Source organism: Balaenoptera musculus, chromosome X (genome assembly GCF_009873245.2).
Source record: "Balaenoptera musculus isolate JJ_BM4_2016_0621 chromosome X, mBalMus1.pri.v3, whole genome shotgun sequence".
Classification (NCBI taxonomy): Eukaryota; Metazoa; Chordata; class Mammalia; order Artiodactyla; family Balaenopteridae; genus Balaenoptera; species Balaenoptera musculus.
Genome location: NC_045806.1, coordinates 122,965,666 through 123,037,754, shown reverse-complemented (window position 1 = coordinate 123,037,754; position 72,089 = coordinate 122,965,666). Strand labels below are relative to the sequence as shown.

The following is a 72,089-nucleotide window of genomic DNA, read 5'->3' as shown; positions in this document are numbered from 1 at the left end:
AATGGATACAATTTTGTGCTTATATATGTACATCAAATTTTATTAGAATAAATTCTGCATGATTTTTAATAAAAGCTTCATCTTTATAATTCACATATGTCAATTTATTTGAACCTTCTCCTTGAAAGGGCACCACATGCTGTACAAAATGAAATGTGTTTATTTGTGGTTAATCTCAGGGGCCGTCATGTGCTTGATAAACACATTATATACAGAATCACAAAAAGACAGAGATGATGTGACTTGAAACCTGAACTTTTTATCATTAAAACAGATGGGAAAACATCTGGTATATTCCATAACATTAGAGCTACACAGTACCCTGATTAATGCCACAGAAGACATTGATTTCACAATACTGGATCAGTGACTAAATTTCAAGCAATGCCATTAAGGTAAATTTTGAAAGGTTTAGAGATTTGTAAAGGAAAAGTATTCTGTAAAGAGTAACAAATATTTATGGAATGACTTAAAATACTGTCTCAGTTCATCTTCGCAATTCTTTCTGGTAAATATTTTCATTTTAAAGATGAAGACATTGAGGTTCAGAGGTTATCTTGCCTAAGCCAAAGGGCAGAGTCAGGATTAAAACTCAGGTTTGTCTCACTCCAATGCCAATAGACCACACTGCCTCCTAAACATTTAACTACTGTTTTCAAAACAAGGACATTGGGAGGAATAAAATAAAACAGGAACTTACTTGTTGGAAAGAAAAAACTTAACAGAGCTTCCCAGGCAGCAGTTTCTTCCAGAGGTTGTCCATTAGCATTTTCATTGCTCCACAGAATATATTCACTTGGAGACACAGGATTCGAGAACCCTTAAGAAAAGTGAAATTATTAATCCCAACATATAACGTATTTATCACTTTCTTTGACCCTTTAAAAGTAATTACCTGTGCTTAAGTTAAATATGGAAAGTCTAAGAGCTAACAGACACTGCATTTAAAACCCGTAACAGCTTAGGTACAATTAATAATCAGAATATGTTTTTGCTGTGAAACTGAAAAATTGAGTATTAAGTTTAAATAAATTAATTAAAAAATAAATAAATTTCAAAATGCTTAAGCTGTAGGCCGACACATCCCACTGTTGCACTGTAAACTAATTTACAATAGTGAACTTGCCTCTGACAGTCTTGACATTCGGAGGCCCAATCAATTAACAACTTGGAAACAGTATGTATTCCAACTAAATCAGGCCCCATCACAGAAACTCTTGGCAAATATGTTGGCTTCTTTATTTACGAATAAAAATCAAGGCCTTAGACACTGTAAACCTTCCTTATCTTTCCTCACTACTTCAACCAACTTGCTTTTAGTTTTATTTGCATGATTCCCTCCTATATAAGAGGAGAGGATATCCATCCTCATTCCCATGACATGGATTTGTCCATATCATTAAATATTTTCCAACACTATCTTTAATAACCTTACAGTATTACATTATACGGCTCTATTATAAATGAGTTAATAATTTTCCCCATACAAAGACATTTAAGTTTTTTACAATTTACTGATATTATGAAGAACACTGCCTAGAAGAACACTCATAGATACAGAGAACAGACTGGTGGCTACCAGAGGCGTGGGGTGGGAGAAACGGGTTCAGCGGGTCAAAAGGTACAAACTTTCAGTTATCAATTAAATAAGTCCTGTGATAATGTAATGCATATTTAAAAGTTGCTAAGAAAGCAAATCTTTTAAAAAATATATATATTTATTTATTTATTTATTTATTTATTTATTTATCTGTATGTGGGATCTTCATTGCAGCATGTGGGATCTTTTAGTTGCAGCATGTGGGATCTAGTTCCCTGACCAGGGATCAAACCCGGGCCCCCTGCATTAACCACTGGGCCACCAGGGAAGTCCCAAGAGAGTAAATCTTAAAAAGTTCTCATAACCAGAAAAAAAAAATTTTGTAACTGTGTATGGTGACAGATGTTAACTAGACTTATTGTGGTGATTTCACAATATACACAAATATCAAGTCATTATGTTGTACACCTGAAACTAATATAATGTTAGATGTCAATTATACCTCAATAAAAAAAAGAAAAAGAAAAAATAAAGAACTCTGCAATGCAATGATTTATCACTGTAGCTATATATTTGCAGATACTCATGAAAAGTTCCTTAGGATAAATTAAGGAATGGCTATTGACCTTGGTCACACTACCCTCCAGTAAGGCTGCCCCAAGGTATACATCTACCAGCAGTGAAGGCAGTGCCAATATTCTTGGACCCTCACCTTTTTTGTTGTTTGTCAGTTTGATGGCCAAACTAATGTTACCCCTTGTTTTAATTTGCACCTTTAGTCATCAGTGAACTGATCTCCTTCATATATTTGTTGTGTAATAGAGAACTTAACCCTTAATCTGCCACATATATTGTAAATATTTTTCAAGGTAGTCAGCTACGTTTGTATTTTTTATGGTGTTTTAAGAAATTCAAAAGTTTAAAATGTTTTATGTAATCAAATGTATCAATCTCTTCCATTACTATTTCTGCCTTTCAGGTCATGTTTTAAATGGCATTGTTGATCTTTTAAAGAATGTCACCTGCCATTACAGTAAACAAAGGATGTAGCCGGCCACATCCACCAAGCCATAAGTCACTGAGCCGCCACAGACGGTGCACCCTGAGCGGATTCAGGATGGAGAAAAGCAGGATACTGGCCCTAGATAGTTAAGATGCATATCAAGGGAATGATTTCAATAAGCCCAGACTCTTGCATCTTCCCATACACAGAAAAGCGCTAAATTCATTAACTTGAGATGCCTGGTTTTTCTTTAATTAGCAGAAATCTTTTGATCTTTGACTATCTGGGTGTTTTTTTGTTTTTGTTTTGTTTTTGCCAAAACTCCTATATCCTGGCTCCTCCCTTACCTCTGTGGAACAGTCCCTCAGAGCTATCTGAGAGGCTGTTTCCTGGGCTTAAGTCCTCAGAAAGTCAGCCAAATAAAACATAATTCTCAAATTTTAGGTTGTGCATATTTTCAGTTGACAGCATTCTACACTCTAATACTTCCTTCTAACACTTTTACAGTTTCACTTTTTATATTTAAATCTTTAATCCACCTCGAAAATATTTTGGAGTATGTTATGAAGTAGGGACACATGTTTTCCAGTTTTCCTAATACCATTTATTAAATCCATCCTTTCCTACTTATGACATCACCATCATATTCTAAGTCCTTAGTCATAGATTTGTTTCTTGACTCTCTATTCTGTTCCACTAATCTATCTGTTCATGCACCAATACCACTGTTATAATTTACCTTGTATTATCATATGTTTTAATAACTGGATCTGGCAATCTTTTCATTAGTCCTCATTATCAAAATTTTATTCTCAACTCTGAAGAATTTTTTAGATGAAACTTAGAATCATTTTGTCAAATCAAAAAATCCTAATAATATTTTTATGGTAATTATGTTCCTTATTTAACAGTCATTCAAAAAACATTTATTGTGTGCCTCATGTACTAGGCATGAATTTACTTAAATGTAGACTCATTTGGAGAGAACTGATAACAGTACAAAATTATCTCACCCAAGAATCTCACTCATTCAAGTCTCTTTTTATCTCCCTGAGTATACATTTATAGTTGCATTCATATAGGCCCTGTACCGTTCTTATTACACTTATTTCCATATGTCAAACATATTTTGTTGTTATGTTATGAATATGCTATCATAAGAATATTCACTTATCATTTTTAAATCTCCTTTATATCAATAATAATATTCTCTTTCTTATTTTAATGAGACCAACTTCCATACATAAACACTTGAATGTGTATTCTCAGCCTGTAGGGTACTTTATTATAATATGAACTTATTATATGAATATGAACTTTATTATACATGTTAAATCAAGCTAACTTGTATTATTCAAATGGTCAATATCTTTATTTTTTCTATCAAGGACTAAAATATATGTATCATAGTCTCCCACTACGATTGTAGATTTGTCCATTTCTACTTGAAGTTCTAAAACCATTTTTTAATATATTTCAACACTATGCATAAGTGTTCATTCATTACAGTTTTATCTTCATTGTGTAGTACATATCTTGACAATATCTTGACAAAACCCATTTTTTCCTGTTTGTTTTCTCCTAACCCCTACTCGTTCAATAACTATGTATTTAATGCCTACTATATTCGAGGTTTTGGGGATACATCAGTGAACAAATCAGATAAGATCCCTACCCTCATAAAGCTTACAATATAGTGGAGAAAACAAACAAAAAAGTAAACTAACAAATTAAAAAATTACAAATTGTAATGCATGCTATGAGGAAAGTGGATACCAATACAATATAAGGTAGGGGACCTACTTTAAATAGGGGCTGGCCTCTCTGAGATGATATTTCAGCTTAAAAAAAGAAAAAAGATTAGAAGAAACTGGCCATACAAAGGGCTTGGAAGAGTGCTTCCAGCACAGGGAACAAGAAGGGAGACTAATATTGCCAGCCATACTTTGCCAGATTAGAAGGCTCACTGCCCTACATTATACAGGAAAGGAGCTACAGTTGGAAGCAGCCTTCACAGGACCTGTGTTCTGTACTGCCATTTGCTCACTCAGTGCCCCCCTTGCACAATTGACTGTTCTTGTCAACATGCCATCTGAAGGAAGTATTGGCTGGCAGTAGCACACAGTGACCTGAGTCTCCATACTAGGTTATCTTCTGCATGGGGTGTGCTCTCTGGAGTCCCTCTAGGATGGAGATTCATCTCCAGCTCAAAGTACCCTAGCCTCTAGACCCTGCCAGACAGGCTTGGCTTCAGCTGAAGTGAAACACGGGTTGCTGCGACTTCTCTCATTAGTGTCTGGCCTGGCCTTCTTTCTATCTTTCAGAAATCCCTCCAGATTTCTAGCATATCAATAAAGATAGCACCTGGGACTTCCCTGGTGGTCCAGTGGTTAAGCCTCCGTGCTCCCAATGCAGGGGGGCCCAGGTTCGATCCCTGGTCAGGGAACTAGATCCCACATGTGGCAATTAAGAGCCCGCATGCCGCAACTAAAAAGATCCTGCACGCCGCAACGAAGATCCTGCGTGTCGCAACTAAGACCCAGCTCAGCCAAAATAAATAAATAAATAAATAATTTTTAAAATTAACAAAAACAGGATCAAACTACACATTAACTAAAAAAAATGTTTTTAAAAATAAAATAAAAATAGCACCCTTCTTGGTTCTCTGGGTTTTCAACTATTACAGATCTTTTGGTCACTTCGATGGGTACAAAAGAAGGAGGCAACTAAACATTTACTCAGAAAAGCACCATCAGCAGCAGCCTGAACCCAAAGCCTTCTGCATGTTTAACCTGCTCTCTACCACTGGTTTCTTCCCTACTCTGAAAGACAATTATTTATAAATTAACTTGAGCACTATTTCCCAAAGTGTGGCATAAGTACCATCAGCATTACATGCGCTGATTTTAGGTGGAACACAGTTGAATATTTATGGATGTATTTAATTTTCGCTATTTAGGTATTTATTATGAAAAGTGTAGAAAAAATATACATGACTAGTATATCAAAACTACCATGACACCAAACATCATTTACCATATGGCAAACCTTTCTAAAATCCCCTTTGACATTCCTGTTCTTTCATTACTGGAAGCAACTGTCCTTTCCTCTCTCCAAAATCTTCCATCAGCCAGTGCCCAGGTCTTTTCAGAGCTTCCTCTTCACCTTATTAAGCTCCAGCCTCTTTCCCCTCCCCCACTGTTATTCATATGCAGAATAATTCCATCCCCTATGCTTCTAATTTGCATCTGTACACTCATTAAGCTCAGCAAATAAAAGACTAGGAGGCAGCATCCCTAAATGGCAGCAAGAAATGGTAAAGAACCAATTATGTTTCCCTGTCGCAAAGAATTTTTATTTTTTAATTTCCCTGTTACCAAAAAAAGACTGAAAACCTAACTACATTTCAAAGGAAAAAAAAAAAAGCAGACTCAAAGCTGTGGGCTTCATGGGCATGTGACCTATGCAATGTACAGAATGTGGCTCTTAAAACGGTTCCACACTTGGTTTAATGTTTTGCTACCATCTTGAGATTCATAATACATTTTGAACAAGGGATCCCCACATTTTCATTTTGCAAATCATGTTGCCAGTCCTGCTCTGCAGTGAGGTCTCTCAGATGAGGAACTGAATTAAAGGGCGAAGAGACAGAATGTGAACAGTAGCTAACGGTATCAGCTTGAAGAGGATTCTGCTAAGACTTAAGTTGAGGGTCTACCTATGCCGCAGTCTTTTCTGGGCCTTGTCCTCAAATAGACCTGAATTTGCATCTTGGCTCTGCCACATACTGGCTGGTGAACTTGGGCAAATCAGTAAACTTCTCTTTGCCTCAGTTTACTCATCTGCAAAATGGGAATGATATTTATTTTGAAGAATTGTGAGTATTAAATGAAGTCATACACAAAGTGCTTAGTACAATGTAAAATGAGTAAATATTTTATCATATATCTTTCATTTTTTAATTGTTTCTAATTTTAAATTTAATAACATTACTTTGTTTTCACGATATTTATTTTTATAAATAATTCTCTTAATCGCAAATATGACCAGTTTCCCATTTATAACGGTGCTATAGTTTCCTTTTAAAATAAATATATTTATTTAAAAAGTGAGGCAATTTAAAGAAAAATATGAATAACTGATAGCATTAAGATAACAAAGAACTGTGAAGGTGTTATACAAACGACTGAGGCAGGAGAAACACCTGTCTAGTGAAATCTCCTCAATTTTTAGACAAGATAACTGAAGCCTAAAGAGGCAAAATGCCTCATCAAAAGTCACACAGCAAGTCAGTGGCAGAATCATGACAACTCAGGTCTCTTAACTCCTAGATCAGGGCTCCTCCAACTACACCACATACACAAATGGTTAAAGCAAGACCAAACTTGGTGCCTAGTGTGGTACAAGGCAGTCAATCAGACCTATGTAGGTGCACTGCCTCACTCACTCCCCAAAATAACAGATAAATGAAGTATTAATATAATAATATAGAAACCAGTCACGTGGTTTTTTCCTATGGAGATAAAGCATTCTGAAAATATTACCTATTAGTCAATCTTTATTTCTCTCTCTCGTTTTTAATCTCCCCAAAAAGGATGTGCAATAAGGACTGACCCAACAAGTTACAGAGAATTGGTGGAGGAGATGGGATCAAATTCCTAGTCCTGATCTACTAGTCTCTTCATCCTGTATGCCACTAGTCTATATGCCTTATGCATAAAAGTAACCTTAAAAACAAGGTCTAAAAGACTATACAACCTGGAGCTCTCCCAGAGTTAATTCAGATCCCTCAACCTCAATTCTCCTTGGTGGCATTAAATCTAAGAGAACTCAGAAGGGTCTATCTAGAAAGAAGGGAAATTTTAGCTCTGGGACCAGATGCCCTGCTTTCACTGCAATACTCCAGGGGCATGGCCAAATTATTTTACCCCTCAGTGTGTATTAGTTTGCTAGGGTCACTGTAAGAAAGCACCATAAACTGGGTGGCTTAAAACAATAGAAATTTATCGCCTCAACAATTCCAGAGGCCAGAAGCCCAAAATCAAGTCCAGAATCAAGATCAACCAATAGGGTTGGTTCCTTCTGAGAACTGTGAGGGAAAGCCTCTCTCCTTGGCTTGTAGATGGCTGTTTTCTCCCTGTGTCTATTCATATAGTCTTTCTACTAACAATGTCTACCTCTGTGTCCAAATTTCCCCTTTTTACAAGGACACCATTCATACTGGACTAGGGCCCACCTCACTTTAACTTGATTACCTCTATAAAGACCTCATCTCCAAATAAGGTCACATTCTGAAGTGCTAGGGGTTAAACGTCCAACATTTTTTGTTGTGGGGGGGGACACAATTCAACCCATACCACAATGAATTTAGTTACATTAATTAAGTTAAATCATTTTAAATACAAAATGATATTTAATCCATCCAGTCACATATTACCTCCTGAGAATCTGGGACATCTGACAACATTAAGAATGAATCATGGATTATTTTAGGAGAAAACATGTTAAACTTATATTGGAAAAAGTCCTCATGGAAATAAAGAAATCACACTGAATAACAGTATTCTCTTTTTATAACAGTTCTACTCAAAATAGGAGTAGAAAATGAAGAACTCACAGACTAAGAAAATAACATGTACAATTTATAGTTTTGTTTCTTAAATTACGTTTTCAGAGAATGAAAAAGCTCTGTTTGTAAGGTTCTCAGCTTTATTTGTAACTAACATTTATAAATACAGTAAAACTAATTCAGAAATACATTGTATTTTAGATGAATAGTAGGAAAAATAAATATGGATAATTTGAAGTAATATGATTTGTGGATGATCATTTAAAAGGCATCTTAAAATGTTTTTCAAAGAGTAGGAATATTTTTCTAACTTATTTAAAATAGTTGATAAAAGAATGCATAACATATACTTTATTTAACACTGAATTTCATCCCCAAGCAGCTGTGACACAGTATATAGTGGTCTCTGTTCATTTTACTTAACAATGCCTCTGCCCAATTTTTGCTTCCTTCTTTGACTGTGGGAGGACCTTGGCTGAGGAGATGGAAGACCTCTGGGGATGGCAGGGAGAGAGAAGTCATTGAGATTAGAGGTGGGGATGATGGAAGGTCTTTGGGCTTGAAGCTGGAGCTTGAGGGAGGGAGGGAGGGAGGAATACTATGGGAAAGCCAAGTCCTTTATGTAGAGGAGGAGATAGAATACCATTGTGAGGTAACTGGGAGGGAGGGCAGGCCAAGGGAGGTAAGGTAGAGAAGGCCCTTTTTTGAGAAGGCTATCTTGGAGCTAAGGAGAGAAGGCTGCGGGGAAAGAAAAAGTATTTGAGTGGGGGGCAAGAAAGATCTGGAGGAGGGGGGGGCTTCCCAGGTGGCGCAGTGGTTGAGAATCTGCCTGCCAATGCAGGGGACACGGGTTCGAGCCCTGGTCTGGGAAGATCCCACATGCCGCGGAGCGACTAAGCCCGTGAGCCACAACTACTGAGCCTGCGCGTCTGGAGCCTGTGCTCCACAACAAGAGAGGCCACGATAGTGAGAGGCCCGCGCACCGCGATGAAGAGTGGCCCCTGCTTGCCGCAACTAGAGAAAGCCCTCACACAGAAACGAAGACCCAACACAGCCAAAAATAAATAAATTAATTAATTAAATTAAAAAAAAAAAAGATCTGGAGGAGGAGGTGGGAAAGACTTTGAGTGAGGAAAGTGAGGCAGCAAGAGCATTGAGTAGAAGGAGGAAAAGAAGACTTTTGAGGAAGGAGAGAGTAGCTTTGGCTGGTGAGGGAAGAGAAACCTGTGAGTGGGGAGAATGGGGGGCCTTTGGAGGGCTGAAACAGGCATCTGAGAGGGGGGTGAGCAAAGGTCTCAAGGAGGGTAAATAAGAAGGGAAGGGAAGGATTTTGACTGAGGAAGAGAAGGGCTCTGTGAAGGTAGGTTAGAGAGAGGACAATGTGACGTAAGAGAATGAAGGCATTTTAAGAGGGACGTGAGGGGGACTTCCCTGGTTGTGCAGTGGTTAAGACTCCACATTCCCAATGCAGGGGGCCCAGGTTCGATCCCTGGTCCTGGAACTAGATCCCACATGCATGCCGCAACTAAGAGTTCACATGCCACAACTAAGGAGCCAGCGAGCCGCAACTAAGGAGCCCGCCTGCCGCAACTAAGGAGCCTGCAAGCCACAACTAAGGAGCCCGCCTGCCTCAACTAAGACCCAACACAACCAAATAAATGAATAAATAAATAAATAAATAAAAGGGAGGTGAGGGAGTGAAGACCTTGAGTGAGGGGAGTAAAGGGCTTTGTGAAATAAGGAAGAAAGGCTTTTGAGTGACGGGAGAGAAGGCCTGTAAAGTGAGCAAAGGAAAGTCATTGTGGGGACGTGAAGAATGAAAGGACCTTGACTGAAAGTTAAGAAGAACTTTTGGAGTGGTGATGAAGAAAGGAAAGCATTTCTGAGAGTAAGAGAGGAAAGGGATTTGTGAAGTGAGGTGACAGACGGAAGGTCTTTGTGAGCATAGGTAAAGGAGGAAAGTTCTTTGAGTAAGGAGGTGAGAGAGTTTAGTACTATGTGAGGAGAGGGAATTTCCTACTTTGTGAAAGGACTGGAAGGAAGGAGGTCTTTCAGGGGAACAAGTGAAGAAGGGAAGTCATTTGTGAGGGTAGAGGAGGCAGGGAAGGCAACCATGAAAGAAGGGAAGGCCTCTGTGAGAGGAATTGAGCAAGGAAAGTCCTTGAGAAGGGAGGTGATGGGGAAATGAATTTGAGAGGTGAGGTAAGGAGGGTTAGTAAGGTGAGGTTAGGGGTGGAAGAGCTTTAAGAGAGGAGGTGATGGAGGTCAGCACTTTGAGTGGTGCGGTGAGGGAAATTAGTACTTTGTGATGGGAAACAATAAAAAGGCCTTAGGAGAAATGAGGGATGGAAGTCATTCATGAGGGAAAGAGGGCATTTGTGTAAGTTGGTGAGGGGATTTAGTAGTTTGTGAAAGGAGGCTAGGGAAGGAAGACCTTTCAGAGAAGACCTAGTATAAGTAAAGAGACTGAAACACTAATCAAAACCTCCCTAAAAAGAAAAGTCCAGGAGCAGATGGCTTCATTGGTGATTTCTACCAAACATTTAAAGAAGAATGAATACCAATCCTTCTTAAACTCTTCCAAAAAATAGAAGAGGGAACACTTCTTAACTCATTCTACGATGTCAGCATTAATCTGATACCAAAGCCAGACAAAGATACCACAAGAAAACTACAAACCAATATCACATATGAATACAGATACAAAATACTGGCAAACCAAATGCAACAGCATATTAAAAAGAATATACAAAATGATCAAGTGGGGTTTATCCCAGGAATCCAAGGATGGTTCAACATAAGAAAATCAATGGAACACACCACATTAATAGAATGAAGGAAAAAAACTCACATGATCATCTCAATTGGTGCAGAGAAAGTATTTGGCAAAATCCAACACCTTTTATGATAAAATCACTCACTCAGCTACGAATAGAAGGGATTTTCCTCAATAGATACGAAGCATTTATGAAAAATCAACAGCTAACATCATAATCAACAGTGAAAGGCTGAAAGCTTTCCTTCTAAGATCAGGAGCAAGATAAGGATGCCCACTTTTGCCACTGCTATTCAACATTGTATTGGAAGTTCTAGCCAGAGCAATTAGAACATGAAATAAAAGGCATTCAAAATGTAAAGGAAAAATACAACTATCTATTCACAGATCAAATAATTATATATGCAGAATATTTTTTACAGTTCACAACAAAACCTACTAGAGCTAATAAATTCAGCAAGTTGTAGGGTACAAGATCAACACGCAAAAAGCAGTTGTGCTTCTATATACCAGCAATAAACATTCCAAAAAGGAAATTAAGAAAACAATGCCATTTACAATAGCATCCAAAAGAATAAAATTTCTAGTAATAACTTTAACCAAGGAGGTTAAAGACTTGTACAATGAATACTACAAAACACTGCTGAAATAAATTAAAGAAGATATAAATAAATGGGAAGACATGCCATGTTCATGGATTGAAAGACTTAACACTGTTAAGATGGCAATACTGCCCAACATGATCTACAGATTCAATACAATCTCTATAGGGACTTCCCTGGTGGTCCAGTGGCTAAGACTCCGTGCTCCCGATGCAGGGGGCCCGGGTTCAATCCCTGGTCAGGTAACTAGATCCCACATGCCACAACTAAGAGTTTGCATGCTGCAACTAAAAAAATTAAAAAGACCCCACATGCTGCAACTGAAGATCCCGCACATAGCAACGAAGACCCGGCACAAACAAACAAATAAATAAATAAATAGAAAAGTGCTTTAAAAAAATATACAATCTCTATAGAAACTCCAGGGGCCTTTTTGCATAAATGGAAAAGCTAGTCCTCAAATTTATATGGAATTGCAAGAGGTCTTGAATGTTCAAAACAATATGAGTAAGGAACAAAACTGGAGGAATCACATGTCCCAATTTCTCAACTTTCTACAAAGCTATAGTAATCAAAAGAGTATGGTACTGGCATAGGGATGGACACACAGACCAACAGAACAGAACTTAGAGTCCATCAATAAACCCATAGGTCTATGGTCAACTGATTTTCAACAAGGGTGTCAAGACTATTAAATGGGGAATGAATAGTCTCTTCAACAAATGGCACTGAAATAACTGGATATTCACATGCAAAAGAATGACGTTAGACCCCTAACATATGCCATAAACAAAAATTAATACAAAATGGTTCAACAACCTAAATATAAGGACTAAAATCATAAAACCCTTAAAAGAAAACCTAGGCATAAATCTTCATGACTTTGGATTTGGCAATGGATTCTTAGATATGACATGAAAAGCACAAGTGTCAAAAGTAAAAAAAAAAAAACAGATAAAATTGGACTTCCTCAAAATTGAAAACTTTTGTGCATCAAAAAAGCTATCAAGAAAGTGAAAAGAAAACCTACAGAATGAGAGAAAATATTTACAAATCACATATCCAGAGTATATGAAGAACTCTTACAACTAAATAACAAAACCACAAACAATCCAGTTTAAAATAGTCAAATGATTTGAATAGATATTTCTGCAAAGAACATATACAAATACCCAGAAGCAAATGAAAAGATGCTCAACATCATTAGTCACTACAGAAATACTAATGAAAACCACAATAAGATACCACTTCACTCACACTAGGATGGTGATAATCAAAAAGAGGGGGTGGTAACAAACACTGGTGAAATGGAGACCCTCATACACTGTCAGTGGGAATATAAAATGGCTCAACCACTCTGGAAAAGTTTGGGACTTCCTCAAACAGTTCAACATGGAATCCCCATATGTCCCGGCAATTCCACTCCTAGGTATATGCCCAAGAGAACTGAAAACATACTGACACAAACATCTGTACATGAACATTCATAACAATATTATAGCCAACAGCTGGAAACAGCCCAAATGCCCATCAATCTGATCAACGGATAAACAAAATGCAGTATATGCATACCACAGAATAGTATTCGGCGGTAAAAACGAATGAAGTACCAATACATATACAACATGCCCAACTCTCGAAACCATTATGCCAAGTAGAATAAGCCAGACACAAGGAAGGACAAATATTCTATGTTCCCATTTATAAGAAATGTCCAGAACAAATCCAGAGAGACAGAAGTAGACTGGTGGGGGTCAGGGGCTGGGAAATGAGGAATAACTGCATTCTCAGTGGGTGTGGGTTTGAATTCGGGGTGATGAATTGAGATAGAGGTGGTGGCTGCTCAACGTTTAAATATCTAAATGCCACCGCATTGTTCACGACCAAATAGTTAACTTTAGGTTCCGAGAATTTCACCTCCGTTTTTTAAAAAAAGGCGGGAGGTGAGGGGGTAGGGTTTTGTGAGGACAAGTGGGGAGGGAAGGGAGGGAAGGTGCTTCTGAAGGGAGATAAGAAGGGAAGCTGTTTGTCGTCGGACGGGAGGGCAGACGCAGTGGGAGAGACGGATGGCCTTCGCGCTACCGCGCAGAGCCCCGCCCTTCGGCGCCCTCCCCTCACCCTCCCGTCCCCCCGAGGGGCCCTCGCCCGGTGTACCCCGGGCGGCACTCACTGGCACTCAGGTAGTAGTAGCACAGCAGCAGCAGCAGGACCCAGACGCCGAACAAGAGCAGCCCGGAGTGTTTGCGGGCCCACACCTTCACCAGAGAGTGGCGCGTCGCGGCCTGGATGCCGCGCAGAGACCCCTGCGGGCCCGGCTTAGGCTTGTCCGCCGTGATGGCCTGCCGCTCGGGGGTACTGCCGCTGGTGGACCACCCCATCGCCAGGTTCTTCTCTTGTTTCCCCGCCCGACAACTGCTCAGCTTGCAGCGCGACCCCGCAACGCCCGGGTCTTCGACCAGGTCCTCCCCAGCATCAACCGCCCCTCGAAAAGCACGCCTCAGGGTCCCCGGTAAGCTGAGCTGCTGCCGCTCCGTCCGCCGCCCAGTACCCAGAAGCCCGCGGGGCGGTGACGCTTACGTGATACCCCCGGCAGCACGTGCGGCTGTCGTGCCGGGCCCAGGCCCCGCCCCTTCGTAATGGCCGGCTCTAGTGGCTTGTGCCCATGCGCTGCTCAAGGCCTGCACCTTCTAGGGTTTGTCAAACGTTGTCGAATGAATGAACGGGGCCCCCAAGGCCTGAGCCAGTAGCGGGACTGGAATCATACTCCAGCCATGGCTGCTAATTCCTCCTCAAATTCAGTCCTCTGACACCACTGTAGCCTCTACAGTCACCACAGGCAATCACTGCAGCACCGCCAGATAAATGTGGCTTTTTAAATGTAAATTTTCGTTATTTAAAATTAAATGGAATTAAGAAATCGCTTCTTCCTCAGTCCCAGTAACCCCATATCAAGTGCTCAGTAGCCACACATGGCTCAGGCGACCATATCTGACAGGGCGAAAACGGAGCATCTCCATCACGGCAGAAAGTTGTGATGGGCAGCACTGGACGTGAAGAGTGACGATCGTGAATATGGTAGATGTTCAGTAGGTTGCTACACTGTGGTAGGAGCTCTTAAGGGGAACAAGATGGTATTTGCCTTCGGAGACCTTAAGGTTGAGTCACAAATAAATGAAACAATAGGACAGTATGAGGACAAAGAGTGTGTGAGGAACACAAAAAAGTGACTCAGAACACTTCGATTTGATTCCCATCATTTGTCACCAGTGAATTGGGTGGCCCTAAGTGCCTTCCTTCTGCTGTGCCTTAGTGCAACACGTGTAAAATAAGACAGCATTGTCTCAGAGTCCCCTTTTGACTCTAAAATCTGACCCTTGGGCAAAATCCCATTAACTTGCTTTGTGTGGGCACATCTGCAAAAGCACTTTGTAGATGATGCTGGAACACTTGTTCATCTACCTCCGTCTAGTTTTCAAGGGATGTGAAACGACCCCCTTCAACTGCATTTCCATCTTCTTTCTTACTACATTTTACTCTGGCTTTCCAAATGGTTTTCTACTAATCATATTCTATTGTTCTTTCCAATGTTAATAAGCATTCCATAAGGGGAAGGAGGAAGGAAGTTTTCCTATGTAAATAATTCTGGAAATTTAGCGCACTCCACTCTACCGCCACATCTACGAGCAATTCATAATGCTCTTTAGTTTATTAAAGGAGCTGGCAGGAAAAGAAGCTGCTTTCCTTTCCTTTTATCTTTTCTTAATCTTTTTTTGGGGGGGGAGGGCCTCAGCTTTTCCAAAATTAATTTGACCAGAGGACACCTGTATTAACAGCTTTTGAAATTACTGCCTTCAACTGTGAGGAACAGGAAAGTGTCTGAGATTTTACTGTACTTCTGAGTAACAAGGCAGCCTGCCACAGTTTCGTAAATGCTGGCAGAAGATGCAAGACTACTGGGTCAGAGACAAAGGACAAAAGCTCCCCTAGACATTCAGACACTCGAGAGACCCATGAACAATCGCCTCCCAACAGCAAACTTGTTCATGTCATAGAACCCGTGGAAAATGATCGTATGACCAGGTACCACGCAGCTGCCCTGTGGGCTCAGGGATTAAGCTACAGCACACGGGTTGGAAACTCAGCTCTCTACCACCTCATGGGTTGTGCTCTCTGAGTCTTCGTTTTCCCTTCTGCAAATTATGGGCTGTGGACATCCTGATTGTGGAGATTCTTTCCAGCTCTGGCTTGCTGTGACTCGCACTTGACTGTAGCGTTTGGGGTTGCTGTCAACAGGCAAGGCATGGCAGTTTATGGCAACAATGCAATACTCGTGAGCAATCCACATTATGCCGCTAGAAATACACATTACTAACAAAAACTCAGGGGGACAAAATCTCTAAGATTAAGTCCGAGTACTTCCTGGTTTACAAAACACTAATTCGAGATTGGGGGGCAGGGCACAAAAAGCCATCCACTTTGTAGATTATCAGATGTAGATTTAAATCCTGCCCTGGCTTTCCTCTTTCATCCTATATTTTCAAAGGAACTAAATTTGATACTAGTCAACCTAGAGCTAATTAGGGAGGAAAATCTGTTGCATGGGCATGAATACAAGGACTGCTTCACAAGATGGTACATACCACTGCTCAGAATGTAACTACCATTCTTGTGGAAAATTGAGAATTGACACTTTTTAAAATATCACTACAGGCAGACATGAAAAGATGTTCAACATCAGGTAATCAGGGGAATGCAAATTAGTCAACAATGAGATAATTTATGCTCATCAGGTTGGCAAAAATTAATAAATATTCACAAGAATGTACAGAAATGGGAACTCAATCATTGCTGGTGGAGGTGCAAATGGATACAACCACTTAAGACAGCAATTTGACCACAACTTGAAAGGTTAAATATTCACATATTCCGTGACACACAAATTCCACTTTTAGGTATCTATCCTGTCACCCATGTGTACAAAGCAACATGTACAAGGGCATTCATTGTTATAATGAAAGCAACATAAAGGATGTCTCAGTAGGGAAATGGAAACAGATTGTTGTTCATTCCTATAATGTATTAATATATAGTACTTAATGATGGTTAGGATCAATCACCTTAGCTGACATAGTAATTCTTTTTTTTGGCGGACCTGCCTAGTGGCATAAGGTGGCAGTTTCAGCTTCTAATTCAGTGGAACCATTGTTGTGTTCCCTGAAAGAGATACTTCTCTCTTGAATAATAAGCTTCTAAAATAGCAGAAATCAGAGAATGAGAAGCAAAGTGCAAACATCTGTATAAGCATGTCATTAGGCATCATTCTCACCATCACTCCCTTAGTCCTTAGCCCCATGTATTCTGGTTCTGGGACAAACAGTGCCTTATGTTGATTACTGGTCCTGGTTCAGAGTGCACAACACATCCTGCAAGACAGCACCACAAACTTATAGGGTGCTTTCTCCTAGGTGGTGTCATAACTAGGTTTTTAATAGGTGATTTCATTGTTCTAGTAAGCCAACTTCTTTTTTTCCAGCTTTTTTGTGGTATAATTGACAAATAAAATTGTAAGATATTTAAAGTGTACACGTGGTGATTTGATATATACATACATTGTGAAAAGATTCGCACCTTCTAGTTAATTAAGACATTACCTCACAACTCTCTCTTTTTTTTGGTGAGAACATTTAAGTTCTACTCTTAGCAAATTTCAATTATACAATACAGTGTTATCAACTGTAGTCACCATGTTATACATTAGAACCTCAGACCTTATTCATCTTACAACTGAAAGTTTACCAACCTCTCCCTGTTTCCCCTACCCACCAGCCCCTGGCAACCACTTTTCTACCCTCTGTTTCTGTTTCCGACTTTCACTTTTTTTTTTTTAAGATTCTACATATAAGTGATACCACACAGCATTTGTCTTATTTCACTTAACATAATGCCCTCAAGTTCCATCCATGTTGTCACAAATGGCAGATTCCCTTTTTCCTTATGGCTGAATAATATTCCAATGTGTGTGTGTGTGTGTGTGTGTGTGTGTGTGTGTGTGTATCTCACATCATCTTTGTCCGTACTTCTTCAGGAGACCTTTCCTGACCCTCAGACCAGGTTAGAGCCCCTTCTTATACTTTCCTGTGAGGTTAGTGTGATTAGTGTGCTCCGAGGACAAAGAACAAGATAAACTCAAAGGGCCAATATTGCCAGAACAAAGGGCTACAGGACTCCTATCGCTCTGTCACAATGTGACCATTGCCATGTCCCAGAGCCCTCCCAAGCAGCATGCCCTGTCCCTTTACTATCCCATATAGTAAAGACATTTGCCCCATTTCTCTCCCGCTCAGCACACTGAAAGTATACCTACTCTGCCCAGTCAGCAGATGACTTACAGGTTCCCTGCCTATAAAAACAGACAAGCAACCCATGCATCATTGTCGACTCTCCCTGGCTACCAGCAAGTCGGCCCACTGTTCTTGCAGCCACCCTTTCCTTTAATAAGCTCTATCTTCCTTACATTCTGCCTTGTGTCTGGAAATGCTTTTCCAACCCGCGCTCGGACCACGACAGTTAGGTTATAACATCATGAATCCTCTGGTGCTTGAATGGGAAAAATAGAAGTCACAGTTGATTCAGAGAAAGATCTGATCCATGTTTACCGCCTCCTCCACTCACTCTTGCAGGACATCTTTCTGGTGGCTTTTCTTTGTTTACATTGAGTTGAATTTCGTCTGTCACGCAAACATGCTTCCAAACCTCTCATCCAATTTTACCACCTCATCCACAAGGCGGGAGAGTGGAGAATTTGTTGTCCCCTATCTGGAATTGGCATGGGACACCAAAGTGTCTAGAAAAGTCCCCAATCCTTCAGGGTTTCTGAGGGTGGCTAAAGAGAATAAAATGCCAATCTTGGTGCCTTAAAACAACAAAGGTTTATTGCTTGCTTACACTACCTGCCCGCCACAGGTTGGCAGGGGCACTCTGCTCACTGTCATCACTGAGACCTGGCCTGACAGAGGTGCCACTGCCTTGTCATGCCACCATCTCCACTTGAGCTTCCAAATTGCCGTGGCAGGGAGGCGAGCGCCGAGAATCACAGGGCCCTGGTCTTCAACGCTTTGGCCCAGAAAGGACACCTAGCCATTCTCTTTCCACCTCAATGGCCAAAGGAAGTTACAGGGCCATGCAGCACTCGAGAGAAGCACGTGCCCGGAAGGAAGCGAGAACCAGGAAATTTGGTGACGCCTAGAAACGTCTAACAGCAGCATCATTACAAACAGCTGTCCTTTACTGAGGATGAGCCATGTGCTGGGCACCCTGCTAAGCACGTTACATGCGTCCTCCTTACAGGCCTGAGGTAAGTGTCAATATCTCCATTTTTAGGGGAAACTGAGGTTCAGAGAGATAGATTGTGTGACCTTTTTGAGGCTGCAGGTGGTATTTAAGCTGGGGTCTGAACCTGTATGTCCATTGGCTGGCAGTCCAGTGCTGCCTCTCCTCCCACACACACCTGGCAGGTGAGTCTGGCCCTTCTGCGAATCACTACTGCATCACCTACGCTACACTGTAGTACCCAATGCCCTTTCCAGAACCCTGTGCTTTGGCACTTCTGATGCCCCTGTCCTGGCAAAAGTGGGAATAGAGTATTTTGGCAAACTCCTGTTCACCCCTTGCGATCCAATTCTAACCACATCTCTCCATGAAACTTCTCCTGACTTCCTCCTGCAGAATTCATTGTCCCAGGCTCAGCTGCCCTCAGCTCAGATCCCTAGCAGGACACTCATCACAAGCGTTTATTATTATTATCTGTTAACCTTCTTATTTCTTCCATTAGACTGTGGCTCCTTGAACAAGGGAACCATGTCCCATTTCTCTCTGTATTCCCAGGACAGGAGCAGAATAGCTTAAATACAGCCAACATTGGTTATACATACATGCCAGACACGGGTCTAAGTGCTTTACATACACTCACTAATTTCACTCTCATACCATTTCTTTTTTTTTTTTTTTAATAAATTTATTTATTTATTTATTTTTGGCTGAGTTGGGTCTTCGCTGCTGCGCGCGGGTTTTCTCTAGTTGCCATGAGCGAGGGCTACTCTTCGTTGCGGAGCACAGGCTCTAGGCATGCGGGCTTCAGTAGTTGTGGCACGTGGACTCAGTAGTTGTGGCTCACGGGCTCTGGAGCACAGGCTCAGTAGTTGTGGCACACGGGCTTAGTTGCTCCGTGGCATGTGGGACCTTCCTGGACCAGGGCTCCAACCCGTGTCCCCTGCATTGGCAGGCGGATTCTTAACCACTGCGCTACCAGGGAAGTCCTCTCATACCATTTCTATAAGGTAGGTACTATTATTAACATCATCTGTTTTTTATGGATGAGGAAATTTAATGTATAGAGTTTAAAAAACTTGCCCAAAGGCTCATAAGTAGTAAAGAGCTGTGCTGAGATTAGGACTCAGGGAGTGTAAGCCCAGAGCCTAAGCCTGCTTAGCAACTATGCTACTGCTCAAAACTTCTTCCAGCTCATATCTCAGCCCTTTGCTCCTGAACACTTCATGTGTTTTTTTGTTGTTTTTTTTTTTTAAAGAACATTCTCTTGGGCTTCCCTGGTGGCGCAGTTGTTAGGAATCCACCTGCCAATGCAGGGAACATGGGTTCAAGCCCTGGTCCGGGAAGATCCCACATGCCGTAGAGCAACTAAACCCGTGCGCCACAACTACTGAGCCTGCGCTGTAGAGCCTGCGAGCCACAACTACTGAGCCCACGTGCCACAACTACTGAAGCCCGCACACCTAGAGCCTGTGCTTCGCAACAAGCGAAGCCACCCCAATGAGAAGCCCGCGCACCACAACGAAGAGTAGCCCCCGCTCGCTGTAAGTAGAGAAAGCCTGTGCGCAGCAACAAAGACCCAATGCAGCCAAAAATAAATAAATAAAATAAATTTATTAAAAAAAAGTTCTTAAAAAAGAACATTTTCTTACGTAATCATAGTACAATTCTCAAAACTGGGAAATTAGCATTGTCCTACTATGTAATCTACTTTATTCATAGCCAAATTTCCCAATAATGTCCCTTATAACAAAAGACAACAAGATTTTCTGGTTCAAGAGCCAATCCCTGATCACATATTGCATTTAACTGTCATGTCTTCTTAGTATCATTTGATTGCAAACAGTTCCTCAGTATCTGTCTTTCATGACCTTGATAGTTGTGACGAGCACAAGCCATTTATTCTGTAAAATGTCCATTTTGTAAGCTTGTCTGATGTTTCCACATGATTAGATTCAGCTTATTAATTTTTTTAGCTGGAACACTACTGAAGTGTGTTGTGCCCTTGTGCATCATATGAGGAAGCACATATCTATCTGTCCCTGTAATTACCTTTCATGCTAATTTTTCTGTCTGCCAATGTCTTTTTCTTGTGTATCTCCAGCATCAAATGCCAAAGTCTGCCTGACTCATGGTATATGCTTAATAAACATTAGTTGAATGAATAAATCTCCCTTCCTCTAAAAGAAAGCTATAGGGGTTTCCCTGGTGGCACAGTGGTTAAGAATCCGCCTGCCAATGCTGGGGACACGGGTTCGAGCCCTGGTCCAGGAAGATCCCATGTGCCGTGAAGCAACTAAGCCTGTGCTCCACAACTACCAAGCCTGCACTCTAGAGCCCAGGAGCCACAACTACTGAGCCCACATGCCACAACTACTGAAGCCCGCGCACCTAGAGCCCGTGCTCCGCAACAAGACAAGCCACTGCAATGAGAAACCCGCGCACCGCAGCGAAGAGTAGGCCCCGCTCGCCACAACTAGAGAAAGCCCGTGCGCAGCAACAAAGACCCAATGCAGCCAAAATTAAATAAATTAAATAAATAAAAAAAGAAAGCTATAACTCAAGCCAAAAATCTGTGAATCATAATGCTAGTTTCTTCACTCTCCTTTTCCCCCACAAGTAATAATCACTAAGTCCCACTGATTCTATGTCCTAAATATCATAGTAATCCCACCTTTCTCCATTCTCACTGCCATTGCATTGGTTCATTATTCCAACATCCTAGCCTCCCTGCCTCCAGTCCTGACCCCTTTAATCTATCTTTGGAAGGTGAGTTAAAGAAAACACCACTATATCATGGAGAATGGGCACAATAATAGGTTTAATTGGGGTAATTTACCAGCCCAAGTGTTAGTAAGATGAGGTAGGTGGTTTTGAGTTCTGTCAGTATCCCACAGTGAGACCTTTGGGGACGGAAATTGATTGGCTTTTTCAGTGGGGTTTCTGAAGTTGGTGAGGATGGCAAAGAAGACGTTGTGAAACAAGGAGGGTCCTAAATAAGAGTACGAAGTTCATCATGAAAACTAGAGTTTTCTGAAACCTCTAGTCATGGACTCCAGACCAAGCCATGAGAAAAAGATCCCAGGGCTTAGATGGGGAGTGGTTTAGAGCCCTGTGGCCAGCTCCTACAGCTTGCAGTGAGGTATTCAGCCAGAAGCTGGCCACAGTACACACTGCCTAGTCAGTAAATAACCCAAAGCTACGCAGATATCCAACACAATCAGAGGTAAGGAGGCAAGAGTATCTTTGGTAGTGAAACTCCCAGCTATCTCTTTGGTAATCTCCCAGGTGAGCCTTAGAAACACCTCTTGATGGGGGAAAATGCATGTAAAATGGTGATGAACTGCGTCCATAATGCCCCCAAGGACAGCCTACTGATTGCACCAGAGGCTGGGCATATATAGCCTGTGCCCACTGGATCTTTGATTACCGAAGAGTTGTGTCGCTACCTGCACGAAGAGGGTCACCCTGTGTCCAAGTGGGAGGCAGTGGAGGCAAGGGAGGCTGTCTTAGCACACAGAAGATCTAGTCCTGGAAGTGGGTGGGAAGCACATAATGTTGCTTTGAGTTGGGTCCATGTTGGATCCTCTGCATCCATTTAGCATGGACATCACAGGATATGGACACATGAGTGTAGAAGGCAAAGGCAAACAGTGGCTGAGGCCACTGCCTGGTAGAAGTGATACCTGAGGCATTGTTTGAGAGTGGGATGCTGATAAGATCCCTCACAGACAATTGAAGTTGGGGGTGACATATCTAGCTTTGTGATAGTTGGCACTATGGTCACTGCCCCAGACAGGTACAGTCTGTCCATATCTGGATTAGGAAAACGGAGAAGTTATTCACTCCTCAGGGCTCTCCTTGCTTCACAGGCTTGGATCTGTCTGTGCCTCACCAGCTGGGGCCCGTGAGCTACCCTCAGGAATGAACCAGACCTGATTTTCTATCCTGGAATGAAAAGCTGCACAGAGACCTGGGCTAACAATTCCTTTACCCAAGGCAGTCTGTTCAGATTAAGGAAGATGGCTTCAGGACAAAGGCGACTTTGTTCATCAGCATAAAAATCACAGAAGTATCCCCCAACTTTCAGTGGAGGTGTGTGGCAAACCCAACGTCAGAGTTGTCTGCCCAGTGGGAAAGGACGCCAGATGCCATTCCGAATTTGTGTTTATCTACATTTCTGTGATCCATGCAGTAAAATCTTCTTAGATACTCAGCATGGTCAGTGCAGGTCCAAAAAAGGAGGGAAGTTATTATTATGTAGTATGGCAGCCAGGCAAGTGTGCCCCTCCAGTCCGTTGTGGAGAGCACGATTGCCTGACAGCCCCATGGTGATGCCCTGCAGGATCCACCACTGTGTTTGTGCCAAGGCCGTATTTCCTATAGACTACTTGCAGTCAGTAATTGAGCACGGTGGAGGTACAAATGCAGATTCGGCTCAAGAACTCCCCATCTGCCTGCGATACTTGGAACTGCAGTATAGTCTAAGATCATTCTTACCCAATTCTCCTTACTTCCTTTTCCTTCATAGATGTCAGATCTGCATCATGGTCTGAAATCTCTATTGACCTTCTCTGGCATGTGGCAAAGGTAGTCCGTCAGAGCCTTCACTCTATGTGTGCTATGTGATTGGAGGAGGTGGGCGGCAACCCTATACCTAGAGAGTGCGTCCAGACTATGGAGGGGCAGGGGGGCTGTGAAGTATATCTGCCAGTGTGAGCCAGTCCTGTCTTTTGCGGTATGACCAAGCTAACCCTGAATTACATGCTTGTGTAGCTGCCACCAAATGCAGGCTCTGGGGGTGCCAGTAGCTTCTTTGTATGTCAAATGACAACCCTTCATGGTGCTTCTGTTACTGTGGTGGGTCTGGATATGGATCCCGTAGGTCAATATGGCTATGATGGCTCACAGGCCCAGATGAGTTTCTCACTGTAGATGCTTTGCTTTTCTCAGGATGTGCTCTTTTCTAGGAGACAAGTGCATATGTGACTTATTAACTGAGCTTGTGGGTGAGTTGTATTTGTTTCTATAGGGTACGACTTTAATAGTCCTGCGTGGCTTAGCGACCTGACTAAAGAGTGAGGCCGTTGGCAGCAGCCCCTGAGTCTATGTAAAGGGATATTTCATTCATTGAGGAGTGGAATGCCTTATTACCAAAAAAGCACTGCACTTCCACCCAATGTGCAGAGCAGCCAGTGCCAGGGGTTGTCAGCATTTATCATCACATAACAAATGGCTTAGCAGTATTCCACTGAACTTGCTCACCTATCAGTGAAACAGGCTTCCTTGTTTGGTACCAAGTCTCAAAGTTGAGGCCCACTCGAGCCAGTAGCTCAGGCAAAGCAGGCAATAGGGCCATCTCAGTACCTACTGGCTGGGCAGCCACGTGTTCTTGCAGTTGGCTTGACCCCCAGTTGGATGTACCATTTCCATTTCGCATTTTTTTTGGCTTGTTGCACTTTGTCAATTATTAAGCTATTGTATCTCAGTTCCAAACCGTCCTTCTACACTCTACTCTATGAGGCTGGGGCTGGGATTCTGCACACCACATTTCTCCTTTGCCAGTGCTGCCAATTAGGGTCTGCCAATAAGAGGCTCTAGAAGGAGACTGGAAGACCATGGTTCTTCACTCTGGCAGGAAGAGTTTGCTCCAGTAGCAGCTGCTGAATCCAGTTTCCAGATTCCGACCCCCTCCCCACCCCTCTCAGAACCAGCATTATCACGTCTCCTCAGTGCTCTAAGCCCAGCCACATGGGGGTCTGCCTGCATGTTATCAAGGTACCTGTACCGACCGATAGTGCCCCTTCGCTTGAGATCTGGGTTTTAACTCTGTGGCCCTCGTTTTTGAGCCTTTGGGTTCTCACCATCCCAGCCTCCTCCCTTTGTTCTCCCAGGCCTCAGGATGGTAAATGCTTCCTGCAGAACCCACCTCTGTGGAAACTTAATGCTCCTGTTTTGCATTTTCAGTCCTTTAAGATCTGTTTAACTAATCCCTGTATTAAATTCTCTGTTAAAATCACTGGTGTGATTTCTGTTTTCCCAACTGGACCATCACTGAGACATCCATCTGATGGAACTGATTTCAGTAACAACCCCACTAGCAGGTTGGGAATGTTGGATCTGAGAGCCACACTTTTCCCTTCAGTGAGATAATCTGTCCCCAACAGGGCCAATAATTGTCATTCAAAACGCATGTACCATCCAGTAGTGGTGAGATGACCCACCCCCAATATTGGCAGAGTCTTCTTTTCAAGAGACATCAGATGTGAGACTGGTCACAGATAATTAAAACTCCAAGGGATCAGAATGAGTTGGGGGCGGGGCGGAGCCGGTATTGTTTCATTGCTTCTGTGGCTGCTTACTGCGGGGGTCCCCAGTCGAATCTGGCTACCAGTCTGGTGACTTACAGATTCTTGAGTAACATTTCTATGTGCAGGATGTGTTGCCTCTAATACCCGAAGAGGCCAAACAGGCGATAAGGGCTCCTTCTGTGTAGTTAAGTGTCTGAAAGGTCAGCAGTTTTTCCTTATTAGGTTGTGGAATATCTCTTTGGGCTGCTGCTCAGATAGCCCCCAACTTATGCCCTCCAGTGGCCTGGCTCTGATTTCTATCTTCATTCAAGGCCCTGCCACTTGCGCTTAGAGAGCATGCATTATGGTGAAAAGTTTCCTCTGGGGGCCACTATGGAAACTGTCATCAATGGAATGGAATGGGCTTTCCCAACGTATTATTGATATATTGCAGTATTGCTGGGGAAGTTCAACATGCCTGAGGTAGGACAGTAAAAGTGAGCTTCCTGCTCTGCCAAGTGAAAACAAAATAATTTTTTTTTTCTTCCTGGAGAAATCTAGAGCAAGGAACATGAGCAATGTCTAGGGCAATTCTGTCCAAGAGTAGTATAATGTGAGCCACACGTGTAATTTTAAATTTCCTAGTAATCACTATATTAAAAACAAGGTAAAAAGAGACAGGTATAACTGATTTTACTAACATGGCTCAGTTAACCCAATAGATCCAAAATATTAACATTTCAGCACTTAAATATAAAAAATAGGTATTTTTCATTCTTTTTCTCAAACTAAGTCTTCAAAATCCGTTGTGCATTCTAAATACACTGAGAATTGCACATCTCAATTCAGACTAGCCTTTGATCGCTCAGCAGCTACATGTGGCTAGTGGCTGAAGGCCCGGACAGTGCAGCTGCCGGCCACATACTGAGTGCCAGTAATGGATGCAGTCAGTTCAGTCACCTATTGGTATATCAAGTGCTTTGAGTGACATGGTGGCCACTATTAAAGCCACAGTGATCTGCAATCAGGGGCCACAGACACTGGATTTACTCACTGGCTACACAGGCTGGGAGTTGGAAGGTAGTATGCACTACCACTCCCTCCTGGCAACGGAATAAGCCTTGCGGGTTGTCTTTCTCACCTACTGGTACTTGATACTGTTTCAGCTGCACAATCCTGGCAGGCTTTGAAAATACAAGAGGCTCTGTAGTCACCAGGAGCGATGGCGATGCCCACACCCACCCAGCAGATCAGGGTACTATGCTGGGTTGAGGGAACCCAGCATGTCTGTACCAATCCTGCAGTCTGACAAAGGGACCATGAGCACGGTCCCATCAAAGGGGCCAATGGCATCTGCAGCAATTGTGCCAAGTCTCTGGGTGTAAGTAAAACCAGTCTCAAATCCTGCCAGAGAAACTTACTGTGGACCCATCGGGTCCAAGAACGACAGCTCCTTGGGCTCCAGTGGCTGGTAGGTCTGCAGAATTCTCCCCGCACCTATGTTCCGGAAGACGTGGACTAGGGCACAAACTCAGCAATCCCTCTGAAGAGGGCAGAGGACTGGCCCCCAGGCCGAGTTTGCTTTTGAAGGGACTCAAATCTGGATTGAAGGGCCCTCTAGCACTCGGGCTAGAAAATCAGTCTCCTGGGTAGCACAGAGGCCTGTGGGGCTGGGGAGTCTCATTCTAGCAGCACTTATATGTGCTTAACTGCTTCACCTCCTCCCCTGCACCCTTCTCCAAGGACACAGGAGGAGGCTTTGGAGACCTGCTGTCCAGGTAGTGGGGAAAACTAACGGCCTTCATCACCCAGGATCTCCTTGCGTCAGCGCTCCATAGGGGTCTCCTTGATGCCCGCTCAAAAATCAGTCATTTTTGTTTCCTGCACCCCTATCTTCTCTCTGCAACCTCTTTAGAGTGAGTCGGGTTATCAGCTGACCACCCTCTTGGTTTTTCCCATATCTCTCCTTCCTTAGCAATCCCTTTGTTCAAGGCCCAGAGCCAGAACAGTGCTGCCTGAGGGAGCCTCAGAAGGAAGCCTGGAGTGTTCGCCTCCGGCCTTTTCATTTTTGCTGGGTCCTGGGGCAACTTACAGGGCCCCTTATCTCCTCTTCCTCTTTTGGGTGGGGCCTAAATCAGCACCGAAGGATTATCCCATCCCTCATTCCCTGGTAGAAGGAGCAAAGTTAGGGATGTCCTGCTCATGTAAGATCCCATTGGCTTCTCCAGCGTTCTCTGAATTAAGGTCATTTGCTCGCAAGTTATCCCTGACGCCCAGGATTTTCACACCGTCGGTCTATAGTGCCAACGTGCCTCAAAGCAGCTGCGACCTCAGTAGGGAAGTCTCCTCTTTGTGGCTATGTGTCTGATTTCCCCGAGCATCCGATGCAAGCCCAGGGCAGGCACATGTGCTCTCTCCCCATTGGCTGGACTAGCCAATTCATTTGGCAAAAGGAAATCTGGTGGTAAACCTCAAATGCTGGCCATTCAGTGCCACTTACCTCATGGGTGTAGCTTCTTCATCATGTAAGCCGTTCAAGCCTCATGGGACTGCTGTGATTATTGTTGGGAGTCCAGTTCCCTGTGTTTTGAAGCCCCTCGGTCTGGACCCCAATCCCTCACCCTCTGCCTAATAAGCCCCTGGGTGGTACACTGCACAGTGCCAGGTTTCATGTCTGAGGTTAGGTTGCATCTACTGTTCCAATGGCACTTGAGACCAAGGGCTCTTTTCTGTCAGCTTCTTTTCCCTTAGGGCTCACAGGGCTGACTGACTTGTAGGGAGTGCCAAGGGATGGAACAGTCTCTATCTGCCTCACGTGGAGGACTTTCCAGAGCCTCTGTGGCACATGGTATGGCCCTAGACCAAGGCCGAAACATGTTCACCAGTGATTTCAGCTCAGCTAGGCCTCTCACCGCTAGCCCTAGGAGGGGTGTTGTGCAGCCCTCGTATGGCTTAGTTGATCCCTTTTGCAGTTTCCCAAAGGCCAGAGCTGGAATAAGTGGAGTTTGCCTCATGTGGGGCACGATCTGTGTGACTCGGTGGGTGAAGGCAAACAGCACACCAGCATGCAAGAGGGAAAGGTTTTAATGAGGGAAAATTACCAGTAAGGGTCAGGAAGAAGACGCACGTGGACGCCCATTCTCTCCCACAGAGACACATGCAAAGGCTGGGGCCCTGTGGGCTGCATCCCCAGGGCTGGGCTCCAGGGGAAGGTGTATCTTCCCTGGGAGTCTACCTTTCCGCAGGGCAACGCTGATGGTGGTGGCCTTGCAGGCAGAGGATCAAACCAGGGCTTAAATGCCAGCTGTCCGGGGCGCTGTCTGGGAACACAGCCTGCTAGCACCTGTGACCTTTGGGAAGCTGGATTTGGACTGTGGGGCAGAGGAACATCCAGGAAGTTGGATGTGGGCCCAGCCCCTCCTGCTAGGTGGTCACCAGGCGACTTGACAGAGGCTCCTGGAGTGGTGGGCAATCCTGTCTGTCCCTCCACACTTATTCAAGTGTAAACCTGATCTCGTTTAAAACCCTTCAAAGGCTCCCGAAAGTCAAACCTCTAACGTGGCACCGTAGGCCTTCCTTGGCGGTATCTCTCCTCTCACCTCCCTCACTCTCTACCTCAAATTCTGTGGCCTAGCCACACCGAAGCTTCGGGAAGCTTCCCAAACTGACTTTTTCATGCTTAGATCAATGGCCCCAGCCCTTTTTCTCCTGGCTAACCTCTCCAACCTGTCCTCCGTCTTAGGTAAGGTTTCACTTCACCCGAGAAGCCCTTTACTGACTCCACGCCACCCCGATTTGGGTTGTTTCTATGTGCTCCCACCTCACCCTGGGCATCTTAGTACTTACTGTACCATGTGCTGGAACTGCCCACTGACTCACTGAGCTCTCCCACTCGACACTGAGCTTCTTGAAGGCCTGAAATATTATCTCTGTATCCCCAAGAAGCCTGTGAAGTGCCTGCTATGTAGTGAATGTTCACTAAATATTTAATGAGAACCAGATGAAATCAGGTGGGTGCTTCGTTAACAATTACTCTGTAGTTTTCTCCATATAAAACATGAATACCTTCTTAATGCATATACGACTTTGGAGTTAGGATACCTTAGCAACCACTCATTTAACCCATGAAGAAATCGGAACCTGGAGAGGTGACATGACTCTTCCAGCAACCACCGAGCTAGTCTACGCCCCGGTCAAGTGTGGGATCTACCTCCTGATTCCTCCCTCTTCACAGCATAACTCCTTAGGTTCCTTTTTATCACGTAGTATCCATGCTGCACTTGCAACTTTTAATGATATATATTCCTTGAGCACTAGTACTCTGTTCTTTGATGTTAATACCTTACAGGTTTTGATCTCCAAGGAAATCTGACAAAGATGCCTTAGTATTTACCAAAAATAACACTGGAATTTTTTTTCTCCTCTTACCATAAGCCATCTATGTTCTGTATGATACTGAATAATGATGATATACCCCAGTTCTCAGGATTGCATGTAACCATCTTCTGTTGACACTTACATCTTCCTTCCAGTTCTGGACCTACTCCTGTAATCAAGTGTATGGTATATAGAAATTGGTGGGAAGACCTTCAGGCACTTAGTTTTGAAGCCTATCTTTAATCACTTAGCAAGTGCAACTTGCAAAGATTTTTAATGCCTCTCCCATTAACATAAAACTCATCAGCATAAAATACAGATTTCTCCGTTTCTTCATGGAAAGTTCTGAGAGAAATGGAAAGAAAATCTCTAAATAGCCCCAAATAAAATTTTTCAACAGCCCTCGATAAACACACAGAGGGAAAGATGATCAAAATTTAAATACTGGTACACATGAAGCCTTCTGAGCAATCAAGACTAGCATCTGGTAATGGCTATTTCAGAATAACTGCTTATCAGAGGCATCAGAGGGTCATGAGGGAAAGATGCTATTTATGGCCATGAACCAAACTGGCTCAAAAGTGATCAAATCAGTATATTGACTCTAAAAGGCACTAGATTCCTAACCACCAGGAACGGGAAGATCATGGTCAGATGGGAGAAATGCCTCTGAGTGAGCTGCCAAGTTGAGTCTCAAGCCTGCTGCCGCCAATAGGTTGTTCACGTGTAGCAAGCACTGAAATGCGAAACCAGGAAAACCCAACAAAGTTACTTGAGCATGGCTGCTACTTACCACCTCTAATGGACCGTGCAAGAGTCCAGAACTAGGCAGAACGGGTAACAGAAACCCAGAAAAGTACCAGAATGAAAAACTAGAAAAGCAGAAAACAAAGATGGATTTTCCTCAAAAAAAACCACTTATGTAGACAGACTGTCCTGCATCACTGGATCACCTCTCCATTTCTATCCACTTTTCTAGGCTGTGCCAGAGTTCCGTGAAGTTGATCACAATAGCCAATTCAGACACATTCTACCTACAAACCTGTCATGTATTTTATTACTGAGATACTGACATCAAAAAACATTTTTCAAAATAGACATATTTAATATTTTCCAAATGGCAAGGTAAGTTTATGTGTGCTCAGACAGGAGTATGTGTTTAACACGGTTTAGTAGCATCCTATGTAATTAATGTGTTCAAATCCTCTAACTGGGAATATGTAGAATTATTTTCAAATATCTACCTTTCTGCTTTTTAAGGGCACATAAAAGATGATTTGCAAGGCATAATGTATGCTTTGCATGATTAATACCTCCCCCCATCGTTAATTTTTGTTATATTTAGAAATTTAAGACCAGGAGCAAACATCTGTCAGACTAATTTTTTGCTTTTTCATAAGTGCAACTTTTTAATAAAAATTTACATCTAGATAAACAATCTTCAGATTTTTGAAACTTTAATAAGATTTTAAAAACATCATGACTTTGAACTGAAAAACATACACGTTTAGCACACAAATATTGTAATATGAATAAACTCCAACTCCGTTTGAAAACATGTGACTCAAATTACAGTTTTAGAAGTTAGTAATTCATTTAAGCAAGTTAGCGGCTTGCTGAATTCAGCCTTTGTAAAAAAGAGACTTAGTGCATATTGTAATGGCACAATGTGCTTCTGTACCATTTTGTTGACTTTTTTCACCTTATTAAACAAGAACAAGTTCTTGAAAGTTGGTAGATAACGGCTAACTTCCTATGACATGTGAAATTTCCAATGGTAATACAGTTACATTTTGTAACAGAACGCTTTATAGATTTCTTTTCCTATCTTAAAATTTTAAAAGCAATCATTTGTAAGGATTGCATCAACGTCAATTTAGCAGAGGAAGATCAAACTTTATTGAAACTGCTTGCATACAAAATATATTGCACTATAACCAAACAAATGTCAACATAAAATCCAATCTGTTGTTGCTAATATGTACAGAGAATATTGCCCAAGAGCAGTTACATTACAAGGTCATTCTACCTTGGTTAATTATCTACAGTATTTTAAACCAAACAGCTTACAGATGATGTGTGCAAGGTACCAATTTCTGTTTTCAAATACTATACATTCCCAGAATAAATAACTAGAAATCAACATTAATGTTTGGCAATACTTTTAAAAGACTTTTTAATATTCTTGAAATCATGTGCAGTTTGTTGCCATTTTTATATGCTTATTTGTATGCAAGGAAAAGTAACCGTAAAATGAAAATTCAAAGAAACAAACTCACAGAATACATCAGAGGCAGAACTTCGGTTTGTACGGCTCTGTACAGATTCAGTGGTACCCCTACTTGGAGTTATTTTTTAAGAAAAATATAACATCTTAGAGTGAAGGTCCTTCACATATTTTTCCTCTGTAAATCTCATTCGTAACAAAAACAAAAAAACAAAAAAAAACGAAGAGACTCAAACCCAAAATCCAACATGTCAAAAAACTAAAGAAAAAAAGTATCATTTGTTAACCAATCCTAGTCTGCTTTCCAATTCTGCTTATACATTTGGACCTAATATTTCAAAGTTTACAAAACATTTAACCTGCTTCCATTGTTTCTTAGACAAAGTACCTGTACTTCACAGGATTATTATGCACACATGGAAATGACCTTCCTATCTCCCCCAGATAAGCTTGAAATTAAAATATGAAAAACTTCGCAAAACTTGGGGAGGACAAAATAAAAACAGCTCTAATTTAAAACTGGTCATCAGGCCAAAGAGCAGGCATATCCTACTAACTTTTGACCAGGAAGATTTGTTCCTAGCTGAAAATGTTTTAGCCTCTCTCAAATGAAAAGACAGTTATTTCTTCTCCTGTCTATACAGAAAAATTACACATCCCTCTCAATAACACTATTTGTCAAACTTCAGTGCAACGAAACAAAAACAAAAACAAGTCCTAATCTTTATACTGCCTAACCTGATGTTTATGTAAGAAAAAAAAATATGGAAAGCATGCATTCTTCTATAAAGTACTAATGTTTGACAGGGTTTGCTACATCTTTTAACATTTAGTGTTTCCAACTTATCTTCCCTGAACTCTGCATCCAAATATAATATTCCTACCTGCCAAGATATAAAAAAGGCACAGATCATACAACTTTTTTTTTGCTAATGAAAATGACAAACGTCACATCACACACATCTCAGGGTCCACTAAAATACTGGAAAAGTGGACCAAAACATAAACTGACACAGGACATGAAATGTCATTGGCCTTCCGTATGAGACTGAAAACAGAAGTGTAATATGATTACCATAAATGCTATTTATTCAGAAAAACTGAAATGTACCAGTGAGTTATCACCCAACGCAGGGTAACGGTCCAAATTAAGAAAGAATACCACTGCTTGGTATTTAAAAAATAAACCAAACGAAAATCCTGTCCTGAAGTGCTAAGTATACTTAATTACTTAAAAGTAATGTTTCAAAATTTTAAGATCTCTTTCTTTGTGCAAATCTGAAAACTGTTGCTTATGGCCAATATGACAAAAAATAAAATTCTTAACAGAATTGGTGTTCATTTCATGCCCTGTGCCACCTTGCCTACTATTTGTCTTTGGCCTAACAAAGTTTCTAATATGGAATAAGAATTACGGAAATGGTATAGGGAACATGACTCCAGAATTACGCCGTTTAGGGTACTCCGTTCACAAGTGGTTGCTGACCATCCACGCTGTCTGGCTTCTCCTTCTTCTGGTTACGATCTTTACCCGTGCGCAGCCGGTTACCTTCACTGGAGGTATTCTGTAATGTTTTAGTGTGGACACTCCTTTCATTATTGCAGTCAACTCTGATCTAAAACAAGTTACAGTTGTTATATACACAGACCATATCCTACTGTAATCTGTAATTGGCCTGACGAGAAATTTAAGCCCGAAGGGTAAATTCCACATCTTAAAAGGGGGATATGGGGGTGAGAATAGAAGAAGTGCAAGAAATTATGGTCAGGTAGGATCTTTATTTGGTTTATGATTTAAAAACACTCTTCTTCTTTAACTGGAACACACTGGTCATCTCACTGTGTCCAAAGTTAGATAAAAACTCACAATCCTACTGTGTCTTCTTCTAAGTAGAACAAAACAGTGAGAAACAAATAGTTAAAATGAATTACTATTACTGATTGTAAAATATACATGTCTATAATACTAGAGTTAAAAAAAAATGGGTTAGTCTTCAAAGACTGTGAAACCCAGGAGGAGAGACACAAATTACTGTCTTCCTATTCTGATGTTACCAGAGTAATAACTTAACTAACTCACTTCTTAACTAGCCTTTAGTTGACATCTTTATGTCTATCATGAGTATAATTAAGTTTCCTTACACTGAGGGCTCCCACTGTCTTACATAAAAAAAATACGAGCGTTGGTTTCTAGTAGCTTCAGTAAGGCTACTTACTTGCCTTCAATGAGGCAAGTGAGATGATCATACAACTTGAACTCTGAAGAATAAGAATGGTACAGGGAAATTTGAAGACACTAATGTGTGGAAGAACTGGAATCCCAGGAAGAGTGTAGAGATGAATACAATTTAAAAAATAATATTCTGAGATTTATGTAATATTTTAAGTGCCAACACTGAACACTTAAACACTGCTAACAGACTTCTAGATGCTGTACAAAAGGAAGATAATATTGACAAATGGGCCTAAAACAATTACAAATATTGATCTGCTTCAAGTACAAATGTGACATATAATCCCAAAATGGTTTGCTGTAATTTCAAAGTGCGTTTAAGTGTTGGTCCTGGGTGACTGTTTTAACTGTTGGGTTGTGAAGAGCGGAATTATAAAACTGGTACAGAAACGCCTTACATCTCTGTAAGGCACATGTGTGTGCATTATTTCATCGATCTCTATCTACGTCTAAGGTCTTTTCTATGCTGGTCCTTAAGAACCAGCCAACAGTTAACACCTACTTACAACCGTTATGAATTCTAAGAAATACTCCATCGTGGAGTTTCTGCTCTTAAAAATCATCTCTCACTAATCTTGGGTATTGGTCCCAAACCAATAGTCCATAGTCATGAAGGAACCCTAACTACTTGGATTAAGTCTTCAGAATTAAAGAAGCAGCAGAAGAGAACATGGGTTCTGGGAATCAGATACCAGTATTCAAATATCACTCTACCGTACGCCAACTATGTGATTCAATCTTTCTAAACATCAGTTTACTCACCTATAAAACAGAATAATAAAACTTTTTACACCTCAGGGGGCTGCTAAAAGATTAAGTAAGATAAAACACACACAAAGCACTCAGCAAAGGTGTCTGTCTGGACACGCTCAGGGGTAATTTTAAAATTACTTAACAATGGGTTCGGCACAGGTGATTACCACTTGAGATGGGGTTCTCAGAATAGAGGCTGGCTGTAAATAAGCAGCTGACTGATTCAGCATGTACCAGCTGAGTGTCATGCAGTGCCCTGTGTATCATGATCATTACCCTTGAGCCAGACACCTTTTTCCCCTTACTTTCCACTCAAAGAGGACACTCTATCCCTGCAACTCAGGGGAGGAGGGACCCACAGGGCTGACGCAAGTCTCTCTGGGTACATTCCTGGATGTTTCTTTTCTTGGGCAGTTGGTGGGGGGGCGAGGGGGGGGGGTTGGACCACCAATGTGGTATTGAAGTCACACTGTGGCTGCAAAGTCTTCAGAAATACTGAGACTGCATATTCTCTAGAGAAATCTTCTTTGTATACTTGTCACAAAGGACTAAGACTGCCCACAAATGTAATGTTGAAAGGAAAATATTTCAATATACCAAATTCACAACCTTTGAACATGTTTAAAAATCAAGTAAAATTAACTTATAAATCTCAAACTACTGTAACTCAAACAATTTAGATGAAAAGAGGCACACAGGTTTACCTGGAGGGATCCATCTGCTGTTCTTCCTTTAGCCTCTCTTGGATTACGTGGACGATTATCTGTTCGGGAGTGATCATCGTTTCCTATAGGGACGTTTTTAAAAGGTTTGATGGTCACTGATTCTGACATGCTTATTGGAAGTTCTTTGTTCCCACATCCTCAATTTATTTAGATCCACCACAGAATCTAACATAGAATCAACAACCTAGTGATTCCAGTTACACACTGGCTAATAATCTAGCATGCTACCAAGGAACAGAAAATATTTCTAAGGCATCACAATTCTGCATCCACTGTTACAGGTCAACCTGAGCTAATGATCAGATGTGATGTTTAGAATACCCAAAGAAGTGAAACTAGTTATCAGTGTTTATTCATATACTTATTCTATGTGAACCAGAGGGAAGGCTGTCTAATATTGCCAATTACATGTGCCTTTCCCATGGTGACCAGTACAAAACCAGAGAAATGGGGGTCTTGGTAATACATCATTGAATCAGCAAGGTTCTTCATAGAACTTCAGACAGCTGTTACAATTCACCTTCATTTCTTAACAGATGAAAACCTCTGTACCTTTGAAGCCGCCTCCGCGTCCTCTTCCTCCCTGTCCTCTTCCTCCACCTCCACGCCGTCGCCCGTCTCCTCTGCGCAGGAAGTTCTCCCTCTCTTCCTCTGTTGGAGCTAATGACCAATCACTGAGTTCATCTCTGTGGTCAGATTCTGTTTCAGAAGCATTTGATGCTTCAGAATTAGTTCCTATCGAGAGTTAAAAGTTATATACCGTTGTCCGACTTAAAAAAAAAAGTTAGGTTAACAGAAGCTTCCAGAGATGTTTCAGGGGTAATCCATTACTCTTCCCAATTTATAAGCCCACCAAAGAGTATTATCACCTTCCATTTTGTAAAACAAATTATCTTAAATTCAAAATGAAGGTTTCCACAATATTTGAGGTAATTTTTGTTTCAAACATTTTTGGTTCTCATTAAAAAAAATAAAAGATATTTTATTAGCCATCTAAGTTCAAACCTGAGTATGCCACATCATTTAACAGCTGTGCTCCTTTAAACATCTGTGCTCTCTGGAGGAAAAGTTGTCTACAACAGTTAAATGCAATACCTTGATCAACAAAACCTCTATAAAGAGGGTTCCTTTTAACAAGGTTTGGCCCAGGGACAGAGGGGAATGCATACATTTTGGTCACCTCAGAGAGGGTGGCAAAGGTGGCCACCATGGCTACTACTATCTCAGGGAAGGGTCTCTTGTGTGATCAGGGATTGGACCTAGCTGAATGAGGATATGCTTGCCTGATGCTTGGTCCACAACCTTCCCTCCCACTCCCACTGGAATAACTGATCATTATAAAGGATTTATTGTAATAAACTTGTTATGCCTGGGGAGCTGGGTTAATGATATAAGGGATGGGAGTGGGGAAAAGAGCTCCACGGTGAGGGGGGACTTCAACAGCATAAAGAACAGACTGCTGGGAGAGGGATTAGGGGTTAGGTTCAAGGTTGGCCTTAGGAGTAGGTGTCTCTCTCCCCCACTCCAGAATATCAGCTCTACTACCTCTCTCTCTTCCTCTGTTGGAGCTAATGACCAATTATAGCTTCACCATTATAGCTTCATTCCTGTGGATCTTGAAGGCTTTTCCATCTTAAAGAGTTCCTTTTTGAAATGCAAATATTTGTGAGATGGATTATACCTTATACCATCATTAGCAAGTTACATAGTAGATACACAGTTGAGCAAGAAAGACAGTAGGCACTGGCAGTGGGACAGCGTTCAATGAAAGGTACTGGGAGAGAAGAAAGAAGCACTGAAAGAAGAGCTGAGAAGGCAAAGAGAAACTTCGCCTACTTCTTGACTGTGCCTAGGGCTGACTTTGGCCATGCCACTCAAAATCACCTTACGAGCCACAGGATGCAGACCCCTGATTTACACAGTCCATCCAGCAAGTATGACCAGCACATGCCTGACAAAAAATGAGCCACGGTACACAAATGAAAAAAGTTTTGGCTATACAGTAATAAAATCAGGAAAGGCCTTAGGAAAGTCATCAACATACAAGGGCTTAAGCAGATTTATCCCCAGCCAGAACGTGGACAGAACTCACACCTGCCCTGTGAACTCTATGTGTTATTATCAGGTTTTTTCTCTATGTCGCTTGCAACACAATTTGACCCACTGTGAATTGGAAACCATGTAGTGAGAAACTGTTATAATGGGGTTCTAATGAGTATTAGAGATTAGCAGCTATTAAGTCTAGGAACAGATAAAGTTACTGAGTAAAATGCTTAGTTTGTACCTGAAGTATATCCAGGACCGCGTCTGCCGTGCCCCCTATTTCTGTAAGGTCTACTACCTCGACCCATTCCTTGACCATCATCAGTCACATAGCCTTTTTCCTTATCTGTACGATTTGGTGGTGGTCTAGAACTAGCTCCAATCTGTCGCAATTGCTCATCAATTTGTAATCTCTCCAAACGCAACTGGTCTACTTCCTATTTAAAATATACAAGATAACAGTAAAAATAGTTTGACATTTTACTTAATAATACCTTTCTCCTTTTCATCAGATAAAAAGTATACTGGAAATATTTCAATTTCAGTTCTAAATTTATAGTAAACACTGTTACACAGAATTATCAGGAAATTGAATGGTCTCCTTAAAAATAAAATTACTATAGATAACATATTATTGATGTCCAGAATTAGAGATATAACAAAAATACTGAGCATTAAAATTATACTGATAGAATTTAAAGTTATTTAATTTGGCACTATTATCCGACAGATCTGCTAAGGCACAAATATGCTAGTTTTGGGACTTCTTGATAATAGGATATTGAATAAAACAACTCTAAAACGTATAAATACAGATAAATGACATTTAAGGTTTAACCAGCTAACCTTAAAAATCACACATTGTAAATAATCTTAATTGAAATAGATTTGCCAGTTAATATCTTAATTAACAAAACATTGAGTCTGGGCCATCTTCTGCTTTCAAAGAACATATACTACGGCAGGTCTTTGGACGTGACTATACAATTAAGAAACAATTATCTTCGATGAACTGAAAATGTTTATATTCCTTATATAGGGGAACTATTTAATAGTTGACAAAAACAAGTTGGATATCTTATATCATGCCTTGAAAACCTCTTAAAGACTACGACTCTGCTAGAACAAGTATGACGAACAGTATAGTCAGTTGATCAAAATATACACCTGGGGTCCACTAACAGACCCTCACACACAATGCTTCCAATATGTTGGGTTCTGTCAAATCCAGATGAAGTCTCAATTCTAACCCTTCTTCTTCCAATCTACCCATAAGCATCTATTTACTAGCTACAGGGAACTGGACCCACAACTAGAGTAGCACTGGGTGTCTCAGTCAAGCAGAGGCCGTCATAGGGGCTGCCCACATGAACAGTCACTGGGGAAGCCTCTGTAAAGCTAGGTTCCTAAAATCTTGGTTATGGCAGCCTCAGGAAAAGGGCAGGTAAGAATCTAGATGAGCTTCATCTGTGCTCTGAACCAGAATTTGTTTTACAGAGGACTTGAACAAAGAAGAGACTGCAGCTGAGTGAGTGGCTTACTCCAAAAGTACAGTTAGAGCTCATGGAATGGGTGTATCTTGCAAAACAGAATGGTAGTCCAGGTTATCCCACTGGGGCAAAGCAGTCACCTTTTGGTGAGAGATGCCAAGCCCACTCGAGGGAAGATCTGGTGATGGAAAGAATGGCAACAACAGGACAGCTGCTGATAACCAAAAAAGATACTCAATTGTGAAGAATAAATCAAAAGATCTAAGGAAGAACATTAGTCAAAAGAACAAGGGACTGATGCAATGCAACCCTAACTCTCCAGGTCTTCAAAATTATTTAAGCTAAGAATATGAAGAAAAACACATACAACAGATTACACATAAAACACACTTTAAAGCAAAAGTGAATAAGCAAATCAATGGGGTATCCTATCCATGCAAACCTTGCTGGATGAAACCTCCCCACTTGCAATTATTAACTGACCACCATAAGAATGATAAGAAGTACCTAGCTACTGAATTTTTCTTCCTTATTTACATATAACTATAAATTATTTAATTTTATTTCTTTAAGAAATCAGCAAAAAAATTCTTATTAATATAGCATCATAAATAAAATAGAAACTTGGGTTACTTTAAAAATACTATTTAGTACCAGTTACAATATATTTTTGATACATATGGATACAAAGAAGAAATTATAAAAGTGACATGGGTGAAATTCTATTTTATCGAATTACAGAACATTTGGCCAAAAGAAATTTTAAAAAGCACCTAGTCTAGGGAGGGGATTTGCCTATAGACACAGAGCTAGTTCATGGCAGAAGAGAGACTACAAGCAAATCACTGGATTGCCAATCCAGTGCTCTTTCTGCTATGCCTTGCAGCCTCCTGGTTCCTGCTTTCCAGTTTGTAAGCTAGAGGAGGCATAACCGTACAAATACTAACTAAAATGTGCATTTATAAGAAGACACAAATTGTTTCTATTTTGTAATAAGAGTATAGAGAAAATTACGAAGGGTAAACATTTAAACAGAGGACTTCATGAAACTCTGGGATTTCCTTGATAAATGACATAAAAGGGACAACAAAGGCAAGTGTTACAGACATGAAATTTGTCCTGGAAAAAACTCACAAGGGCTAGAAAGGATCAATGGGATGAAATGTATTTTTGACAGGATTGTCTAAAGTGAGTATAAGGGTTTAACAGAAGAATAATGGGAAATAGGGGAGTTTCTTGAGAACTGGGATACTGGTCCTTAAATTTATAATGATGGAAAACTGACTTGTGTTTTCAGAAGGAATATAATAAGCTAAACGAAATGAAAATTTTTTTCTATTATCTTTTACAGGTCTTTCATTATCATGTACAGGCTAGAATGAAACTTAATTGCTTTAAGATTTACTATGGAGTTTTTATATTTTAGTGCAAAAGGTTTCGACATTAAAGTTCTTCCTGTTCTCACCTTTAAATAGTTCAGGTGATAATCCAGAAGAACAGTGGCATTAGCGATGCTGTCTTTTGTTCCCACAAAAACAAATGGTACCATACCCTGAAAAAGAAATGGCAACAATAATCCTATAAAATTAATGATGAATTAATCTGAAAAATGCAAATAATGACTAAATCCCTAGCACAGGGTCTGACAAACAGTAGGTACATGAAAGTTTGTTGAAAATATAAACCAATACCTAAAAACAAAAGTAGTTGGTATATTTTACACATCTACTGTGTATAAGGACAGATCAATATAGCAACCCTTAAATGCATCAGGTTACTATGATATAAACACTACTATTAAATGTTGGTAAACTCATAAATTATGTAACTCAAAATTATATAAGCTTTAACATGAGAAGCATAAACAAAATGAATACTTTAAAATACTCTAATTCATTTACTACAGATTTTATCTAGATCAAATTCTTTAAAAAATAATTCAAAATTAGATACCAGGGTACAAAAGTAGAAACTAAATCAACTTTGCTAACCGAGTCAACAGAGTACAAACAAAACACAAACAAGAAGAATAAGAAATTAAAATGCACTTAGTAATTATTCTGTGAGGGGAAAAAAAAAAACTAGGCACATCCATGAGCATAAAATTTAGCATTTCAATATACTTCCATAATGTGCTCTGAACATAGTAAAGGACTGAATCATCAGGAAAGTTTGATCTCCCTATGGTACTACTTTAATATAAGGATAGATTTTAAAAAAGGAGTAGACTAAAAATGTATACTTCTAGCCCATCAGTACAAATGAGAAAAAAAACTATTTCTTGTCACAGTTATAGGGAAGCCTAGGCCAGTTGTGCAAACTAATAGCTGGCAATTATGACATTCAAAGTTGAAAATAATTCAATATTCTGCTACTGATGAAATTCACATGGTGACTGATAGTCACACGTGACTAAAGAAAAGCACACAGTGGCTTTGATGTAGATACATTAGAATTCTCTAGGTGAAGTTTCTAGGTGTGAGAAGCCAAGAAGCTTAGCAAGTATCACTCTTTTTAAAAAAAGCATTCATTTGATAGGTGTGGGTACTGCTGGGCTGCTTTTGTTTGCTTGAGCTCAGTACACAGCGTCTTACATGCATGTGGGGTTGGAATAGGTTTTTTCTTTTTCCTTCCACATGAACATGGCTGTTGATAGGGTACAAAACTAAACAATTAGGAAATACTGCCTGCAGACTGACATCCATCTGGTAAGCAAGGCACTACTTCCTAGCAACAACAACCACCTAAAGAATCAGGTGCCATTGAAAACCCATGGGTTTCACATGGATTTTTTTTTGATTGAATAATATATGAACTATGGAAACAATCAGGCCTATGACTCAGATCTCTTTTTCTCAAAAACATTTCTGACAGTTGAGTTTTTTCCCCAACTTTGTTACAAAGCAGTTAACCATATTATTTTCCAAAATGCCCTATGATGAAATGCTACGCCCTTCCCCCTGGATCACATATGACCAAAATAAGCTTGAAAGCCCTATGTCACAGATTTAGTTGATCAACTGTGGAGCAAATAATGAAAAAAAATTCCCTTTCAACATTTCCAAACTGTTGATGTACCCAAGTGCCACTCTAATTTAAGCACATTACTAGTGGACCAGAATGGTTAAATTACAACAAAGAAAGGCAAGAGCAGACACCAGGAAAAAAGTGATTTCCTGTTCTGGGATGAGAACTGGCCTGCCCAGCAGAGAGGAATATCCAATCCACTTGCGGTTATATTTCTCTTTACAAAATGGCATTTTTGCTTTTAATCTCTTGTGAGTCATAATATTTTCCCCATAAACAGTTCTCACAGGCCAGGTTGAGGGCGGGTGTCTGCCCTCAAGGAACTAACAATGTGACTAGATAACTAGTAAATATCTATGTAGTAAGCGCTATGATAGGGGTGAACACATCGGAGCATGAAAGGGGGAAAGGCTCTTGAGCCCGTCAGGGGGAGGGGACCTATGGAAAGTATACAAGGAAAGCTGCACAAGGAGTAAGGTCAAAGCAAGGTGGCAGGTTGGAGGAAAAAGAGTGCTCCAGGCAGAGAAAACATGTGCATACGTCTAGAAGCAACAGAGAGCAGAGAAGCGTTTCAAGAACTCTAGGTACTTCAGGTATGGCTCAAGCCTCTCTCAGGTACAAGGGAGAGGAGTGGTAAGAGATGATATTGGTCAGGGGACTGTGAAAGAAAGGCCTTATAAGCAGCAGGAAGGAATATGAGCTTTTTCCCAGGGCAATGGGTCCACGAACCCACAGACACTCCTCCACATCCCCCAACTCTGACGATCATTTGTAGTCTTTCTTAACCAGGGGAATAAACATTCAAATATAAAATTAAAATGTATTTTTCAAGGAATGTTTTCCTACCTGCCAAGCCTTGAGTTCAGGTTTCTGGGATTCCCCTGCTACAGTTGATGAAACCACTAAAACCTAAAGCAGTATAAGGAATGCAAGTGATGTCATTAACTATAACAAACGATACACAGAAGCCTGAACGCAGGACTTTCACTGTAGGACTTCTAAATCCATTTCTAAACAATTAGGTTAGTTCAAATGTTGAAAGTCAGTTTTAAAAATATGGTTTTAAGTAGTAACTTATGTATCTAACAGAGGGTACATTTTGAGCTACTACAATCTGTAAAATTTCAAGAGCTACAGCATGAAAAAATAAAAGTCCACCCTCAAAAGAAAAATGTGACCACTAAATGCAACCCTGTATTTTATGTTTACAGCATAAGATTTGTCACTGTGAATAAGCTGAAAAGTAGTTATCACTTTGGTTTGTAATATCTCATAAGCTGGCAATCAGATTTGAAACAAATACAGCATGAGTAGCCTTATGAGCCTAACCACAGAAAATACCCAAAACACCAACTGTGACATTTGGGTTGAAGAAATTACTTCTAGTATAATTCAAAGTGACAATTATTTCTTACCCTCTGGACTTTTGTGCTGTTAGGCTGAGAAAAATGAGTGCTGTTTTCCTTTACATCTATATGCTTTTTTTCTTCTGAAGGAGTAGGTCCAACCCTTGAGTTACTGGAAGGTAGGGAATTTGGTGGCATAATTTCCTTGGTGAAAAACACAAAACACAAAAGAGAAAAAAAAGGACCAATTTTTAAGACTTTATTTAGCTCCATTATTGTATCAATGATCATATTTTTAAGAACAGAAACTATTATAAACAGTCTTGGTAAACAAACTTACAGAATGCAAACATTATGCAGTAAAAACGCACAAAGATTTAACTTCAGCTAAAAGAACCTTGACAAAAGACTATGAAATATATGAAAATTATGGCAATTTGAAAGGATTTTATTTTAAACAGTACCATTGTACAGAAGAGCACACCCTTACCCCCCCACCCCAAATACTTTAAAAAATGTAAAGCACACAAAATAAGCAGACATACAAAGTGAAAAAGCCAAAGGATGAAAGCCAGAAAACCTAACTAGTGTCCCAATTTTGTCTCTGTCAGGAACATTAAGTAATATGTGAAGAGTGCTTCAGACATTTTTTTTTTACATTTGTGATTACTCATGTTGAAGATCAAGAAATAAGGCTTAAAGGGGTTAAAGTGACTAATCCACAATCACAGCATTAGAGAATAAACAGAGGCCGTTATCTACAGCTGCAATTAACTGGCATGCCTGATAGAATTTTTACATTCACATTATGTGCATATTGGAGGCCTCTAAGTTACTATGTCAAATAAGACAGTAAAAGACTTTTACTTTTATTAGAGAAACCAGAAACATACGCACTAGAAACATACCTCTTCTTGTGGAACATTTTTCTCATTTTCAGCTTCAATTCTCACCCTCACAACTCCTGACTTGTCCACAATCTCCTGAATCAGTTTTCCATTTTTTCCTATTACTTTGCCTAAGGTAAGAAATGAATAATTCATGTTTGGTTTTAAAAACACATACCTCAAACCAGTAAGCACACCCCACCATAAACTATCACATTTTATATATACGTATAAAATTTCATATAATTTCAATTCTTTCTTTCTTTCTTCCTCCGTATCTGTCTATCTATCTCAAAACCAAAACAGAGACTCTTTTCAAAAAGACAGAGTCAAACTGGCTTTCCATTTTATGAGGTCATCATTGTTCAAACTCCTTTGGTCAGGTATGAGAGTTGATTAATACTTGTGAACTGATAATACTTGTGAACTGATACGGGTAATTTTGAATTTTTAAGGCAGTTCAAAGATAGGCTCTTATTTGGCACAAAAGGGCATATTTTAAATGTTCAGGTATAGTGGCATGTATCATTCTTTCTGCAAAGTTCTATAAAAGGAATTAAGGAAAAGGACAGATAAGAGAAAATACATTCGCTTCTTTCTTTGACAATTTCGATTCTATCTGTACCTGATTTAAATCTGCTTCTTTGCCCATGGCAAATATTTTTAGAATTTATATGGCATATTTATAAAAGGTACTCTAAGTTTAAAAGTGGCTTAAGCAGCTATACGTACATCTAAAAGTACACATTCTTCAGGCCAATGTGTTAGCGGACTACTACTCTTGTGCATTACTCACAAATTATATTAGTATGTTAAAAGGTAAAGGGATTAGTCAGAGTAAAAGATTAAGAAATCACACTTTTAACTTAAAACCACAGTGAAAAAGCTTAAAACCAGTTCAAGATTAAGTTTTATCAGTATCATCTGTTAAAACTCCAAAGACTTCAAATACCAGTAATGAATGGGCACTCGATTCTCTCTCTCATTTTATAAAATTTAATCATATACTTAACTGGGAAATGACTGCTTTCACAGCCATCATTATGCATTAGTGTAAAGCAAGACATTACAAATATTAAGAACAACTGATTCTACAAATCTACATGTGAATTACATCTGATTCCAAGGGCTCTCCCAAGGTTCTTAAAGCACCCAGCACTGGCCACGCCCATCATGTGCCTGCCCCACCATTTCACCTGAGGTAGGGATGGGGGAAAAAAACTGGAATAGAAAATTTGCTGAGCCAATCCTAAATAAGAATGCAGGGAAAGCCCTGTCAAAGCACGACCTTGTGGTTCTTCTAATCAGCATAGCCTTGGCACTCTTGCTGTGTGTGCCAGCCTCACTCACCCCCATAACCTCTTTTGACTGGTCAGTGGCCAGGGAAAAGAACTGACACCACTAAATCAGGACTCCTGATTTAGGTCTTTCCGTCAATTATTTCAGCTCTTCTTCCCTTCAAATGAAAAGGGGTGGAGGGAGGAGAGAGTCTTCCCACGGTTTTTTTCTTTATGTCTATAACACTTATTAGACCAATTCACTGTCAAAGTGGGTGAAGAACAAGCAAATTTTTAGAAAAGAAAGATAAATCAGTGTACGTACCAAAGAGAGTTTGTGGGAAATAAGAGAGATCATAAGTCATATTGTGGGACTTGAAAACTCATACAATACTGACTAGACATCTCCCTATAGATCTGCCTTGCCAAATTTTATACAAAAACGCTTTCTGAAAACTCCCAACATTCCCAGTGCTGGAGGAGACAGCCTCTAAAACAGAACTGTCTTATTTTACTAGGAAGGAACAAAATGAAAATCAGGCTTTCTGGTGAAAGGTCACTGCTGGGATCCTCTTCTCTTCAGGTAAGACCACAGGTAGAATCTACTTTTAATAGCAAATAATCCAATTCTACATTGCATAGTTATTTCCAATTCCCAACTGACAGCTTACTATAATTCTGCTCTACCGAACTGGAATTGTTTTGAATAGGGGAAGGAAAGAGAACTAACATTTACAGAGTCCCCTACTATATCCAGAGCTTATGTAATTATATCTTTATCTATAACTATCTATCTATATCTTCCTATTTAATTATCACAATCCTATACGGTAGACACTATGATCACATTTGTTTCAGAGGTGAGGAAAGTAGACTCAAGGAGGCTAAGTCAGTTGCCCAAGGCCAAATAGCGACCAAAAAGTGAAGTAGAGCTGAAATCTGGATCCAACACCTACACCCAAGACCTTTCCCTATCATCAAGCCATCTCCAAAATGAACTTTCGTGAATCTGACACATTAGTTTTTATTCAGTAATTTTTGAAAAAACTGTCTAATAGTTATATTTCCTAAGAATTTCTAAATTTAAAATAACTTTTCTAACTATAAAATGTATGCAATTGCTTGACAAACTGTAAATAAGAGGAAAGTAAATATCATTCACAGCCCCACTTATCCTGAGGTAACCAGGATGGTGCTAATCACACATTTCCCATACACACAACTGGTGTGCAAGTTACCTCAATAACATTACACAGTCATGCTCTTCAGTTGTCTGTAGTATATAGTTGAGAAGATAATTCTGCATTATTTCACTAGTCTTTTATACTTCATCTTCAAACTAATTGTCTTTGGGAGAAAAATACTATTCCAAGTGTTTTTTAATGGCATAGGAAGATGTTTATAATTCTATCCTGACAAAAAGAGCAGGCTAAGTAGAACTGAAAGTATGTGAAAAAAAATGCATAGGAAGTCCTTATCTTCTCCTTCTTTAAACATTCCAAAGGGCATCCATTACCTTTTATAATCAGTCATGATATCAAGTTAAAAAAATTTTTTTAAATGTATAGGCAGTGTGTCCCAATTTTATTTATAAATTTAAAACATACGTAGTATTCTTGATAAAACTGCACTTTGTTGATATGTTCTACTAAAGATAACTGCACCTTTTAAGAGCACTGGTGAAGAGTTCCTATGTATTTGCTGGTACTCATGATTGGTGATGGTCATGAAACAACTCAAGTCAAAATGAAGAATTACAGCTGATGTTGCAGAAAGCCCTAGAGACATTCGGAATTACTTCTAGCTTTGGAACTTATTAGATTTAAGTAACCTATACTCAGATCTTCAACTCTGAGATAATGAAGAGTGCTATCATTTTATAGCCCCATTAGAGAGATCAAATACCAGTCTACTCCAAATTATACAAAGCCCCCAAATGTCATTAATTTTGAAAAAAACATATTTAAGATATAAATACATATAGTGATGAGGCTGTGCAAAATTTATCCTTCCAGGAACCAGTAGGTTTGAACTAGCAAAGCAGTATCCTTTGCACACCTTCTGAAAATGTAATCTTTGAGTGTATTTACCAAATATTTTTTGTACACTGTAGTAATAGACTATTTCAAAGATTAAGCTTCAGCTAAATGACTCCCCAAGTGAGTGAAAATGGAATTCTATCGGTATAAATAAACTGTTTACCTAACTTTTGTTTTTGTAGTGTGTGTCAAAAGCAACTGCCGACTCACCTACTAAGTTCCTTGGAACTTGTATGACATCTTCAGCAAATTCCAGAAAGCTTCGAGCCTTTTTCACTGCATCCTGATCCTAATAAAAATGGGGAAAAGATTTAAATCAACAAAAGATGAGCCAGCTGAAATACTATTTTTTATTTTAGAAAAACACTATTTAGTAAAATATTTACCTCCCCATAAATATGAAATGTGCAGGTATCTTCATCTAGATCGATAGCAGTGACCCCAGGTACCTTTCTAGCTTGCTGAATATTAGCACCATGAGTACCAATAGCTAGACCCATCAGATCTTCTCGTACGATAAACTGTTCGTGAAACCTTGAGGCAAGTTGCCTTGAACTCTGAAGAGAAACACACATCTGATTAGTATGCTTTATCGACTATTAAGACAACTGTATTTAGGTCAGCCATGTAAATTATCTTGACCCTGTATATCAGGGACCTATAAATCAGTTTCACTTGGAAACTAACAGGTTTAAGAAAATATTTCGCACAGCGTAAGTACTTTTTAGGTCACTAAAGGTCTATGCCATTTGATATATTTTTGTTAACAGGAAAGGGCTTGTTGACAATTTTCCAAGGTAACTTTTGAAAACCTATTTGCAAGGCTGCCTTAGTTAACCAATGACATCAATGTAATACTTAAGAAGCAGATCAAATGTTCCCAAATAAAAACCAGCTCACTGGGTCTGACAGACTCAATATTAATTAAGTAAAAAAAAAAAATTTAAATACCATCTTTACAGAAAATTGTATTCATTTCATTTTTTAATTCATTTTTATTGGAGTACGGTTGCTTTACAATGTTGTGTTTCATTTCATTTTATTAAAGGATATCGGTGTGTGTGTGTGTATACATTTTTTTTTTCTAGAAACAGTGCCATTTACATAACTTATCACTAGATACTGTGGGTCTAGATAGTCCTCTGATGAAGTGATGACATTAAAAGGACACCCTCCCACCCCCACCCCTAACCTGAGTAAAGGAATCATAAAAATTTTGGTATAGTAATTAAATTGAATGATCACAGGGTATCAAAGACTTACAGCTTATCTTACATATGTGCCTGCAACCTAAAATGAGATCAGAGTCTGTAAGACCTTGTGATCTGGATCCACAAGTAAGATGAATTCTTTCAAAATATTCAGTGATGACTGAACTAGGTTATACTGACACCTCAAACTTGTGGATAATCACTCTCTTTAGATAGTATTATCAAAATTTAATGTTTAGTTCTAGCATGCCATTAATGAAAACCAAACATATTAGTGGCTCATGTTGAAAAATGGAAATTTCGTATCTGAATATGTGGATCTCTTTAATATTAGTAGTGAGAAAAGATAGGCATGCATGCTAGTTTCTCATTATTCAACATACCTGATAATTTGAATGAATGAGTGTAACTACTATAAACAATTTTAAAAGTATAAAATCCTTTTTTGTAGATTAGAGCAACAAAATGTATCAAATATTCCTAGGACTTTTCAAGAGGTCATGTTTTTTGAGTCCTGGTTCATTCACCTGGTTCATTCTTTTCAGTTGATAATTCACTGATAAATGATAAGCCAAAGGTATGATAACAGATCATTTAAGAAGAATTAGATGTTTAAGAAGAGGTAAATGAGTATATTTCCACAATACTCACAATGAAAGTAAGGAGGTTGTTCTGGCCTAAAAGCTATGAGAGAATCACTAAAGAAACCACAAACTTGTGAACACAGGGACATTAAGAAAGAATGAGAGTAAAAACCAATTAAATAGACCTCCATATGGCCGTAAGGAAAACAAAGTAGCAAAAGGAGATATGAATGTCTCCTCTCCTGCTAAGAGTTCAGCGATCACATATTAAGTTGGAAGGTGGCACGTTTCACAGGGTTTTACAAGAATACAGCCTTTGGTAGTAGTCACCTTTTCTCTTAAAATGCAGTTTGGAACTCCTTTTTTTCTTTACTATTTCAACTGCATGGTGTTTTCCCTCTAACGAAATGAATAATGATGAGGAACTCTGGAATCTGACAATAATATACTTGAGTTGGCACAATAAACTAAAATCCATTTAGTTTCTATGGTAATGGATGGAAGTACTAAATAGTTATCAATGAAAATAAATGTATGGTGATGGAAATTATTGGAGGATTAATAAAAGTAGATAAAATGCACCTTAAGAGACGAAATAGTAAGTTAGGGAAATAGCCTCTGGCAGGAATCTGAAGACAGGAGTTTTAAAGAGTGACAACCAATTAGAATGAAGAAGTTCTATACCCTTTTAAACAGAGATAAACATACATAATGAAAGGAATATGATTAGATATTTAAATACTCTCTAGTACTTTAATGATAACATGTTATATGGAAGAAGCATTGCTTCATTTTATTAGCAGCTTTGATGAACTTCTAGTAAAAAGTGAGTTGGCCAGAAGTTCCTTAGCATACATAAACTGCTGCTTAATTCTGAAACCTCAGGCATAAAAATTTTAGTATGATTATGCATTGCACAATTTAATTTTTCAAAATATAGAATATAAGGAATTGCTAAGAAACAATAAATAAAGGACAAGCTGCCCATATTCAAGTTTTGTAAACACACAGTTATTTCTAGATAATCTTACAACCATCCCTAGGGAAAGCCACATACCTCTAGCTGCTTACTGGCTTCTTCATTTCTCAGTATCAGAGACAGCTTAGTGCGCAGACTCCGAAAGTGCATGTCAATCAGCATGTGTGCGCGCTTTGAGGTGACTTCATTGATAGACTAAAGGATATAAATCAACACCATTATTATCAAAGCAAATGCCCTAAATGAAATACACCAAAATAGACAACTCAAACACACTCACCAAAATGACAAGCTGATAGTTTTCTGCATCATAAGTTACAGAAAAGGCACCAACTGCCTTTTTAAAGTCCTTATGTGCCGATTCTTTGGCACACCTAGAAATAAAACCAATATCCACTGTGAAGTTCAGATGACTGATTACCAACTACTGGTACAAATATATGCAGAGACATTTGCACTTAGTAGAATTGTAGATTCATATTAAACTTGATTTATGCAAAATATGCTATATCCATTTAACAGTTTAGTTCCTTTGCTGTACATCTCTGATATACTCAGGCCAATCAAGCATATGAGATTACAGAGAAAGGAAAAAACCAGTTATGTTCTTAGGGGATTACTGGTGGTCTTAGATGACCAGAGGTGACATCTTTAGGGGAACCACTCTCCTCTGCAGGCTTCCTGATTTCAGTTACATACGGTAGGTCACTAATTTTCTTGAGTCAACTGTTGAACACTTTTGGGGATAGCTACAGGATACCCAATTTTGTTTTGCTGTTTCTTTTCTAAAGAAAAAGTGCTGACCAATTTAAGGGAGAGAAGGAAATGTATAAGAATCAGAAGGCACAAACATACATATGCAATCTCTATAATCAAGAAGCAGGATTTCTATGTATTGTGAAATACAAGTTACTGTTTATCTAAAGTGTGACATGTCCAAATCAAACTTAATATACGCCCTTGATGAAATCTTTAAAAAGGAATTTCTTCTCTAAAAGGTCTTTAAGCATTACTTCAGATCAAGGATTATAAGAGAGATGACCTTTTGAAGCTTCTTTAAGCTCTCCTTGTTACATATTTATCTGAAAATACTAACTAAAAGGGAAAAAACCTGGACAAATCTCCATTGCCTAGAAATTGATTTGTGACTTAGGACAGAATATCTGTATTAACCAGTTTCAAAATCTTAAAATTCTATGAACAATGTGTATTTTAGAAAACAAATGTACATTAGCCATGTATGTAACCAAGTAAGTTTAAACAAGTGGAATGTTGGCTTGATTATATAACCGGAAAAAGCTAAACATGTTTTTTTCACTACTTTTGCAAACCATTTTTGCCAAAGTTCACTGAATTTAAAAATTGATTTCTATTATTTGAAAACTTATATTCTTTTAAATTAATTGCATAGCACCTCTAAGTTCTCAGCCTTTCTTGCATACCAACTTACATTTGTCGTAAGTCTTCTGGCACGTCCAGTTTGATTTTATGGAAAGTATCTTTTGTGGCAGGTTTGTTGGGATTAACTGATCGTAAACGTTCAATTGTGACAATTTCATTGTATGTAGCATCACATGCTGCATATTCTATCACATAAAACTGTGAGAAATAAATGAAAGTCATTCCTGGTCACAGCGTTTAAAGTAAGAACAAGAAGCTATACCTATTCAGTTGTTTTTGAATTCTCTAGAGGAAAAAAAACTATTTGATCAACTAACAAACACATGAAATAAACTGAACATGTAAACATTTAAATAAAATGCTCAAGTTAGATATTACTTTCAAATAGAAATCCAGACTGAAATGTAGTATACCTGGCTTTAGAAAAGGGAAATAGCATAAGAAAAAAAATTTAAATAGGCATTTTCCTACCTCACCCTTTATCATCCTCACTTTAGCTAACCACCAACAGCAAGGCTCTTTTTCATTTGCTCTGGAATAAACCTACACAAAAATTACAACATAGAATATTTCATGATTAACATCATTCAGAAATCTATAAATTATCAGACATCAAGGAAAATTTCTTAAAATGACCTTAGGTGTCTTTCAAACCCATAAGCTGTAGACTTTAAGCCAGATTGCACCCCTACTTCTAGACATAGACACACACTCAGAAACTACCTGATTACCTGGGAGAGTCCTGTAAAAAGTGCTTTCCTGTTTCTCTATGCTGCCTCAGTAATAATCAGTAATCTGAATATGAATGCTCAAGAAAAGCTGACCATTCATAAACCTGGGCATACTTTCCTTGGGTACTTTGTGAGCTATGAAAATGTATCTAAAAAATGTAAAGACAGATTTGTTTTTGTTTTACTCTAATAAGCAAATAACAAATTGGAAGTTACTGACCCTGGCCTACTTCCTGGCTGCATGGTCACTGAATGGGTAAGGCCTCTGACTACTCAGCCCACTAAAGATATCACCTGGCATTCATGTATCCTGGGAACTAAACAGACAGATCCTTGGTCACTCTCTGGTCTCCTGTCCCCTCTCCACTAAAATGGACAACTCCAGGCTGGCAATCCTCTGGATACCACGTTCCTGCTCTCACACACTGTGGATCAGTTCTTCTAAACTGATCTCTCTGGCGACCACTTCACAGTTCACTTATGATGTGCAGCATGGAACCTTTTGTGAAGACACTAGCAAATCAAGGTTAATAGGAAAAGAGACAAAGGAGAGAGAGACAGAAATACTCAGAAGTAGAAAGACAACACAGGGAGGACAAGGAGGATGGGGAGGAGAGGATAGGAGAGAAGACCAGCAACTCAAGGCTCCAACTCTCGTCTCCGTTTTACTACTGAAGTTAATTGTTAACACAACACGGTGATGAAATACAACTTAACTCAACCTCCTTTCCCTCTTGCCCCCAACACTTCCTCTCACCTCTGCTCTAGCCAGAGGAATAACCTCAGTTATTTGTTAATTGTTATGTAACACAATGAGGTCATCCTGGCAACTGTGGTTCATTGGTTCCCATCTGTTGTGTGACTAAGTTGGGAAAAAAGTCCCCTCTATTCATCACTATTATGAGCGTTCGTGGTACAGACAGACCAAAAGACCTAAGTTAATGGTTATACAATACAGTGACTCAGTACAACTTGATTTAACCTACATTTCTCTCTTGCGACCATCAATTCCTTTCAGCTCTGCTCTAGCTAGAGCGACAACCTCAGTTAGTGAGGTCACTGTAGCAACAGCATCTCACTGGTTACCACCTGGCATGTGACTCAGTTCAGAGGGAAAAAAAGAAAAAACAGTCCCCTTTATCCATCCAAACACTATAATGAGGCCTTCTGATATAGACAGACCAAAAGTCCTGGTCCTTGACTTCAGGAAGCTCGTAGTCTCCTGGGGAAGTGAACAGCTAAAGGTCCTCAAGTACAGACACTGTTTGTGCTCCCTGCTGGGATCTGTCACAAAACCAAGCCCAGCTCCTTTCACCTAGTAAGTACTGAGTACATTTTTGGTAAATAAATAGCACTTTATTCTATTTCCACTATAAAGCTGTAGAGAAAAGAACACAGGCCTGGACATCCAGAGACCTTCTCTGAGCACTCTCTAAAATAGCACTCCTGCCCCTACATCACCTTTCATCCTCTTTTTTTCTTCCTAGGACTTACAACTGCCATAATATTAGCTATCCTCACTAGAATGTGACCTTGTCAAGGCTGGGGCCTCTTCTGTTTCGCTGACCATCTGTACCTAGCACAGGAAATAAGAATTCAAGGACCTAGTACACCTTACCTGACCTGTACAAATGGATTCTTAGCTGCTTCCATCATACCACAAATGCTCATGAAATTGCAACTGTTAACAAGGCATCGTGGAGAAGAGAAGAAGCTTAAAATGGAGTACATGAAGGGGGAGGAAGAAAAGGATACTATATAGACCAACTACAACATAAAGCAGACTCCAAGTGCCTTAAGTGCCGCAACAATTTTCAGTGGCTAGAGAAATCACAAATACAATGTTTTTGTCAATGTGCTACATCTCCATAGCACTTTTTGGTCAGACATCAATGGCACATAAGCAGTTGGTTCATAGCATCTCCTGTGAAAAGATGTTTTACCTGTATGTGCCTATACTAAAATTCGCAGATGAGTTTTTACAAACATCCCAGGAGGATTTTCTGCTACTTAAAGAAAGCCTAGGATGCTGCTCTATCGTTACGGAATGATTTTTTCCTAACCCATTTTACTTAAAATGGGGACACAGTTGTAAACTAACAACATATTATTCAAACAAAAGATTCAGAGAATGAGGGAAGGGGGAAAAGAAATACTAGTGGGCAAAGGAAATCAGTGGTGACTTTCAAAGCTGCACCCTGAGTGCTGCTCAGGCAGCCACACTTAAGCATCAGTAATGTATTATTTCCAATCATTATTAAGATGGCGCAATCAAAAGCACATATGCATCAGAGCTATAATTCTCAATGCAGATTGAAAAGTGTTAAAGACAAGGAATACAAAAGGCACAGGCAAATTACATGCTCCCCCTTCTTCAGTGCTTAATAACTTGATGGCAGGGGAAACTTACCTCAACTTCATCGCTTTCATTTATATCTTTATTATAACCTACAGGTGGTGGGAATCTCACATCATGGAATGGAATCTGCCTCTCTGGCTGCCAGCTGCAAATAAGCAAATGCAATTATTTAACATGCTTTTTGGTTTAATGGAAACAATGGCCATGCTGCCATCAGCTTTTGGTTAAGTGTGACCCTTTGGTTTTCTAGTTTAAAGAAGCAAATGCTTTAAAACTGTCAGTGTTTTGCTGAGTGAGGCATAATGGCAATATAGATACATTTCAACAAACTCTGCATGCAGCACAGCAGCCTTGTAGTTCTATTTGGAATATTTCTCTAAACACAATAGATCAACATTACAATTTTCCAAACAAGTCTTTCTTCCAATAATTTCAACCTCTAAGAGTTCTAAACTTAGGGCCACAACAGCAATTTCCTTTGATGCTGAAATACGTTAGTATCAGTAAGTGTTAGTAATGTCATCACCATACTTCCCCTTGCAAAGGAATTGTAACCACATTCCGATGACCACAGAAACTGGTCCTAAATGCCCGCCAATTCCCAAGCAAAATGGGGCAGTCAGCACATTAGCAATTCACAACTCACTTTTCCCCCTTTACATTTTAGATCCCACGAGGCGGTCAGTTCTTGCCATGGACAGCTGGCTGCTGATCAGTATGACGTACCAGCGCGCACTGGCCTGGTGGGGCCTCCTAAACCACAGAAGCCCGATGGAGACAGCCTACAGGAGTTCAGTAAGTTGCCTATGTTTTTTAATTTAAAGTTATGTGGAACAATTTTGAAAAACACCAAATTATTCTCTTATATCTACAATGATATAGAATATTAAAAGATAAACTTTGCAAAAACACTGGAGGATTCAACTGCTAGAGCAGTCATTTCTGGGTTTTCTGCTAAAGGGCTCTCTAAGTAAAATCCTATTGAGAAAAGTGCTTTTTTTTTTTTTTTTTTTAAAAGAAGAGCTATTATATAAGATAGCAGGGTAGGTAAGTCAGCATTTGTGGAAATATGATTAGGGCCTATATTACACTGAACCCCTTTTCTGCATTATTATACACCCTTGAAAACTCTGAAACTTAAAAAAAATTGTCTTTAGGGAATTCCCTTGTGGTCCAGTGGTTAGGACTCGGTGCTCTCACTGCCAGGGCCCTGGGTTCAATCCCTGGTCAGGGAACTAAGATCCCACAAGCTGTGCAACGCGGCCAAAAAAAAAAGTCTTTACTTCAGAAAAACTTTTTAATATACTTACTGAAATCAGTTACTTAACATGTTAAAGATTCATTGCTAAATTTGATTTGTAAAGCATATAATAATAAAGTTTCTTCATTCCAAAGAATTATTTTGTCTTAAGTATAGAGATAAGAATCAAATTCTTTATTCAAAAAATGCGAAATATGGAAGGCAAAAAGAAAGCATCTAAAATAATGTGGTATTATAGGAGTTTCTTTATGATTGAAAGGAAAGAAACGGTAAATATAGTCTGAAGTTTTACAAAACATCAGGTTTGTTTTTTGTTTGTTTTAAAAAACCAGAAAAACAAAAAGGAAACGCAAGGAAAGTACTACTTCGATAGGGATCTATCAAATCCTGGTGACATGCTCAAACCCAGTGTTGAATCTCATACATACTACACAAACACAAAGAAAAAGTTGATCTATTTCAAATTCCCAGGATGACAGCTAGAAGAGAAACTTGTACACAGCTACAGTACAGGAGACAATTAGGAGGTCCATAGAAAGAATAATTTTAAGTTTATAGTAGAAATCTGATTGAAAACAAATGAGAACTGATCTATCACTGTATAAACAAATACAGATACATTCTTGAATGCATAGAGGAAATAAGTGTTTGCTTAATACCTTAGATTAAGGACTATAGGAGAAACTAAAAGAGTAGCAAATAAAGATAACTCTCCCTTTATGGGAAACAGTGTTTACCTAGTGATGGAAGCAAGCAGATAAGAGTATAAGTACAAGAAAAAAATTACTCTCCAAGTTATCCAAGATTCCTCTGTTAGAGGTGTGATGCTGTTATCTAGTGTATAATGCATGGATAATCATGCAGAGGCAGATTCTGGAACTTTTGGCTCTATGTATTCAGAGAAAGGTATTCTATTATCCAAACTTGTATTTGGGACCAAGACTATTTGTCTAGAGCTGAGAATTGGGCTGGATACTCTAAATCCTTTTATCTGTCTCCCTAAATGCGTTTTAGGCATCCGAGAAAACTACAGTTGGCCCTTAAATAACTCGGAGGTTAGGGATGCTGACCCTCTGTGGAGTCAAAAATGCACGGATAACTTATAGTCAGCTCTCCGTAGCCACAGTTCCTCCATATCTGTGGTTTGCATCACGGACTTAACCAACCCTGGATCGTGCACTACTGTAGTATTTACTACTGAAAAAACTCCACATATAAGTGGTCCTACGCAGTTCAAACTCATGTTGTTCAAGGATCAACTGTACTTTGCCCTGTTGGCAGCTAAAAGATTCTGCTAACATTCTAATTATAGCATGTCTGGGTCAGATACTGTATTTTAACAGATTTATTGAGATATAATTCACATAACCATATAAGCATCCACTGAAGTGTATGTACAAGTCAATGGGTTTAAGTATATTCACAGATATGTGCAACCATTACCAGTCGATTTTAGAAAGTTTTCATCACTTCAGAAAGAAATCCCATACTCTTTAGCTATGGCTCTCCATCCCCTACCAGCCACTAAGCAACCACTAATTTATTTCTTCTCTCTGTAGATTTGCAATCTGCTTTTGATACACTATTAATTTCCCTTGGTAAATAAAAGCCAAACATTATAACTGTTGATCAGACTTCAGAGTTCAGTAAAATCCTAAGATCATGACCACATCTATACTCTGGTTAAGGAGTTTATACGTACTTTAGAATCTTGAATGGCTACTCTGAAAATAGCCGTTATTAGCATTAAAAAAATTTAGTCAAAAGACCTGTCTCCCCCAATAAAATGTTAACATCTATACTACTGATGCCTTTGTATAGCTAATGTTCCTAGGCCTCTAAGTATTTTTATTTACTCACCTAGCAGAAGAAAGCAGAAAAGATCAGTTACTGCTATTAATGATTATAAATATATGAAACAGATAAAAATGTAAATGGGCAAACACAATTATTTCCAATAAAATATACCAGATGACTAAAACCGTCAATTTTAGATTTAACATTACAAAACTCACATCGACTTTCCCAGTACCCGTGAATCCATTCATTTTCATCTTTTAACGTTTACAAATATTCCTATTCAAACCCTCAGTGACTAATACAGAAGAATCTGGTTTCTTTCTTCACATTCAAGGGGACTGAGATGTAAGGATCAAGATTATACAAAAGGGATCTCTGAGGTCATTAGCAGGAACAGTCATTCCATTGGTTTAATACTGAGTTGTTCATGAACTTCCTGGTCAGTAACATGAAGATCCATTCCTGAAAAACACTCAAACTACACTTGAATTTTTTAAAATGAGGAGTAAAAGGAAAAATTAGCATAAAATATTAAAGAACCTGAATATTAAAATTATATCAAGACACTTACTTGTTTTCAAATGCCACTGTTATTGAATCTTCATGAACATCTTTTACAAATGCCTGTAAGAAAAAAAACCCACCACAGTTAAATTAACTTCTAAGCTTAAACATCGTTTTTGTTTTCAGTTACACTTTACAGAGATACCAAACATTTTATGTTTAACAACAGAATGAAGCTTCAAGTGACAGTGTGTCAGTTTGTGAGGATCACTCATTCATGAATCACATCTATATTTAGATACCTACTATGTGCTAGGACCTAGGAATACTCATTAGTTAAAATAAAACACAAAGAATTGCTCCAGAGCTCAGCATCTCATAGGACAAAGACAGACAAGTAAATTGAAAATTACAATGCAAAGCTGAAGGTATACTTCAGGCTAGAAGTACTGGAAACTAAGAAACTTGTTCCAGAGCTATATACCAGTCAGTGTAGATCTGTTGTAACCTATCTTTTTCTCCTTAATACAATTTTAGGAGAATACAATAGTAAATAACTAAATATAATCTCAAATCTATATATGCACAAGTACACTAAGTTCTCTTTAAAAACAATGTGCTGCTAATACCACTAAAAAGCCCAATTACCAGAGTTTAATTAAATTCTCAATCTCGCAGGCACTTGGCAAAAAAAAATAGTAATATGAAGTACAGAGGTTTAAATCTTTTAAATCTGATGATGCAATTGCTAATAAACTGCAGAAGGACATAACAAAAGTAATAGCTAACTAATTATCAAGAATTCTTTAATCAGCATGCTGTCCGTAATTCTATAAAATGACATAACAAAAGTAATAGCTAACTAATTATCAAGAATTCTTTAATCAGCATGCTGTCCGTAATTCTATAAAATTAAGTTTTTAATAGGTGCAGGAAAGGAGGTTTTGTTTTTGTTTTGACAATTAGAGGAGTAGGATAAAGCATAAAGAAACCCAAGGGGCTTTATATCTTAATTCATTTTAAAATGGCTTTAGAGATTTAAGCTTCTTACTCCAATGTGTTCTGTACATGTTTCTGTCCTTTCGTGGTTTCTCCCTGTCTGCAGGATTATGGTCAAACTCCTCTGCCTGAAAAAGGCCCTTTGTGACCTGGCCCCACTGCTCACCTCTCCAAGCTTCAGCTTTCACATCCTTGTAGGCTGTGATCCAGCAGTGCTAAACTACTTGGGCCTCTCTGTACATGCTGCTGTTCCTTCTTTCCTATTGTCCTTCCCCTCTTTTCACCTAGCTATCTCCTACTGGTCTTTTACATTTCAGTTCAGATGTCAGCTGCTACGGGAAAACCCAGAACACTAAGTTAAATTCCATCCTCCACATTCTTATAGCATCTTATGAATATCCTCACTATAAACTTATCCCACTATAGTCTTTTGCCCATTTTCCTACCAACAGTAAGCTTCCTGAGGGTGGGCGATATAGGTCTTTTATTTACTGTTGAACTTCAGAGTACCTATTAAGGGTTCAATGAATAGTTATTATCATGGATCATTGCCTAAGGGGTTCCTATCCTAGCCTCAGAGGAAAGGTATGTGTTCCGTGGGGTGGTAGTATGTTGATCAGGAAAGACAAACAAACAGAAGAGGATGAGGTTCCTATCCAACTTAGGGAGTGGAGGATGGGGAGGCACAGCAGGCCTAACGGGCAGCAGGAACAAAGGCTTAGACCTGGGGAAACAGCTTGGGGTGTGGTAGAAGTAAATCCTTTGTGGACAAGGAAGCCAAGACAATTCAGTGGGGAAAAAGAACACTGTTTTCAACAAATGGTGCTGGGACAACTGGATATCCACATGTAAAAGAATAAATTTTGGCCTAACCTTATACCATATACAGAAATCAACTAAAAATGCATCAGAGACCTAAATGTAAGAGCTAGAACTATAAAACTCTTAGAAGAAAATACAGTAGTAAATCCTCATGACTTCAGATACTGGGAAGATAACTAGTTCGGATTAAGACCATTCTTTAACTTCTGTATCCTCAGTAACTGGAATAATTTCTGGTATATAGTAGGTGCCCAATAAATGTGTTAAACAAACACATGATGCAATGCAAATCTCTTGGTAAACAAATACATCTTCAAAGGCCACAGATTAAAGCATTTTTAAAAAACTGAAACTTCCCAAAATATCAAATTAAAACATATCAGTCAAGTATTAAATAGCTGCTCCTAAGAAAAACAATGGCAGTTAAGGCAGGGTCCTGGAAAACATTTACAGTTGACCCTTGAACAACATGGGTTTGAACTGTGAGGATCCACTTATACTCAGATTTTTTCCCAATTAATATAGTAACTATATTTTCATTTTACAGACCTTTAAATTAACTAAGTGTGGGGAAAAGTTTGTGTTCAATTAGAGATCACAGTATGTGGAATCGAAGAACTAGATTTTATAAGGGCGCATGCCCCCAGTGCTATCAGGGGTTTGCCTATTACTTCAGCAACAGAAAGGCTTGATTTTGAGTTAAAGTTGGAGGAATTCGACGTTTAGTTTTATAAAGTAAGTCCCACAAATTACGGAGAAAGGAAAAACAGATGCCCCCCCCACCCCAACTTCTCCCTTGTGTTTACATGATGGCGAATACCAAATTAACAATCTGCTTTTTGAGGGTGGGACTCCTTTTAGGAGCTAATCCCTTATTTACCGAAAAATGTCTTTGCTCTGTCTTCATCCTTGTCTAAAATTTTACGTTTGCATGTCTTGGCAGTAACTAGTATTAGTTCTTTACTGTATATTATATGCTGAAAATGTTAAGTCCTTTAGTCAGCTAAGAGAACCTTGTTACAGCTGGGTGAAGAACTGTTCTCACTAAATCAGGTCCCTTTCCAATACTACTGCCCTTGTCTAAAACCGTGCTGTTGCTCACCATAGAAGCTGCTGGTCATATGTACATATATCTATTTAATTAAGTACAATTAAATAAAATTAAAAATCAGTCTCTGAGTCATACTTGCCACATTTCAAGTGCTCAAAAGCCACACAGGGCTCAGTATCTACTGTAGAGGACAGCACAGGTAGAGACCACTTCCATCATCACAGAAAGTTCCACTGGATAGCACTGATTTAAAACATTTACAAATGTTGGGGACTGTTTTCAAATCCACCTTGAAAGCACTCTAAAAGTTAGTCTCATTACTTCATTGCTCTATTTTAATTTTTTTCTATTTGCCAAAAAGTTATTGTACAGTTTAATCACACTCAGTCACCACATTTGCCTATTTCCTAAAATTAAACGTCCCTTCAAAGGAGGAAGATCTGCAACTGTTGTGACTATTAAAAACCAAAAAAACAAAAAACCAAAAACAAAAAAAAAAGCTTCCAAGCTTTCAAAGACACTAAAAGCAATTCCAGATGTAGAGTGTCAAAAATGGTTTGAGTAATCATCACAGCTTACGGCGGCCACCGCCTCGAGTTAATGAGGCTTACCTGTATATGGATGTTGGTGTGACTGTTCCCAAACCAGTCATTTTTAGCCACTGTTTGCATATTATGTGAATACAGAAGGCATGGAATACCTTCTTGTTGCTGCTGTAATAAGGGGAATAAAAGAAACTCATAGGTTGCCTCTGGCTCGCACTCTCGCCAAGGACAAAGGTCTCCTCTGACTCCTGAGGCCTTTTGATAAAATTCCAACAAAGGTCCCATCTTTCTGCTTCTCATCATACTTTCTCCAATAACCCTCCTTTTCGGCCCTGCCCCTGCCTTACCCCAACACTCATACCCTTCCCTTCCCTGGCCATCCCAGAGCACTATCACCTCACCCACCAACAATTGGGAAAACTATGTTTTGTTGTGCTCTCTACCTATCTACATCAAGCAAAGCTGATGAGAAGATAGGTTCAGGGGATTCCTGAGGGGTTGGTTACCAAAGAAGGCAATTGAATGGGTTTGAATGAATACAAGAAGGGAGCTGCATGGGACTGGATGAGAGCTAGGGCTCTTATAAGGGTCAGTAAACTTAGTGGTTAAGAGTTTTGCTGTGAATGAGGTAGGTTCAAAATCTTGGATCTAAGACATAACAGCTGCGGGACTCTCCAAGAAACGGTCTCTGGGCCTCAGATGCCTTGTCTGTGTAAGTAAGGAATGGATACAGGGGAACTGGACTTGCCTCCTAAAGCTGTTGTGAATAATGAAATCACACATGTCTAGTGCCTAGCACGATGGCTGGCACACAGTTGGCACTAAATAAATGAGAGGTAAAGCAGAGAGGGGCATATTTTATAAAAGATGCAGAACCATAAACACTCCTGCATCTGAGAAAGTTACATCTCAGCAAAAGAACACTTAAAAAAAGATTTAAAAATTAGGAAAGAGAAAAGGCTGTTTTTCTCAAAGATACTAAATACTAAAAGGTTATTTAGACTTTCAGAAGAAAAAAAAAGTGATGAAAATCTTTGGGGTTTGAGAAAGGTGCTAAAAGTGCAGTTAAAGACAGACATAGTGGGACGTCCCTGGTGGCGCAGTGGTTAAGAATCCGCCTGTCAATGCAGGGGACACAGGTTTGATCCCTGGTCCGGGAAGATCCCATATGCCGCGGAGCAACTAAGCCCGTGTACCACAACTACTGAGCCTGCACTCTAGAGCCCACAAACCACAACTGCTGAGCCCATGTGCCACAACTACTGAAGCCCACACGCCTAGAGCCCGTGCTCCCCAACAAGAGAAGCCACCTCAATGAGAAGCCCACACACAGCAATGAAGAGTAGAGAAAGCCCGTGTGCAGCAACAAAGACCCAACACACCAAAAATAAATAAATAAATGGAAAAAAAAAAAGACAGACACAGGCTCCTTATCAGGGGGAATAAACAGAAAATCAAAAAATCATTATGGGATCCCCCACCTGGCAACTGGGCCAAAGAGGCAATCATAAAATCATACTAACCAAAGTGTGTAATGACTAGAGATATCTAAGTCAAACATTACATCACCGGGATTGCTGAAACTAAAAGAAAGTCCGTCCCTATTTGGGTGAACTCTTACTCTCCCACTACACCTCACACCTTAGATTGTACAGAGAAATTTCAATTTAAGCCCCTGACCACCAATGAACACAACTACTACATTATCACTGAAGACAGCACATGTAGTACAATGATAATTCTCATTAGAGAAAACTTAAAAGCATTGCAAAATATCCCTCCTAAAGAAAATCTGTAGGAGATAGACAATAAGGACATATGAAATGTGATAAAATACGATTCAAACCCAAGGCTTCACATATAAAGCGAGTTATTGCTTTGCCACCCTTTGAATGTGGGAACTAACAACATATGAGAATGAACAACGGGAAGGGAAAAGTACAATAAACCTCATCAACAATTCTTCCAACCACAGTGCATGTCTAGGAATACTCGCCTTCACTTGGGCATTTACCACAAATTCTGAGAAAAATGCACCCTTTCTGGTTCACCTTGACGCAAAGACAACACACAGGTACAGAGAGAACAGTATGAAATGAGTTATTAATTTTCCTGTGTGTATGTATTCTAACTTTTGAATGCTTCAGTTCTTAATGGGTTCCCAATGTAACAAAAGCAAACTTCATAGGAGGATTAAAGATTTCTAACTTTATCTTTCATTAATAGGCATTCATATGAAGAATTACAGTGTAATGTGTCAAGGTGCAAGAGTTAATAAAAAGGAAGCTAACACATAAGCTGAATATTTTGTGACGTCTTTGTATCAATGGTAAAAAATGGTAACATCCTTGCAACTATACTTACAGAATAATGCTAAGGCACTGTTGCAGTAACAAATACAAAGTGACAATGAAACTTACAAAACTGGGCACGAAGTCAAATCCAATTCGTTTCTTTAAGCTGAATGTCATCATTTCAGGAAGTCAGATTACCTGATCTCAAAGCCCAGATCTGACCCTTACTAGCTCTGACACTTAGTAATAACTCACTTACCTCACCTCTCTGTACATCTATGTCCACATCTATGTCCTCATCTATAAAATGGGAATAACAATGGTACCTCAGGGTTGTGGGAGTGATTAAATTAAGAGAGGTAAAGCACCTAGAACCCTGCCTGGCACCTCAAGAGCTCTCAGCACCTGTTAACAGTTAAAATCATGATTGTAGTCATCTCAGGAAGCACATTCCCATAGTGGGCAGGAATCAGAAAGCCAATTATTATACCACTGAATTTTACATTTAATTAATAATTTGGAGGTTTTCAGAGTGTGTGGGTATGAAGTTGGAAAATGCTCAACTCAAAAGGGGAGTACTGATGCTTCCATAAAGATACTAAACACTAAAAAGGTTATTTAGACTGGGAAGAAAAAAACATGTGGTTGACCTGAACAATTTACTTCCTTGAAGTACAGAAGACTTCAGAGAAAATGTGAAGAAAATTTTCATTACATGACTTTTTCTAAGTCAAAGAAATACCTAAGCACAAAAGTAGTGGCTCTGACAGTTACTAAATCCAACTTTCGAGTTTTTAAGAATAAACACCAGAGGGAAAAATAGAAATGAGCTGTTACAATCTTAGGGTTTAGGTTTCATGGTTTAGGTAATTCTGAATCCTAAGTTTGAGTTAATTTTTTAGAGGAAAAAACCCAACTGTTCCCAGCATATACTCTATCCAGTTTATACTGCAAATTTGGACCATGTGCTCAGAAGATGGAGAACTGTACCTTACAATATGGTGGTTCTGTTAGGCAAATCAAAGTCTGAATTCAATTATACCGAAGCTGTTTGAGTTGTTTAGTTCTTTAAGCCTTTTCAATCAATCTGATGAACCCAGGTTCCTAATTTTTTCATAAATGTAACATTTCTCCATAATAGTTCATTTTTTATTCATCTTTATTTCCCATCTTTTCTGCCCATCCCACTGGACAAATAACTCAGTTTACTTGTGCTTTACTTTTATAACTCACGTCAATGTTGAGCCTTATAAGAATTTAAACCTTTTTCATTATAGAAACTATTATTCTACCAATTGAGGTTTTCTTAAAAACAAAACCTTAATTAAATAAACATAACAGCAATTTCTCTGCACACGTTTGTTCATGTTTAATACTTCCCCTGAAGGAACTAAGGGACAACCCATTCCTTGTATTCACCTTCAAATTAAGCAACTTCGTTAAAAAACAAAAATAGGGGGGATTAAGAGCAGAGATAGAGGGCCTTTCTTATATTCCAATCAGTTTGCAAGCAAAATCACAGAAGCAAATCACAGGTTGCTCGAACAGAACAATACATCCTTCAAGACCACGATGTACTACTTGCCCTCTGTAGCAAGCAAACTCCACTAAAAGACAGTAAGAGTGGCATCTAATCTAAGCTAATATCACAGATCTATTAGAATACCGCTCAATCATTAGCCCCTGCTCATATTTATTATAGTTAGTGCCCCAAATCTAGTGAGCAAAACTACCAATCTAGGAAGCAGAACGATTCTGCACAAACTAACCAGCAGAATTATGGATCACTGAAAAAAATGCAACCAGAATTTTGACTGCAGAGTCAACTGAAACAATTTTATATTGGTGAGACTGTTAAGAACATAAATGCTGGGTTATTTTTTCCTCCTTTTACAACTAAAGGTTTTATCATTTTGCTAAAAGTATGGAACAGTTTACATACTTTACTCACTCATTAAATATATTGATCTCCAAATATCTCCATAAAATTGGTAAACACATATATAGTTAAGTCAATGTTTACTTTCCTATATACCTCGTTTGAAACGTTTATGTAATCCTATATAGATTTAAGCATTGCATTTGGACAACGGCAATATTTAATTCCCTTGCTTCCTTCTATATGCACCTTCTGTTGCCAAGATACTGTAGTAAGGTGGGACATTACTTACAGAAGTTATAGGAGACATTCAAGAGGAAATGAGAACTTATAGACTGCTAGATCTGCAGCAAGTATGGACCAAGAGACGCACTACCGACATATGAAAATATTTTTAAGCCTCCTTTTGAAAATGTAAGATATTAGTAAGATCTGCAATGGTGTAACTTAAAAAAAGAAAAGCCCGCAGCAAAACCATGCATGCCTATTTAAAACCTCAACAATACAGTTCACTGCAACATTACACAGAGGAGATAGTCAAACCCTTGGAGCACAGAACAATTATTTCCACTCATTTAAAAAAATTCCCCAATAATGATATACTCTTAGTTAATTTCCTGAAGTTTCATGGCATATATCCAGGCCTTTGGAGGGTTAATTTTTTTTCTTAAGTAGCAGAGTTGCCAATGTTTTTAGACGCTGAAGCATCTGTATTCCTGAATTTGCCCACATTTATAACAAGGGAGGAGGGGCCACGAATATTCAAGATTACCAACTTCTTTAAACCATTACTCGGATATGCCTGGGTCTTCCTGAAACTTTTGAATCTAAAATCTTTTCTGAAATCCACAAAGAAAGGTCACTAATAATCAGTTGCCATTGTGATTTGGTACCGACTACAGCTTCTTACTACTCTTTCTTCACACCGCTCGCCCAGAACAGTGGAGCTCTCCGAAGTCCCAATGCTGGACAGGAAAAGAGAAGCCCAAGGAGATCGCAAACCCTCTTTGCAAGGCAGGAGGCGGCTTGACGGAAGCGCCCCCCGCTCCTCGGCAACTACCCACACGTCAGGCCCGGATCCCACTGGGAGAGGATATTTAAGAAAACAGAAATAAGCCGTCACCGTCACTTAGCACGGATACCGGCCCTTCCCGCCCGGATCTCCTACCTGCCGTCGGCCCTCGCCCATCCCCAGCTCTCCCTGCCGGGGCTCGGCCCCCGAAAGGGCACCCTCTTTTCCTTGCCCGCTTCTCATTCCGACAGGCGCCGGGGCCTCATACAGGAGAGGCAGCGGGGCTCAAGGGGCTTCCTACAGGCCCGAAGTCCGGTCCTTCCCTCCCTCCCAAACAACATCCCGCCGAGCGCGCCCTGACCCCGGGCGCGGCGTTCGGGAAGAGGGCCCCAGGCCTGCCTCCGGCCGAGGCTAAAAAGAAAAGGGAGGGAAAGAAGGGCGAAGATGGGGCCTGCCCTGGAGTCAAGTACCTTGTAGAAAGCGCCATTGGAGCCCCGCACTTCCACCACCAGCTCCTCCATCTTCTCGTCCGCCCTGATCGCTCCGGGAGCCCGCCCCTGAGAGGTGGGCTGCGGGCGCTCGAGGCCCAGCCGCCGCTGCCGCCGCGCTGCTGCACGCCCCCCGGCAGCGGCGCCGCAGTCACCGCCGCCGCCTGCGCTCGCCGTCGGCTCACCGCCCGCTCCGAGGCGGCCCCTCACCGGAAGTGAAACCGAAACGGAGCGGAGCGCCTGACTGAGGCCGAAAGCTCCAACCGCTCCGCGTGTAAACAGTGAAACCGTGTCACATGACCGACGCCGCCTCTTCCCCAAAGGGTTCGGCCCCTCGGCCCCGCCCTCCTTCTCCTGGCGGACCCAGGAGCGCGCGCCTGCGCGCTGCTGGGGACGGGCCGGGGGGGCCGGGCCCAACGTAAGGCGCGCGGGCTCGGCGTGCGCGGGCTCGGCGGCGGGCGGGAAGGCGGGAAGGGCGGAGACAGGTCGCGCCGGTGGCCGAGGTCGCGCCGCTTCGCGTCGCCTGGCGAGGACCAGAGCGCCCATTCCTTTAAGCGGGGGCAAGCCGAGGCGTGGGAAAGGGCCTCCCGTAGCAAACTAGTGTGTTCACTTATCCACGTCCGGGCTGGCTTGGGTTGGAGGTGTTTTGTTTTTTGTTTTTTTTAAGTGGGGCAGAGCCTAATTGAGCTGGAGGTGGAGTGGGACAAGAATGAAGGTGAAGAATTAGATTGAAGAAGACTTTGAACTAGTGACAGTGGCAACCGCGGTGACTCAGGCTTGTGTGACCCTTAGAGGCTGAAGGTGAGAGTAACGCCCTCCCCCAAGAGATTTTGGGCCGTCCTGTGGATGCATCCTGTGTCCTCGGAGGGGCAGTGGAGTGTGTCAGGACCTCTGGAAGTGTTAGTCCTTCCACAGACCCAGCACTGACCCACATACTTCCCTTCCCTCGATTCAGTTTCATACTTTTACTTGACATACGTAAAAAAGAAAATGTGTTAAACACTTGTTAATTTCTTTAGTTTATTTCCCTACTACTTCACGCCTACTGTATGCCCACCCTGCACCAGAGGCGACCTGTCTACAAGGGCCCGTGCACCTGTTTTCTTGCAGCTCTTTCCCTTTACCCTCCATAGTACAGCAAACCCCAGTTCTTTCTCATTCCTGCTTCTGCATCCTGCTTGTGTCCACCTTGACCTAGGTTTCCTTTGGAAGGCTTGTATTCAACTGAGAAGTTTATTGAGCCCCTACCGTATGCCAGACACCGTGCTGAGTGCTAGTGAGACATTGGTCAGAGCTGGGAAATGACTCCAGCTGGAATGTGACCAGTGAGAGTTAACTGGCAGCACTGAGTTGGTGGGGGCGGGTTGAACCGCCCCAGGCAGGTGCCCCAGAATGTGAGGCATCCTTGGGCCTCCAGTTCCCTTCCCACCTCACTCCTAGCCAGAGCAGCGGCATTGCTGCTGGTGGAACTCCAGCATGAAAGCCTCAGATCAAGGGCCACATTCCTTGAGGCCATGGTAAACAGGGATGATCTATTGAACTAGGGTTTCTGGAGTAGTCACAAGATGCAAAGATTCCAATGAGGCTGAAAGAGAATCTCACCAGTTGGCTGCATAGAAGCAGAGCAGAGCATGAGCTTTAACCCCAATGTAGTAAAGGGGGACAGATTGATTAGAATGGTTATACCTTCCATGTGTAGGGTGTTGTTCAAATATTCAAATATTACCAGCTCTTCATAACCACTACAAGCTGCACTAAACCTGGTGGTGTCCCCTGAACCGCCGATGCACTTTCATGCCTTCATGTCTCCCCATGCTTCTTGGCCCCCTGAAATATCCTTCTCGTTAGGGTTATTGGCTGGATTCCCATTAGCTTGTTATTTGTATCTCAGGTGCAGAGAGTTAACTTTGCTCCTCAATTCTCAGCACATTGTCATCATCAGTCCCTGCAAGGCCCCTCTCTTATTTATATTATTTTACATTGTTTAAATTATTTGTCCTCGTCTTTCTCAATACCCACTCTCATTCTTCTTCTAGACACAAGCTGCAATATGTTTGATATAGATCCTTGATCATTTAAGACATGCGGTGTTTTGTGTATGCCTTTTACATTTACAAAGATGGTACTGGACTGTAAATCTCTATTTCCCACTGTTTTCACTCAGCACTGCGTTCTTGAGCTATATCCACATTGCTGTGATTTCCCTAGTGATGGGCGTCTAGGTTACTGCCAACTCCCTGATGTCACACTGTGGTGAAAATCCTTGTGAATGTCTTTACAAACCTTTGCAAGAATTTCTTTTGTGCTCTTAAAGAACTTTGTACACACCTCCTGCTTCCTCACCATACTGCTTGGCATATAGCAGGGACTCGGTAAATGTTGAATACCTCACCCATGATGCTTAATGTACTAGCATCGCTTATTTATATTTCTGTTTTCCTCGTTGGACTGTTAGTTCCTTATGGGCAAGAGAGACGTCTTATTTATCTTTGTGTCCCTGGCACATTCAAAGTGGTTGATTTTAGGAAATGTTGGATGAATGAATGCATGCCTATCCTCACTACCTGTATGTGCTATGATTTAGTCTTGCCCACTTAACTCTGAGTCTCAGCTCAGCTGAATTCAGACACAGGCTCAGCCCCGCTCATGAGCTTGTTCCTCCCACATTCTTCTCTCTCTCTCTCTCACTGGCAACCCCTTCTTCAGGGTGGTTGCTCAGGCCTAAAACTGGGTCATTTTGGCCTTCTCTTTCTCTCACACGTTGAATCCATCAACAAATCCTTTCAGAGTCCACAATCTAGTTCTCACCACTTGTGCTGCTAAAACCATGGTCCAAGTCCCTATCCTCTTTTACCTGGATTATTGTAACAATTTCACTGGTTTCCCTGCAGCCACTCTTATCCTCTGTCTATTCTCAACACAGAGACAAACTCTATTCAGGTGTCAATCAAGTCACTCTGCTATTCAAAACCTTCCAATTGTACCCTAAATGCCTCAGGGTAAAGGCCAAAGTCCTTATTAATTCTGGCCTCAGTGCCCTTCACCCACTGGCCTCTGTTATCTCCTTGATCTCACCTTCTACCTCCTCCCTTCACTCCATTCCAGCCATACTGGCTTCTTTGCTGTTTCTTGAAAACATCAGGTAAGTTCTGTCTGTCTCCTATCACTAGAATATAAGCTCAGTGAGAACAGAGATTTTTGTTTCTTTTATTCACTGCTTGTCCCCAGTGCCTACCACAGTGTTTGGAACATAGCAGGTACCTACTGATTTATGAAATGAATGAATAAATGAATGAATATGTGTTGAGGATGCAGCTTGGGTCAAATCTGTTCTCGTGCTTATATTTATCTGATATTGGAATGATGCTTCAGAACCTCTAGACTTGCCTTGGCCCCTAGCTTCCATTAAATTGTTGCCTGTTGTCTTTGCATTGATTTATTCTGTGTTATTTCCTGCTCCTTCGAAATTTGAGCCCTTTGAATCTTTTTCATGCCTCAATCCCAACTAAAATGCCCTTTGCCCTTTCCAACTCTAGAAATCCTATGTACCCGCTTGGAGCCAGCTAAAGCCTCACTTCTTTCATGACACATTCTCTGACAATCTCACTTCACTTTGACGTCTCCTTTGAACTAGATATTAGAAAAAAAATTAAATAATAGTCTTTATGTTTTAGAACAGTTTTAGATTTACAGGAATATCAAGCAGATAGTAGAGAGTTCGCATATCAGTTCCCTGATATCTCCCTCCCAGTTTCCTCTATTGTTCACATCTTGCATTACTGTGGTTTATTTGCTATCATTGATGAGCCAAATTGATATATTTTATTAGCCAAAGTCCATACATTAGTTTACATTAAGGTTCACTCTTTGTGTTGTATAGTGTATGGGTTTTGACAAATGCATAATGTCATGCACCCCCCATTATAGTATCATATAGAATAGTTCCACCACCCTAAAGATTCCCTGGGCTCCACCTATTTATTCATCAGCTCGACCCCCTAACCCTAGGCAACCACTGATCTTTTTACTGTCTCCATAGATTTGTCTTTTCCAGAGTCATAGAGTTGGAATCATCCAGTATGGGGCCTTTTCACATTGGTTTCTTTCACTTAGCGATAGCATTTAAGGTTCCTCCATGTCTTTTCATGGTTTGATAGCTCATTTCTTGTTAGGGAAGAGTAATATTCTGTTGTCTGGATGTATCACAGCTTATTTATCCATTTGCCTACGGAAAGACATCTTGATTGCTTCCAAGTTTTGGCAATTATGAATAGAGCTGCTATAAGCATCCATGTGCAGGTTTTTGTATGGACATAAGTGTTCAACTCATATGGGTAAATACCTAGGAGTGTGATTGCTGGATCCCGTGGTAAGAGTATGTTTAGTTTTCTAAGAAACCGCCAAACTGTCTTCCACAGTGGCTGAACCATTTTGCATTCCCACCAACGATGAATGAGAGTTCCTGTTGCTCCACATCCTTGCCAGCCCAACCCAACTTTTGGTGCTGTCAGTGTTCTGGATTTTGGCCATTCTAATAGGTGTGCAGTGGAATCTCGTTGTTTTAATTCGCAATTCCCTAATGACTTATGATGCCGAGCATCTTTTCATATGCTTATTGCCATCTGTATATATTCTTTGA

The 72,089-nt window shown here is 40.2% G+C and overlaps 1 protein-coding gene across 16 annotated transcripts; it reads right to left on the bottom strand.

Annotated features, from left to right (window-relative positions):
• Positions 1-31,358: 31,358 nt before the first annotated feature.
• FMR1 (FMRP translational regulator 1) lies at positions 31,359-67,753 on the bottom strand. Of its 16 annotated transcripts, none has more exons than XM_036839775.1 (17): positions 67,433-67,753; positions 58,428-58,480; positions 54,847-54,940; positions 52,177-52,248; positions 51,755-51,903; positions 50,585-50,678; positions 50,383-50,499; positions 47,917-48,087; positions 47,741-47,819; positions 44,236-44,345; positions 43,397-43,531; positions 42,828-42,890; positions 40,420-40,506; positions 37,706-37,901; positions 35,974-36,120; positions 35,401-35,483; positions 31,359-33,326 (listed from the first exon to the last, which is right to left on the bottom strand). In XM_036839775.1, exons 1-17 carry the CDS (start codon positions 67,481-67,483, stop codon positions 33,165-33,167), a joined length of 1,863 nt encoding a protein of 620 aa, XP_036695670.1. In that variant the 5' UTR covers positions 67,484-67,753; the 3' UTR covers positions 31,359-33,164. The 16 variants fall into 16 exon arrangements, with proteins under 16 accessions (XP_036695670.1, XP_036695674.1, XP_036695673.1 ...); XM_036839779.1 differs by having other exon boundaries at positions 31,359-33,275; XM_036839778.1 differs by having other exon boundaries at positions 35,974-36,081.
• Between the last annotated feature and the right edge of the window lie 4,336 nt (positions 67,754-72,089).

Excerpts from the sequence above, each read along its gene's own strand:
- FMR1 (XM_036839774.1), bottom strand. The coding sequence starts at position 67,483 with ATGGAGGAGCTGGTGGTGGAAGTGCGGGGCTCCAATGGCGCTTTCTAC. Across the intron at positions 58,481-67,432 it reads CCAATGGCGCTTTCTACAAG|GCATTTGTAAAAGATGTTCA; the intron begins GTACTTGACTCC and ends TTTTTCTTACAG. Across the intron at positions 50,679-51,754 it reads CCAGAAGACTTACGACAAAT|GTGTGCCAAAGAATCGGCAC; the intron begins GTAAGTTGGTAT and ends TTTTATTTCTAG.